At 38.6% G+C, this 72,089-nt stretch overlaps 2 protein-coding genes across 4 annotated transcripts in view; one reads left to right on the forward strand and one right to left on the reverse strand.

The window, feature by feature from the left end:
• Positions 1 to 18,796: 18,796 nt before the first annotated feature.
• Positions 18,797 to 55,852, reverse strand: AGL (amylo-alpha-1,6-glucosidase and 4-alpha-glucanotransferase). Of its 3 annotated transcripts, XM_084266585.1 has the most exons (35): positions 55,664 to 55,849; positions 55,091 to 55,240; positions 52,590 to 52,800; positions 51,560 to 51,726; positions 50,946 to 51,149; positions 46,966 to 47,147; positions 46,620 to 46,731; positions 46,173 to 46,293; positions 45,888 to 45,990; positions 45,695 to 45,792; positions 44,424 to 44,563; positions 42,610 to 42,797; positions 41,453 to 41,576; positions 40,975 to 41,163; positions 40,234 to 40,397; positions 39,615 to 39,716; positions 39,208 to 39,360; positions 38,977 to 39,127; positions 37,761 to 37,885; positions 37,535 to 37,647; positions 37,273 to 37,407; positions 36,655 to 36,785; positions 35,924 to 36,060; positions 34,887 to 35,020; positions 33,513 to 33,688; positions 31,641 to 31,743; positions 30,201 to 30,426; positions 29,668 to 29,779; positions 29,169 to 29,304; positions 26,614 to 26,726; positions 24,934 to 25,145; positions 23,634 to 23,731; positions 22,998 to 23,085; positions 22,778 to 22,911; positions 18,797 to 21,819 (listed from the first exon to the last, which is right to left on the reverse strand). In XM_084266585.1, exons 2-35 carry the CDS (start codon positions 55,170 to 55,172, stop codon positions 21,702 to 21,704), a joined length of 4,782 nt encoding a protein of 1,593 aa, XP_084122711.1. In that variant the 5' UTR covers positions 55,173 to 55,240; positions 55,664 to 55,849; the 3' UTR covers positions 18,797 to 21,701. The 3 variants fall into 3 exon arrangements, with proteins under 3 accessions (XP_084122711.1, XP_084122709.1, XP_084122710.1); XM_084266583.1 differs by lacking the exon at positions 40,975 to 41,163 and having other exon boundaries at positions 55,664 to 55,848; XM_084266584.1 differs by lacking the exons at positions 18,797 to 21,819; positions 22,778 to 22,911; positions 22,998 to 23,085; ... (2 more) ...; positions 26,614 to 26,726; positions 40,975 to 41,163 and adding an exon at positions 28,005 to 28,101 and having other exon boundaries at positions 55,664 to 55,852.
• A 9,361-nt stretch (positions 55,853 to 65,213) lies between these two features.
• The window catches only part of FRRS1 (ferric chelate reductase 1), a 19,791-nt gene continuing 12,915 nt past the window's right edge, over positions 65,214 to 72,089 (forward strand). The window contains exon 1 of the mRNA XM_084266253.1: positions 65,214 to 65,282. The gene's annotated coding sequence lies outside the window, so the exon portion shown is untranslated. The remainder of the gene's footprint in view (positions 65,283 to 72,089) is intronic.

Raw genomic sequence — 72,089 nt, forward strand, 5'->3', positions numbered from 1 at the left:
CAGCCACAGCCAAATCAATAAGCCCAAGAGTTATGAGTAGCTTCAAGGCTCAAGAACAGACTAACAGCTGTTGCTTCTATACTGGTCATAGTATAGCTCATTTCATGAGCTGCATCAAACTCCTGGAATCCCCCTGTCCCTCCCTCACCTTCTTGAAATACAGGACTAGAATTCTTACATTCTTTATAACCTGCTTCTCCTTAAAAGCAATCCTATACAAATAATAGCTCAGTTCCTCCATTACATTAGTAGGAAAGAAGCAGAGCTGCTATCATTTTCTTCTTTTACTGATTCAGTAATCCACCTTTTCAGTCCATGCATTAGTAGCTCTGCTCCAAAACCAGGAGTGCCTTTTCTTTGGGGACTGAAAGAGTCACTTTGTAAACAAAAGAATAGGCGTAAGAGATGGGGGACCTGCCATCTATTCCTTGCTCTGTCACAAATTTCCTGTGTGACTCTAGCAAGTCATTAATCTCCATATGCCTCATCTAGAAAATGGGATAATGATATTTAACTATTTCATCGGGAGGCTTAATGGTTGTGAAATGTGCTGAGCTCCTTGGATGGAAGGAAGCTGCTGTCAGAGTAAACAGTAATAGCATGATTATATTTGGTGGGAAGGCTTTAGGAGAGTCACTTTGTAACATCAATATCACAATTCTGCATTACATTGACAAGCCTGGCTAATCAAGTGAGTCACTTGTTGAGAAATTAGTGTTTTACTTCACTTGAGGTATTACAAATACTGTCTGGACCCCAAAGACAAGATGCATTGTTAACACCCTATAGAGTCTGTGGAAGATGCAACCACTTCAGAGAAGGACACATCTTCTTTCCAGTCTAAGAATATACCTGCAAGGCTCTCTACAAAAGGTTTAGCTTTGGAATCTGCTACAGACTGGTAACTTATTTTTGGGTAACGACTTGAAACTGATGCTTCAGCTTCCAGCACAACAATTCTCATTTTGTTTGTGATAAGGGATTCATATTGGCCATCTAAATCCACTGTGACATTTTAATGGTGGTAAAATGTCGATGAATGTGTGTTGCTTTCCTCTTCAAAATAAAGGGTCAGCTTAAGTGTGTATATATATAAGTATCTATGTTTATACACACTGTTTTTAAGTACCTAATACCCCACTACAGATACCTTAAAAAATTCTTAATATCCACAGCCAGTACCTTGACTACAGGAAGTAACAGCCACCTTTTACTTGAAAATGGAACTTACTCAAGCCTTCACTTTCGCCAAACGCACGCTACTAAATAACAAGGAATTAGAACACTGTTATGTAATAGAGAAAACAGTCTAGAAGAAACAGAGAAAGCTATTCTTGTATCACTGTTTACAGAACACATTCTCAAAGGTAAACACGGCTGTCATGCGAGTACCAGGAATGTTACACTAATCACAGAGTAAACGAAGTCTTCTAATGGTAGTGGCACCAGAAACTGTAGCGTTGGTCCTATCAAATCCATTCAGTTCACAGTGCTTCAGTAATTTAACTGAATGTTCTCTTGGAAAGAAAGATGAGAACTTGGGATAAACGTGAATTTTATATGTTCTTCTGTCAAACACAGGGCAACTAGCTAACACATTCTTAAGATTTCATTTTAACATTTCCACAGCAACACAGCTGAATAAGGATCCTCTCACACATTTCATCATTGCACATCTCAAAGATCAGGAGGTTCCACAACAGCACCCCAGTGCCTGTGGACCTGCTGTATCATTGGAATGTAAGCAATTCTGAGTGCAGTCAAAAGACATCATTTACACAGATTTGTAGGTAGCTGCACTTCAGAGTTCTACTACCAAATTACTCCATTCATGTCAACTCAAGTAAAACAAAATGCCAGTTATGATATGTAGATGGACAGAACTCATACAATGGAGCAACAGGTTAAAATCCTCATTTTACAACCAGTACTTTGGGAAACACACACTAGATAATTAGTTGAAATCCTGAAAAGAAGAAAAATTTACTACAGCAATTTTCAAAATTTCAATCACAAATGAGTGTTGAAATAGCAACTTGTAACACAGGAACTTCTAACACTGGACCACTGTGGTTGTGTCTGCTTGGCAGTATCTGAACAATGTAAATTTGGTTAGTAACAGTATATTAAATAGATGACAAATTATGAATTATGTTAAGGTTACAAATTAGATACAGGAATACCTGAATGGACTGCTCCTGTTCTCTCATTGTTTGCTGCCTGTTTCTGTGATCTCATAAGCCTTTGTGATAAGAATAATTGTAATGTATGTCTTCTAGTGTGCTTGATAAAGGCTCTTGCAAGTCAAACCATAACAGATATGCTACAGGACATAGCATTAAACCTCTGAAAACTCATGGAGTAACTTTATCCCAAATTTTAAAACAAGGATTCACCTGTTCTGGAGATTGATGAAAAATAAATCTATTGTGACAAGGCCTACCCAACATCTAAAACCAATCACCCACTAAAATGCAGGTTTCTCTAGTACATGTTTATACTCTAGATTCTGAGAGTTTAATTTTAAACTGGGACACATAAGTTCCAAATATTTGCTTTCAGTGAAAGGAATCCAGCAACTACACTGTATAAGATGACATCACTGACAAGTCTGTACAGATCTATACTTGCTTATAACAACACAGAAATTTATGACTGAGAATGAGCCCTACTTTTAACTAAGAAGGTAGTGCCAGCCAGCAGGTCCTAACACTCAGTGGAGAAAAATGTGAGCTTGGCATGACTAAGGTAGGCATTAGAAGATGCAGAGCTAGGAGTGGATAAACTGGAATGGGCAAGGTCAAGAGTATTAAAATTTGTCCTATTTCTTCTACTGAAACACTCAGTGAAGGACTGTGTGGGGACAAGGTACCACACAGCTGGTATACAAAAATAAAATAGTAAAAATTAACTGCTCTTCAAAAAAAAATTAGGAAGAAGAATGTGTATGACATGTTCATACAAATTAGGAATCAAGGAAATTTAGGAAAATGGGGAGAGGCATTATTTATTTTCCCCTTAATCTTGCTCTCAATATGTATTTGGTTAAAAGGGTGGGGGAAAAAAAAGGATATAGTATTGTATGTCATTCCCAGCTCCTTCTCACACTCCCCAGTTGATTCTCTCTCCATTGAATTGTAACTGTAAGAAATCATAGAAGACATGCAGCTACCGAAACTACTGCACTAAGACTGCAGAGCTCTTAAATTGCACAAACTCTTTTGCCTTGCTCAGAAGGTCGGGTTATATAATGGATGAAATGAGAAAAGTAAAAGGAAGGAAAGGGAGCCAGAGAAACAAGTTCTTCACTGGACTGAGTCCCTGAGGTAAGAATTGCAAACAGTATGAGATTTCCAGTTTCACTTTTTCAAAGCTTCAGGTCTGAGTGACCCTAAAGTTGCTCTAAAGGACTGAAAAGAATACTAACCACTGCCTTCAAAAGCAGCTCCTTCCTGCTCAGCTTCTGGTAAGAACAATGAGAGGTCTTTGGAAGTCATAAGCTTTCTATTTTCTCCCCATATAAACCACCCCCGGACACAGGCAGTTAAAAGAGCAAGTCATAGATAACCAAGTGATCAATGGCCTCGTTACCTTCTGAATGAAATTTGCTCCTTTTTCCTGTATCACTGTTAAATGTTTAATGGGTAACTATAGGAATTTTAAAATTACAGAGCATAAAAATTAACTTTCATTATAACTTGTATTTGTAATGTACAGCGTAAGTTTAGAGTAGAAAAATTAACTTTATTTATAATTCATATATATAGTAAACCTCAAATTGTAATATTTAAGTGGTTAGCTGCAAGGTACCTAAATTTTATACTTTTATAATTTATACTTTGAATGTGTTTAAGTGTCTTTTAATTGTAGAGGGCTGCTTTGTTGGAAGGGTGCAACCTAAAGTTCAAGGGCTGACAGTGACCTGGTGATGACGACTTGGCGCTCTAGGGAACTTGGATGTCCCTTAATTTATTATGATGCTGGCTGAGACATATCCCAATCTTCAGGCACCATTGTTACTGTTAACCTTGATTCTCATTTCCTCGCTACACAAACTGGTTAGGATATACATGTTTGCAAGTAAGCTGTGGGAGCTTCATGCAAATGAAATGGAAAGCAGAAAAAAATTCACAGAAAATCTGAGCAAATTCATTTGGAGGCATCCAACTGACAGACTTCAGCAAAACCAACCCCAAAACCAAGCCAAAACAGTTTATTTGAGCAACACGGTATTGCCAATTTTTGTGGTCCAAAACGAATTTCTTTAGGGCCAGAAGACTGACTGCATAGGACTATCAGCATTCTTTGCTTTACTCTAGTTATGCAATAAAAAATTGGAAAACATCATGTGTATTTTAAATACTGAGAACAATGATTACTGGTTTTTAAATGTCGTTGCTTCGTAGAGTTGAATTTGCAATCCTGGATCTAATCTCAGTACTTACTTCCCTACTTTTTAGGGAGACTCTCCTGCAGTAGATCTTCACAGCAAAAATGAGATTGGACCAAAATGTAATCTTTCCCTTGGCTGTGGATTAGGATGTTAGCCATGGCACAGCTATTGATCTGATACACTGCTTGTGGAAACGACAACGCAGACTTCTTGTAAGTGGCTGAGACACGCCTTTCACACCATTAATAACAAATTCTTGGAATCGTGACTATATTCAAGAAGTGGTAATAATGGTAGATTAGAGCAGTATTTTCCACTTACTGCTAAAACAGGAAGTGTATATTCAAATGTCTTCAAGACATAAAACTTTTAGGTAGGTTGTTTTTTTAATCAGACCCTTTTTGACCCTCCTCTTCTGGTATATCTGAAACCTCGTGAAATAAAGATCTTTGAACTTTTTGGTAATACAAGAGCTAGATACTTCACACAAGCTGCAGCACTGCTAAGGTACCCATTTTTCACTACAATGAAAAGTTTGACACGGGGTACAACCATGAGTTTATTATTGCAACATGGGACCAGGTTAAATCCTCACAGTCCTAAAGAAATACTGGTACAGTATGACCCTGAGTTTCTATCTAAGCAAACATGAGTGGTGAATGACAACTGAGATAGTGTCTGAAATCAGAAAGAGAACAAGAAGATCTGAGACTGATGAAAATCCCATCTATGTAAGTCTCAGTCTCCAGTAGGTAACACCCACGCACAGAAACCCAGAAACTGAAATGCCAAGTGTAGCATTAGTGGTACTCTGAGTCCAACTATTCACAGGTATTTATTTTGAGAAAGAATACAGAAAGACAAAGGAGACATTTGGAGGGAGCAGAGGGAATGTTCTGTGTTTCACCATATCCTGTTTTGAAGAGTTTCATTAGGCTTACTCTATAATTAAATTTAGGAATAGATCTTGCAGCACCCTAAGGATATCTACTCTTTCCTGTCTCTGTACTCCAGAAACTCACACTGAATTGATGATACTTCTAGATCATAAACGTTTTCCAAGCTCACCAATGGTCAATAAAGTAAATTATTTGCTGCATTCCAAAGTTCTAGATGATGGCATGCATTGGTCTTGAACTTGACTGTTGGGAAGTTGGTAACACACCCAATTAACTTCCTGTTTAATGACCTATGACCTATTGGTATTCTTTCAGAACTTGAAATGAGAAAAAATGAAACCTTTGAAGAAACTGTTTGACATGCAGAAAGTCAGTGGGTCTTACAAAACTGAAGTGCTAATGAAACAAACAATGAAAAATAAAAGTACAGAACATCCTACATGAGGGCCTAATGTAATTTCCATTAATAAGATTAAAACTCACAAACTATCTGTAAAGCACATTCAGTATACTGGAAAGACTAGAAGCAAATTTATTAAGGAATCTACAACTATTTCTTAGAATATATTTTTCCTAACAAAACTATTAAAAAAAAAAAAAGGAAGGTTGAATTGAATGAGAGAAACTCTATCAATAACTGAGCTATCTTCTACGTAGCTATTTTTTTTTTCTGGTACTGAGTTAAACCAGGTTCCTAAAAATGAAGCTTGGGAATTAGTAACAGCAACACCACTGATAGTACCAGCAATCTCCACTTACAAGCATATCAAAATGATACCTAGTGTTATGATAATATGAAGCTGTCTGCTTCAATCTATCCACTGATCTAGATGAAGGACCCTTCTTTGCTCACAAATAATGGGACAGGAGAGGTGTGGATACACTTACATATGCAAAGACAACTATTTATTTATATGGCCTAGGAAACAAGATGTAAGGTGTGACAGGCTTGAGCAATGCCTATTATCACTTCTGTAGATAGCTTGCTACACTGAAATCAGTCCTGTGACAATTATTTCCAAGGGCTTGATTGGGTGGCGTTGCATCATAACTCCATTTTCAACTTTAAACCCAAACTATTTTTGTAGTTCCAAAAGTAGATTTATCCCAAAGCATCTGACAGTTCTACTTTAACAAAATGATGAGGAGGAACACTTATGACACAGGAAGAGGCGGGTGGCACTGATCAGTGGCACTGAACTTGGTATACTTATTCTGTATTCACAAATTATGAGAAGTCAGATATCAACATCTGAACACGGTTAGAACAGTAACAAAATAGCAATAATTGTTTAATGTCCATTTATTTATCATTTTGAAGCTGCAGAAGAAAAAAAACCCAACTTGCTGAGTGGCTCAACTAATTAATTTATATAGCTATTTCTCAATGACTTGGAACTAAAGCTATTTCTAGACCTCCAAAAGGAACATTATTATTTAAGAAATCATATACTAACACTAATGTGAAGCATTTTTAAAACCACTGTACAAATGGTCAGTCAGAAAAGAGTTTCTAACTGTATCTTCACCAAGCTTCCATAAGCCAAACATAACTCAAACATATAGATGTTTAGTCATTACTATTGGCTTACTTCTAGAATTTTTCATGCTCAGAACTATGTATAAGACTACAGGATCTGACTTAACATTTTTGAAAGATCACCCTCTACATTTTATGACAGTGCAGATCTTATAAGACGAATTCAGCAATTTGAACCAGTAAGGAACAAATAACTGAGGAAAATGATTTTGTTATGGCCTTCTTTCTCAGAGGAGCAACTCTCTCTTGAACAATAACAATGACCTTTTAGAAAAAGTATAGAAACAAAGTAATTACCTGAGAGTAGTCTAAGAAAGACAGCACCCAGGAAATATCTGCTCATACACTAAAATGTTGGGAACAATGGTATCATTGTTACCTGGTTACTTCTGATAAATCAGTTATGCTAGATTCATTGTTTTAAAATAAACAATTACCAGAAAAGTCCTCAGCCTTGTAAATCAAGGACATTCATAAAGGTGTACATACTCCCAAAAGCATCAGTAACTGTAATCCAGAACAGACAAGTAATTATAACAGCTGGATCTCGGACTCAGACAGTCCTCTTGATTCTAAGCAAAGTCTGGCTGCATCTGTATTAATGCAGACCAGGAGTATGCTTTCACACCACTGCTGAACAACTTGTATTCTTTATTTTATCATTTTCCAAGGTTCTTCACAGCCCTTGTTGTAGTGCCTCTAGCCTTGGCAATAACTATACTGTATCCCATACTGCCTCAACCACAAGATGCTGCATCAGCATCTTACTTTTTTTTTAACTCCACTTTTTTAAATAAAGAGATAGCTTTCATCCCACGTTGAGAAGGAATCATTCAAAGTGTAATTTAATTTTTTGTGGTAATCTATTTTCATATTTTATATAAATGTAAGTGACTTTTCAAATATTTTAGAGTTTGGAAGTTGATCCATTGATTTAAAATATCTTGAATTTAGGGACTTATTGCAAAGGTTTCCCTTATGTTTCTTTGCAGAAGGCTATTGATGAGGTACATTGAGTGGGTAACACAGAGATGCTGGATGTATCTCTTGGGCTGAATTCCTATTCGACTGACTCATTTAAAGAGGTTTTAGCTCACTGGATTATGAATTAACATTTTCAAGTGCCTAGACTCTTCACAGTTCTAAAAATAAAAAGACACCTATTAAATAAATATAAAATTATATTTGTGATCAGAGGTAGTAACATTACTGGGGTAAGGGTTATGACTGCTTATGTCACCATTTTTAACGCAAAAACACCTTCTTTGTACTTCTAGATATCACCTTAATACAAATACATTAGTATCCTGATCAGGACTTGGAATGCAAAAGAGAAGCCCACATACAAATTGTTTTACTATGGCCTTACCCAGTAGAATCAGTTGATCTTTGTTTAATATTCAAAGGTCTCCTCCAGATGTGCCAGGACTGGGATGTCAGTCAATAACAGTCTAAAAAGTTTCAAAGACATTCTCTGACTATTTCTCAAGCCCTTCCTTTCACTCTGCATAGCAGTGAGAAGACACCACAGGATGTTTTCTCATGATACTACGTCACCAGGGTTGCACTCAGTTTTCACTTTCTAAGGCAGAAGTAGGTGAAGTCCCTTCAACAGCTAACACTCTAAAGAATATTCAGGTAACAATCTCTGTTTAGTATTCTAAACTTTTTTTCATGTTGAAACTGAAATATCTCTACTATAAAGAAAAAATAACTTATTTTCTAAAACTATTCAGTTCCCCAGAGCTGAAACAATTTCTTCCATTCTGTTTCAATCACAGCTGAATTAGTTAGAAGTGCAGTATATTTCGTATAGCTACATCTATACCCACCAGTCTGCAAATGTTGTACTGGGACAGTGTGTCAATGCCTACTAACATCAGCCCCAGCACACCCACCACCTTGAAAACAAAAGCCTTTGGCTTCTGTTTGCCATTCCCATTGCATGCCAAAAGATAGAAATACAGCAATAGACAAACTGCAGTGGCTATGCAGCTGACATACCATACGTGCTTTGGTAGGGCAAGCAGCTATATAGAGCCTGATATGCAAAGACTGCTTGTTACAGGTGAGCATACAGACCTAGAGGCTGAAGACAAACATCTTTACTGAAGTGTCTTAACCTTTCCTTTTGACCTCTCCCCCTCCAACTCTTAATCACTTTCCTACAACATCACTGACTCCTCCATCCTGGCATTCAGAGTCAGTGTATAAACCTTCATGTCCTCCTGGCAATCAGTTCTGCAGCCTGATTAACAAACTAGGCCTTGGAACATCCAAAATTCTCCATGTTATAGCCCAAGCCAGGGATGACACAAATTTTACTAGAATACAGTCTTTGTTTTCTCAAATGCTCAACTGTCAGGTACTTAGTTCTCCCATCCAAGATATGGCAAAATGAGTGACATATCAACAATGACATGTGATTTTCTAGATGAAGTAATAACATGAGAATACACACAGCTCCTTGTGTTCTGAAGAGGAGAATCTGCTTTGGAGGACAATGGGAATGGAATATACAAAGTCACCCAATTCCTACTTTTGTTTCATTATCATGTAACCCCCAATACAAGGGGCACACTGAGATCCAAGCATAGAACATGTAGAAATTCACTGAAGACAGCACAGCAACAATGAGCTGCAAGCAGACTAGGGACAGGCACGTAAACAAGAGCCTGTATACAGGGGAACCATGACTCCAGAACACCTTTCTGTGAAATGCAAAAAAAGGATTCCCTGGTGTGTGTGCAAGCCATTCAGTTTACAAGACCAGTGAAGTGCATGTACTCTATAGATTGGATAAATACAATTGCTCTCCAGATAACACATTTCACGTGGTGAAATAAACCATTTGACATTAGTAGTATTCCCTAGTCATGAAAATGCTTTGAACTCAAAGTTTACTTAATTACAAATATCTAGTTAGTTATCTAAGGCAAAGATCATGTGTTTTTGAAGTGGTTGCTCTTACCCTTTCATCCAATTGTCCCCTCATCTCTTGCTATTACTCATGATGTTAAGCATAAATGTAAGATTATCACCTTTTGGAGGCAGAGACCAAGTATTATGTCTTTGAAGCACAATGAATCCTAATTAGGTATAATCAATAATAATTACAGTTGTGTAATGGAAAATAGGAAGGTGAGGAAAAGGAAACGGCTGAGATCATAATTACTACTTTGTATTAGGACTGACAGAAAACCAGTGTGAGAAGCTGGCCACCCAAAGAATCAGATACCTATTTATTTGTTTTTTTCCTTAGAGTTGAAATAGCTAACTTAAATTATACTGTCACACTAATCATGACTTACAACTTTAACAAGCTCTGGAAGTGAAGCTATACTTTCTACTTGGGCTGCATGTACCTCTGAGGGTTTTGCTGTGGTAACCTCTTTGGTATGCATCAATTACCACCTGTGTGGCAAATTGGAAGTGTTACATTCCTTTACTAGTAATCCACACCTCCATTTAGCCAGAGGACAGGGAGGAGGAGGAGGTGACTCTAATGGAGGGAACAGTCAGAACCCACGGAGTATTCTACTGGAAGGGCAGAGAAGCACTAGGTGTTAACCTCACAACCAAGATTTAAAAGCTCTCCACATGAAGTGTGAGAGCCCTGTATATCCATAACATACAAGACAATTTGAACAAAGCCAGAAATTGAGCACCACGACACTTCCAATCTAATGCTTTATGCTCCACTGAACCCTGCCATTCCCAGAAACATTGCTCAATGCTATTTTACTAACACAAGATAGGTTCTTCCCCCCCCTCCCCCCCAGATTCATGGTTAAACACCCAAATGATATCTTCATGGTACAGCTATTTTTTGCTTTCCAGTCCAAGAAGTCATTACTGTGTAATAGTAGCAGCATACAGAAAGTAAGCAAATAAATATCAGCATGTAACAGCATATTGCTACCATTTCAGGATGCAAGTTTTAGAAGTAAAAAAATGCTTTATCTACCAAACAGCTATTGATAAAGGGCTGTTTCTGAATGGCAATGTACTTTAAAGGAAAAGAAAGCAATACTGTACAGACACAAGCTGCTTCAATCATTTTAAGAACCACTGCATTATTCTAAACAAGACAGGAGAGATGCAAGGATTTGACACATACTGCTGTTTTTAGTCAGATTAAAAAAACAGAACAACCCACCACACAAAAAACCAACCCACCCCAAAACACATAAATCTCAATCTTTTTGTTGCAGTTCAACAACCTTATGCAATCTCCAAAACCAAAGACAAGTGCTCTTAGTTTTCTACCTAATCTGACACCTATGTTCTAATCACCTGTGATTAAAAAAATCCCATGTCAAATCCATGTTTTCTCAGTTGTCGTTATTACTGTTGGCACATACCCAGTTCTTCAGCTAACAAAATAGTACTTACATTAAATTTTAAAAGAAGTTCTGTTTTAGCATTCCATATTGCACAAGTTCCTCCTCTTGCCACAACCTGTAGACTTACACTAAGGTTAAACACAGCACTTTGAAGACCCCATAATATCAGATTCAGTTGTGAGCAGGAGTAAGGCAACAAAGTGTTCTGCAGCTTTTCTGATGAATATAAATGGTAGTAAGATGGTGATGCCTACCCTCAGTAGTAAGTAGAGTAAATCAGGCTTTTTTAGTGCAGTGCTGGGTTGTGCTGAGTGCAGGTCATAGGCCACTTCTGGTCTTCAGTGGGATTTTTTTTTTTGTTACAATGGTTCCACAGAAAGCCATCAAGGCTGTTGTTGGCACAGGATCCCTCACAGCTGTGCTACACCTGTAGTAACTGGGCATACAGAAAGCCAGGGTAATAAGTACTGTGTGGCATGTCTGGCAAATAAAACTTTTGTATCCTTTATTCTTCCAGCATATTTTAGTACTTTTAAATGGATTCCTTACAGAAATAATTATTTTTGCATTAAATTTGAATACAATTACAATATATAAAATATACTTTCCTTATGGAGAAGTACTAATTCCTTATAATCCATAAATCTAAAGAATTTCAAGCTTAGTATGAGTTATCCACAGTATGAAAGACAGAATGTTAACATCTTATCACCCTTTCACAAAAGGACAGTATCATTGTAGCAACTGTAATTATAAAGAAACAGTAATTTTAACCTCCTTAATGGATCTTCTAATTAGGTTTAGCAAGTGAAAATATTTTGGAGAGTCAACTCAAGGTCAAACGTCTAAGGACCACTCAGCACCCTGTAGTGATTCACAAAGCACTGACCAAGAATTTTTGCATACTATCTGCTATAACTGTATACTCTTACTATTTGTATTGCCCATGCACAAACATGCCTTTGCTTTAAAAGGGTTAAACCACATCTACATCCACTGTGTAAGATACTAACTTGAAACTAGGTCACTATGTACAGTTTTCAAGATTAATTAAAATGAAGTAATACAACTGGGAATAAAGCAAGAACTGAAGTAAAAAACAGCATTGGAAAAGGGAAGAAAGGAAATTGCAGACACATCACAAGTCAGAAAAAGTGGCTGAGGAAGAGCATACACCTCATAACTAGGTAGCCCACAAGATTTAGCTGTGTAGCCAGATACTTCCAGTTTTACATCTAAGTTCACAGAAAGACAAGTTTCGTCTTTAACCTAAGGAATATCTAATTCTTGCATTTCTCCATCAATGTTAAAGTAAAACAAAGTCAGGAGTGTGTGGCTTCCATGAATGGTAATAGAATAGGGTGGCTTCATCAGTTTATAAACCTATGATCTACATATACAAAGATCTAAATTATGGAATAATCTTTTTAAAAAGCCATTCAGCCTGCATGAAAATAATATATAGATATAACTTTAATATATCAGTTTCTCACATGCCATGGAATTTTCCACAGAATGCAGCATAGTGAATAACAACTCCAAAGGCCTTCAGTGGGTATTTCAGCTGTGTACAAAACAGCTCAACAGATGATACAAAACCATATGATAATCCAAAAAAGGTCCCCTCCTGGACTTTTTGAAACTTCTGTGATAATTTCAGAACTCAATATGGAGTTTATGCTTGAAAGAGAGTGCAGGGAGCTGTGTACAGTTAGGTCAGAGATAAGCCTAGGCTGTGAGGTTTCCTGATGGCTAAGCATTATGTGATGTGACAAATGTGAGAGCAAAGGAGCTGTAGATTGTAAAAGATAAGTATTTATTTATTATAAACCAAGCATTTAACTACAGGTAGTGCAATCCACAGGTACATACACAAGCAGACCTTCAGGCCTACTGCAAAGCACCAAGAGATTGGGCATGATGCAAATTGCTGTATAACACCTGGCACGTGCGCAGTAGGATTACATATCCAGCACACACAGAGGGTAAATTCAAGGCCCTTCCACTCCTCAGGAGAGCCCTGATGACAGGGCAGATAAAAGCACCTCCTGCTGAGTGCAATGTTCAAGACAAACATTAGTGTTGCTGTATGCTGTGGAAGAGGTCTGAGCAGGCAGCATCAGAACTGTGTGGATGGGAAACTAATTCTTGACTTCCTGTTCCTAAATGTCTGTGTTCTGCTGAACTTGACACTCTGTAAGAATATTTTCCACTACCAGTCACCTCTCAGCCATATGCTAACAAGAAGAGAGTTTTTTCTGTTAGTAGTACCACCAGTAATGGAAACAACAGTGAAATTAATGGTTCTTTGCTTAGAGGATACCTGTTCAGCCAAGGAGTCTGGCTAGCAGCATTCTTGTCATCAGGAGAAAACAACTACTGATTGATGGGGAAAGGCAGTGAAAGTGATGCAGCAAGAAAACAAAATCAAACATGTGTTAGCCAGCTAACAGCAGCTCTTACCCATTTCTGCATGTCCTGAACCTACCAAAAGTTCTTTGGGTGTTGCAGTCAAAATTTTCCAAGAAAGGAGGTTTAAGCCACAGACACCCACATACTATGCAACTGTCTTTTCAGTTAAGTCAGAACAGTCCTCAAATTCCTAGCATTGGAAACAGAGTGGTGTGAGTGGCATGTACTAACTACTGCCCAGAGAGCACTTCATGTCTGAGTTTCATGGCAGAATTTTAATGTGATATATATTTCATGTAATATTTACTAAAGCATTAATAGTAAGAAAGTGGTAAAGATGTTCAGTATCCTTGACTGCTACTGCTTTTCCCTATGTTTGAAAGCTTATATACATCAAACATCTATACATGTTGAAAGGGTGTATTTATTAGCAGTACATCGAGTATATAATTATTGCAAATTAGAGAACGCTAAGAATTAACTTTATGAGAGAAAAGTTACTATTAATTACTATTGTAAGTTACTTTTTGTATCTGACATCAAAAGACTTTAAAATATGAAGTTTAAGCACATAAAACCTTAAGAGTCTGATGTAGTACTTATGGTTCCAGCGATTTCAATGATTTCTGAGGATGTAGTATTTTACCTATACTGAAGAAGGGTGGAAGATGGAGAAATGAAGTCTCCTCTTTAAAACCCCACAGTGAACTAGCTGAAGTGCTAGAAATAAGGCTGACAAAATAATGCAGAATTCTGACGGCAGTCAGGTAGAAAATTATTTTTCAGTCTCTACAGGAGTCCTTTTTCTCCAGAGATTTCAATATAAAACAGTTAAAAAAAAAATGTAAACTGAAGAACAGATGACAATTGAAGTAATTTTAGAAATGCATCCATAGTTATGGCTAGTTCCTCAAGTACAAGAAAGCTATGGACCCGTTTGTGCGAGTCCAGAGGAGGGCCACAAAGATGACTGGACCACCTCTCCTGTGAAAAGAGGCTGAGAGAGTTGGGCTTGTTCAGCCTGGAGAAGACTCTGGGGAGACCTTAGAGCAGCCTTCCAGTACCTAAAGGGGCCCACTAGAAAGCTGGAGAGAGACTGCTAACAAGGGTATGTGGTGATAGGACAAGGGGTTCTTTAAACTGAAGGAGGGCAGATTTAGATTAGATATGAGGAAGAAATTCTTTACTGCGAGGGTGGTGAGACACTAGAAAAGATTGCCCAAAGAACCTGTGTTCAAGGCCTGGTCGGATGGCACTTTGAGCAACTCAATCCAATGAAACATGCCCCTGTCCAAAGCAGGGGCAGTGGTACTAGAGGGTCTTTAAGGTCCTTTCCAACCCAAACCATTCTGCTCTTCCCTTCTGTGGTCCAGAACTCCTAGTCAACTACTATTCAACTTTTGGACACACTAAGAAGTTGGGGAGACAGAAAAATAGAACACAATGTATTTAGGAGTACAAATCTCAACAGCCAGTTGACAATATTACCTAATCAAACTAGATTTCAACCACCTCCATCTCCTCCTCTTCCCATCTTCCAGGATCTGGAATTATATATAGTCCAGGTCAGCTGTGTCCAACAAAGGGACTCTTCAATTCTTACTTTTATTAATATCACAGAAACAGACTGCAGATTACCTTTGTTGTATGGCTTCAGCCCATATTAATGGACACTCCATGAAAATTTGTGAATACTTTTCTTGTTCCTCACTTTTCTGACTCGTTCTCGAGTCGCACACATGAATCATTTTATTCCAAGCTGAACGGTGTGTTTCCTGTAGAACAAAACAGTAGTTTTTATTTGCCTACAGTATAATGTAAAACTAGAACACCACCCTCCCTCAAATTAACTTCTACCCAGTTTTTGGGAATACAACAGAATTTAGATTCCTACAAATGTATCAACTTTATATTTCAAGGAAGGCAAAACACCCCCAGATATGACTATTTTAAAGAGCGTGTCGTAACAATGCATTTAATCACAGCGTAGGTTCCCCTTCCATGGAAAAAACTATAGCTTATAGCATTACTTAAAACTATCTACCATTTCATATTCCTTTTCATTCTTTTTTCTTACCATGTCTCAGTGTCTGAGACCATCTAGCTTCCTCCCTGCTGGTATTATCATCTAGATTTCTTCATTACTGGCTTTCATTCCTAGAGTACAGCCTAAAAATACTGCAACATAAGTCTTATGCCTAAAAGTCTTCCATATTCTCTGAGAAAAATTTTTAGCCTCCCTGTTTGCAATTCATTGTCCTAGAGAAATGCTGCATTTCAAGTTGCTATTTAAAAAAAATAATCTATGTAACAAAATACTCAAGTTAAAATAACCACAGTTACATTGAAAGACTGCCCAGGCAGAATTATTTTCAGTTTTCACATTAAGTTTATTTGTACAGAAACAAAACATATAAGGAGACAAGTACAAATGCAAACAATTACAGAATCATTAGATGAACTACAACACAAACAAAAATAAATGTCTAACATGCACATGGTTTCATATTGTAGCATTTCCTGTTCTTTAGAAGATAAATAAATTATTGAACTTGGCAATAAAACAGGTAAACAGTTCCCTAAACTACAAATGTACTCGGTAGCTTCAATTATCACCTGAAAACATCAAAGATGTGTTCCTTTCCTCTTCCCCTACACGTGAGTATATTGCCAAAGCATTTGCTAAACATCTAACAATAATTGTTATGATTTTGACCTGTGAGAACAGAGACTTCAGACATTAATACACAGACAAGCAGATGTGGACATACAGAAAGCAGACTTCCTCCAGGGGTAAAGGGGAGAACCGAGTCGCCCAGCCTAACCTCAGCCAGTACACAGGAAGGTGGCGGACTACTGCCACCCTCTGCCATGAAGCCGGAAACGCTGATTTTTCAGATAGGATTAAAAGTTGCATTGCTCTTACCCCATCTATCACCCCCAGCTTTCTACTGAGGTATTTCCCTCCAGCCAGCCCACAGCGCTACTCTCTAGGTTACTATACATTCAAGAAAGCTCTCTTCTAAACATGTCACCTGTGATGCTTAAATCAATCATTCACACCCACAAAATCTATATTATAATCAACTTACTTAAAAATTCTACTCCAAACTCTCCTCAGGCATAATACAACAAAACAACTCGACAAAGTTAACCTACTAATGCACTCTAATGACTGCTCTACGACAATATTACCTCACTATTTTGCTTTTCTCCAGGGTGCTGTGCAAGCAGCTGTTACGCTTTACTTTGCATGTGGAACCAGTTATTCACTGCACGTTAGCAGAGCAGATACCACTCTCCGGGTGTGGGCTGCATGCAGGACCCTTTACTGACATCGGCTCTAAGAATAATTACAAAGAGAAGTCCTTGATTTAGTACAAACGTTTATTAGCAATGAGTAAAACGTCAGCGTCTTACCAATACTGCTCTCATCCAAAATCCAACACCCAGCACCATACCAGCTGCTAGTAAGAAAAGGAACCATACCCCAGTCAAACCCAGGACACATTTCCCCACTTCAAACGTCCACCGCTCCTCTTGGACAGCTGCCCTTTTATCCCAAACTCAGAACTAGGAAGCCTCTGCTTTAAGTGCACACCCCCTGTGAAATACAAAGGCACAGGTAAGATTCACAGAGTGTGAGTAACTCTCAGGGCTGAGCTTTCCCTCGTGTTGCTACATTAAACGACAGCTGCGCACGCCCCGGAGCCCGCACAGCCACCCAGACACGTACAGGCAAATCCATTTTCCTTTTTGTTGCCAGGCACATTAAAAAAACCACCACAGAACCACTTCTCAGCCGCTCGGGGCGAGTTCCACCGGTGCTGCTCCTGAGCGGCTCAGCCGTGAGGAAACACGGCTGCGTTTTGCTCGTCGTTGCTCCTGATTTATGGAGGCGCTGCGCTACCCTGCGGCTGGAGGGGAAGCTACACAGGCCAGGCCGGGCCGGGCCGTACCTACCAAGGTAGAAAACCAAACCCCCTTTAAAATCTAGCTCACACATAGCTACGCCGTAGCCACAGTAAATGCCCGATGCAATTAACGTCTTGTGTGAACACACTGTTGCCATTAATTTTATCTGCAGGCGCCTGCGCTGCTCCGCCCGCGGTCCGGGCGCACACGGGCCCTGTGGCGCGGCTTCCCGCGCTCTGCGGTGCTGAGAGAGAAGGCAGCCAGCGAGCTGCCCCAGCTCGCCCAGCGGCCGAGGAGCGTTGGCACACAGGGTCGCAGCACACACAGACGGCGCTAAGCATCGCCTGTCCCGCCTCGGACGCAGCTGTCTTGCCGCCCCCGTCGGAAAGCGGGTGCACTCTGCTCGCCCCTGTCAGCAGGGCGTTCTCCCCCGGCTCCTCACCTCTCCCGCCGCCTGGCGGGCGCTCAGCCGGGCGCTGTGGCGAGGGGCCCAGCCAGCGGCCAGGCGATGAGGGTCGCGGCCTCTCCTACAATAACGCGGCAACCCGGGCACATCTCAAATTTCCTGACTAACGATGTTTCCCAGACTGCTGCCCGCAAGGTCGAAGGCAGCTTTCAGCAGAAAGGTGCCTGGTCACTACTAACACTTCATCCATTTCTTCCTTGGCTGAGCTGCTTGAGGCGCCATGAGGTTTCAGAGGTGGTTCCCTCCCTTCCCATGGCAGCTTCACAACTGGTCATTTCCACATTTCCATAGCAGCTTTTTTCAGTGAGATATTTTCATTGAAAACATTGTACAGCTGCATAATTAAAGAGTTTGAATAGATAATCAGGGAAAAAATAAATCCTCATTTTACAAAGCATGCAGTGCAATGGAGTAGTTGTAAAACACATTCCACAGTGGAAATGCCTTCTCTCAAGACACAAATTTTGCACACACAGTTAAGAAGTAACTGTGTATCACTGGGGCAGCTGCTCATCAGTGTAGGGTAGGATTGTTCTCTCGAGGAACTTGCAATACCATGACATAAACTTAAATAATTTATATCAGAAGGAAGATGCAGACCTCTTATAGCCTAGTCTCGCTCAAACCCAGCTGAGTCAGTTGACAAACATGAACCGTACATACAGATTATGTGGGGTTTTTCAGTAAGTACTGTGGTTAGCAGTCATTAATATTTGACCAGAGAAGATAATCTCTCCAACATGTGTAAAGTTGCCAACAACTGAACAAGCATCATCATCTCTACCATTTAACTTCCTTTGCAAAGAACCACATGAAGAGGTTAACTCTGAGTTAAAGAATTTTATTTTGTGCATTTCAGAAATAAAGGAATAATGACATTTTCTACAATCAGTTGTTGCTGTGCTAGACAGACACATGTAAAACTCATCTTTCCATTTTACATTACAACATGCAGTGTGAAAATTAGACATTATTTTAACTTGATTTATTCAAAGCTGATTAACTTGTGCATCCAAGAGCTAGTAACTGTATGAACACTGGTTAACTCAGTATTATTTCAACTGTGAGGAAGAAAAAATAAAAATATGTCTCAATGCCATACAGATGAAGAAACAGCAACTGTAACATAATGAATTCACAGTTCTTACTAAGTTCTTTAGTTTATTTCTACAACATTTTACTGATCATAACTTCGCATTACTAGAAGGTTTTGAGTGAACAACACGAACGATACTACTGAATGAAGACACACTTCAGGATCAGTCAACGTACGTCAGCTATTTTTAGGGGATAATGACTTGGTTATAGTTTGTCTCAATGAATACCAGCTCATGTAAGTGTTAGATTTAACACTGCCTTCTTCCCTCCTCATTTTTCAACTGTCTGGCTCAACAAAGTAGAGAGTAGCTTTGTGATAACACCCCCACCCCCCCCCCAAAAAAAAAACCCAAACCAACAAACCACTACCAACTCCCCCTCCCAACAGCTATAACTTCAAATCTTACTTTTGTTGTTACTTAACAAGGAAAAAAAAATAAAATCAAGCTATATGATACATATCTTGTCCTATTTAAAACATTCATCTGTCACCAAAACTATGCTTAACTAAACGGTGCAAAAGCAACATTATAAATGGGCATGTTTAGAAGTTCTGTAACAAGTATTTTTGTGTACACAGTGATTTATCTGTAATTTTTTACTACTAAATTAGAAAAAAACAGCAATGACAAACATGCAATCTCTTACCAGCAGTGCAGTTTGTAAAACAGTGGATAGTCATCTGTAGTAACATAGGAAGGTTTTGATAAATAGCTTCTCGCTTTTTTTCCCCAAATATTTGCAGACTGTTATTGTGAATGTATATCATTTAACACCTTGTGGAGATCTCAGTCATAGCTCTTAAGCTGTACTTCCAATTTTACAATGCTTTCATCAAGTAAGACCAATTTATTCTGCCATATTGTTCCTGCTTTCTAAACCATAGGAGCTATAAAACATAACTTGAAATAATAAATGAGAAATAATGATCTAGAAAAACAGTAAAAATCCAGTGATACAGTATGACATAAAGCTCATTATCATGAAGAATTCTGGAAAGCTTAGTACATTATGAAAAATAATCCATATGCCTCTTGCACATTTAAAAAAAAAAATAATCAGTGGCTGACATTTCAGTAACATTTTTGACCAAACAACATCTCTCATGTATTGTGTTGAGAAAATAAAAATTTCCCAACCCAGGTACTGCAGCAGCTCAAAAGTTGAGGTACAATATAGACCTTGCCTAATGAAAACTTTTAAGTACTGAACACTTCAGCAAGGGAGTTCAAATACTTAATTTTTCAAATAAGTAGTATGAATATAGCCACTTTTTACAAATCACGTCTCTTCAGCCTATTAACTTGCCCTGAAGCCTATCTACCTGGAACACATCTCCCTGAAGAAGACAGCACACTTGCACTGTCCTTCAGACAGGGTACAGAAACTTCAAAATACGAATATAATAAAACCTTCACCTACATGTTATTAGTGCATTGTAATTACATCCTGCGTATATATAATATATATATATTTTTTTCATGATATGTTGTATAAGATTAAGAAATGCAGTATCAGCTTTGCTTCACCCTGTTATGTGGGAAGTGGTATCAGTCTCACTCTGTTTATTGCACTGAGATGGAATAACCGCATGAATAGAGAGTTGAGAATTACCAACTGCACTTCTGCCAACCACCCTTCAGTTTGGGAACACTGAACTGAACTCAGTAAGGGCATGAAGGCATCCAAATACAGAAGAACATAAATGTTTTGTATCATTTTCACTGGATGGTGTTCCCAAAAAACACCACATAGAGGTAGCATACTTATTCTTACTGTTGGCTTTGGCCTCCCCCAAAATACAGTCTGTGCGTTGTTTCTAATGAATTCCTCACGGCAGAAAAACAGATTTAAATGAAGAAACAGGTTTGCTGCATGGCCCATGGTATTTGAACAAATCTTAAAATGAATTAGCATAGGGTATTACATCATTATTGCTTGAGTTAACTCTCAAAGTAGTTTAAAATTTCTGAAAATTATAACTCCAAAGGTTGGTTTATTACAGTATTCGTAAACTTCAATTCTGCAGTTGCTTGATGGAGTGTTCAACTGAACACATCCTACACTCCCCATAACACAGTCCAGAGACAACATATTCTGCCTTCATTAATGTGTGGTGCTACAGTACAAAGCATACCAAACCCAGAAAGCTATAGGTTAGTCTCCTCTCCTTTAAGCATGCATTTGCAAAGCATCTGTTTATTCATTAAAAGACAAAGAAAAAACCAACTACCAACATGCAAACAGAACTTTAAGAGCTGTGCTACTTATTTTTGACTCAGGAAAGAACCCCCTCACTTTGTTACATTAAGATTTTGATTTGACAGGTCTAAAAAAAACAAAGCTACTTAAAATTAAGTTTGTGCATATTGTTACAATTGCTCCTTAGTGAAAGCTTCTGCATCAAGTGTGCACTGTGGGGTGTTTTTTATTGTCATGGCCTGATTGTCTGAACATCCCAAGCGCCACAATTACAAGGCATAGGAGCTGCTGGCATTCAGCATTTGAAGGTCAGCACACAGCTTAGGTGATTGTGCAGAACAGGATATTTCCCTTGCAGTAGAAGTCAAGTGTTCATTTATACCCAAAAATAAGACCACAGAAATTTCATCAAATCAATCAAAATGAACTTTTACAAGTCATAAAGTATTTCAAGGATAACACCAATTGACCAGGCCTGAGTTTCACAGCTGAAAGAGCAATACTGTCCATTTTCATTGGTCAGTTCTGGAAGTCCTTTCCAGGATGATCTGATAAAAGAAAATACACAAACATTACTGTTAGATTACACTTTGAAATTAAAAGAACCATTCATTTTAAAGCCTTTTACAAGATTATCTCAGTAGGAAATTCAAAACCTCACCTCAAGACAGAGAAAAGAATGTTGCCAAACTGCAAGCTATCTGTTAATACCAAAGACTACAGTGTTAATACCAAAGACAAGAGTGTAAAGCAAAAAGTTGACAAACAAATCCCATTTCTTCTTCATGTGGTCAGACAGAACCTTCCATCATGACCAGCCTTACTGAGTTACTCTGATGTGTACAACAACTGCATATTTGAAATACTGCAGAACATATTATAAGAAAGATAGCTAGAGCAAGATCATCTTATTGTGTTCACTTTCATTTGTCTCAAATCCATAAGAATTAAAAACGTAAGACAGAAAAAAGGGAAAAATAGTGTGGGTTTAGAGAACACAAAATGCCAAGGAATGTAAATTCCTCTGCCTTCTTAGAATATCAAGATTACTAAGATTCTGAAACAGTGTCAAACTAACTTCCTCATTTGTAATACAAGAAATCCTAAAAATATTTTGCATCAGCTTACCTGACAATTTTAGTGGGTCACTACTAGTCCTCCAGAGATTTTGTTTTGCAGGTTGCTTTGAAATATTTTGATTTTTTTAATTAAAAACCCAACAACTTTTGTGGATTTTTTTCTGGTATGATATTAGATCCTAATTGCTACAGAAGGTTTATTTCACCCAGTCTTCACACGGTTAAGTATTAGTAACTCTGCAATCTATAAAAAGCACTATACTTCAGCTGTACTTGAAACCTGACTTGAGATCTACAATAACACTCAGTGGTAACTTTATATGTAGAAAACAGATACTGTTTATGTTATAGATCTGTACATGCAAATAGACAGTGGATACCATGAGCATGAACGAATATTCTGAATCTGTCTTAGCTGATGTCTTACCTTTCAAGATGAACATAGTGGCGAGAAAGAACATTCTTAATCATAACCACAGTTTTTGCATATATCTCTGGACCAATCAACTTGGAGAAGTACAGTTTGGCACGAAGGAAATACCCAATTGGCCACAGCCATTCCTAAGCAAAGGAGGAGATTATTACTATAGCATTCAGCTTGAAGAGGTGACGAGTCTTTTTCAGACACTGAAGAAACTGGCTCTTACCGGTCCCTGGTGGTAATTGAAACCTCTGGCTACATTATAGTTGTCATTGTCAAGAGCATTGTCATACACTCCACAGTAAACCATATCACTGCAAGAAAGAAAAAATAAATTATGCAAATCAAGGCTTAACAGACATGATCCATAAAAACAGAAAGCAGAAAAGAACCAAAAATTTGTCATGGCATTTACATGTAATGATGGTCCAGTTAGGGAGGTCTCCACCAGGTTCTGTATTTTACGTGACAACGTAATTCCAAATGTGGTTTAAACTAGTAGGAAAATGGTTCAAGTTTTGGAAAGACTCAAATTCATAACTCTGCCCTTACACTTTTACTTCAACTGTAGTGCTGTGCACCATGTCATATGTAAGTACATATCAAGATGCAAATTCAACATCTTTTATGATACCAAATTTGACTTGCATACTGTGTGACATCCAAACACACCTGATAATTTGTCTATATAAATGAAATTAATCACATTGATTTTTAGAACAGCAAAATAATTGTTCCAGAAGTATTTATCCCAGACTTATTTCAAAGGTACGTATGAGTATTTTAAGAAAAGAATTCCCATGCGTCAAACAATGCCTATTGTCATGTTTTGTAATTAACATTCACTCTCTGTTATACTTACTCAGGGTCTAAAGTTTTCATGCCTAATGGACCAAGCAGTTTTTCCTCTGCTATCTGCAGAGCCTTCCAAGCTCTCTCAGGTGTGAACAACTCAGGAGCCTAATAAAATCATATAAACATTTAATGAGTAAACTCTACACCATCTACACATTTAAGACTGCGTAAACAAATGTAGAAAAAAAGACATAATCACAAAAAGCCCAAGTTTTGTATTACTGAATCAACTTCTGGAACATACAAGTCAGAGTGAGCAAAGCACCAGAAGCTGTGAAGTGCTTTGTTTTTTAAATTTTCTTAATCTTAAATTCGTTTGTCAAGTAGAATTCCTGAGGCTCTTTATGAGCCCAAATAAAGACAAAAACCACAGAAGCTTTTTAGCTAATTTGATGGCAAAAGCCACACTCCCAGATGACCCTTAAAAGACATTCTGAATAGAGTGAAAACTGAAAATTTATCCTAGCTATACACTGGATAGCAGTTTCATTTAGATAAACCCTGTAAATAATGTGCTTTTTAAAAGATACTCCAAAATGTGAGAGAAAATCTTCCAATGAGTTATTCTAAGCACTATATGTTCGCTGTGATTTAACCTGTTAGGCAGCTAAAGAACCACATGGCCATTTGCTCACTCCTCACCTCCACAGTGGGATGGAGAACAGATTGAAAAGGTAAAACTCACGGGTTTTGATACAGACAGTTTAATTGAGCAGAAAAGGAAGAGAACAATACTGAAATATACAACATGAGTGATGCATTGCCCAAGTGCTCACCACCCAGAGATGATGCTCAGCTAGCTCCTGAGCCGTGCCACCTCGCAGCCAACCCCTGTTATATACAAAGCATGATGTCATATGGCATGGAATATCCCTTTGGCCACTTCAGGTCAGTTGTCCTGGTTGTGCCTCCTCCCAATTTCTTGGACACTCCCCGCTTTCTCAGTGTATTGTCAGTATCATTCTCATCCTAAATCCAGAACAGCATTATACTGGCTACTAGAAAAAAAATTACCACTATCCTAGCTGAAAACAGGACAGTGCTAAGGCTCCCAGGGAAGTGATTGAGTCACCATCCCTGGAGATATTTAAAACACGTGTGGATGTGATGTTTAGGAACTACTTAGGTTTCCTACTTGGACTCAGCAGCGCTAGGTCAGCAGTTGGACTTGACATTTTCCAATCAAAACAATTCTATGATTCTGTAGTATGCCATACATATGAACACTACAATGCAAGCTCAGTTCAATTAACAATGAGAAATTTACAATTTAAGCACTTAGCTTTCCCTTAGCCCCCCTCACTTACCACAACCATTGCTATTGTAAAATTTGGCCTGAGTTGGTAATCACACCATGGACTTGAAGCTCCATAGCTGTCCTTATAAATCCCACGTTTGTGAACGAGATCTGGATGTTTCTCATTACGATCTGCTGGGTTCTCAGAGACAAAGAACAGCCTTTCAAAATGTCCTTGAATTTTTCTGTTCCACTCATCATATGTGATAGTCTCCTCTTTTCCTGCAAGATGTTACATAGGGGATTATTTTCTGACAACAGTCACAATGGTAACACCAGAAGTACACTTATGTCTGTTTTTACTGATTCCCTTATTTAAGTTTTAACCTAAGATACTCCTAACACAGTAAAGGCCACAGTAGCATTGCAACAAATTATTATCTAGAAATTTAATTATGCTGCAGACCAAATCAAACATATCCAGAACTTTTTTCCACACATTTTTTTACTTGCAGTTAACTAGGAGCAATCAGTACTGTGATTGCTAGTAAATAATTTACTTAAGGATGGTAGTACATAAACTCTTTCGTAGTAATTGATGTACATACTCTTGCTGTTTTGGAGACTCCAAAGAGAGTGTAAAAACCCTGGGGTAAGTGCAACTTTTAAAAGCATTCTCTTCCCCAATTACTGACACTAAACCTAACATGAACAGATCTAGGATCACCTCTCCAGCTAGTGACTCCCCGCTGCTTAGGCCAGTTCTACAGTTCACAGGAACAGCTCACTGAAACTTCAAGTGAGACTAGAAAAACATCACGTTTTAGTCAGCAGAATTGCACTAGGGGTATCTTTCTGATTGGGAATTGCACATTAGCTTTATATTAGGTGAATACAGGAGTAACACCTATTTTTCTTAAACTACATTTGAGATATGGCAAAAAGGGCAATACTACCGTATTTGAAAGTAGTATTCCCAGAAGAACAAAAAGCCTAGAAACTTTAAAACTAAGCCTATTCTTGAGAAACAAGGCATAAATTGTGAACAGGAATTAAGGCTGGTTTTAAAATAGATTCAGCAGTAGATTCATGAAACAGTTCCGTGAGATTAAGGGAATATACACACTGCAAATTAAATCTAACCAAACTGCTTATTCTGAAAAGTCATAAGCCAAGTCCTATAAATATTATTTCTAATCTACCGATTATAGTATTTCTGTGTACCAAGTTCTACATTGTCTTAGTCTACCCTACATTTTAGAAATAATGAAGTGACAGGTAAATTCATGACCTGAGAACCTGCACTGCCTAGGATGGACAGGGAAGAAAAAAACCCCCGAAATGTTACATTCACATTTTCTAAAATAGACTAAGAGAACCATTAAATTATTTGTTTTCCAATATTATCCTTTACTGAAGAGTAAAATGTCTTTATGTGGCATGCATATTAACTCAGGCTGCATAAACAACGTACAGTAACTTTATCACCAGACATCTAAATACATTTACATACTCATAAAAAGTATTTTTCTCTGTTTTGAGTATTAAGGGAAAAAAAGAAACGTGGTGTCTCATTTTGCTTAGCACTTCTCATGAATGATGCATATCATCACAATACATAATAATCCTATTGCCCCTAAATCTTCTTGGTTAGTGTGATAATCATCTCTGATGCTATATGGCTACTATTTAATCATTTCAGTTATCTCTATGCCCCAGTAAAACAATTATAGTATGTGCCTGGTCTTACCATGTCTTTTTATGGTGACGCCACGGAATGGGAACACATTTTTCCCAGATAAATCCACCAACCAGCGAACAGCTGACTTGCACAGGCCAACAATTTCCACAGCAGAGCCATCTCTGAAATAATAATGAGTAAAAAAACCCAAAGATTACTTTACAAAGGCTATTAAAGGTCAGTAAATACCGGGGCGGGGTGGGGGGGATCTGTATCTTCAACACTTCATTTTCCCCTATTCTCCTACCTGAACATTCTAAAGTTTTAAAGAATTGTAGCATTTTGTGAATTACAGCTCCACCATCATTGCTAATGTAATGTTCTAAACTTCAGTCATACTTCACTCACTCACATCTTCTAGAAAATGAAGTCGTAGACATTCCAGTTTCTCGTTGCAATGCAGCTATTCCTTCCCTTTGAGTTTTAAGCTGCCCTTCTTCGTACCATCCTTTATGATGTCCTGCTTGAGACCAGCACTACATAGAATCATAGGGGTTGGAAGGGACCTCGGGAGATCATCAGGTCCAAATCCTTGCCAAAGCAGCTCCCCAGTTCATATTGCACAGGTCAGCATCCAGACAGGTCTTGACTATCTCCAGAGATGGAGACTCCACCACCTCCCTGGGCAGCCTGTCCCAGGGCTCCCTCACCCTCACTGGGGAAAAATTCTTCCCCATGTTGGTGTGGAACTTCCTGTGCTCCAACTTGCAGCCATTGCCCCTTGTCCTTTCTCCACAGACGCTGAAAAGGGGCTGCCCATTCCCCCTGCATCCCATACTTAAGATATTTATAAACATTAACAAGGTCCCCCCTCAGTCTTCTTTTCTCCAGGCTGAACAGTCCCAGCTCACTCAGCCTTTCCTCATAGGGGAGATGCCCCAGGCCCTTAATCATCTTTGTAACCTCCTCTGGACTCTCTCCAGGAGATCCCTGTATTTTTTATACCAGGGAGCCCAGAACTGGACACAACACTCCAGGAGGGGCCTGACCAGGGCAGAGTAGAGGGGGAGGATCACCTCCTTCAACCTGCTGGCCACAGGTCTTGAGGCTCAAGACAGAAGTGCATCTTGCAGGTGCAAGATTTTACCAAGAGGCAGAACGATGTCCCTTGTCTTGTTCTAAAAAACCTTCAGTCATGACACCCAGTGTTATTTTTATTCACTGTTTTGACTGCTGCTGTACACTACAATATGATTTCAGAAAGCCACCAACGATTCACATTTTCTTCCTGGCTGGTGGCTCAGTTCTGTCAGTGTTGTGTAGGCACAGTTTAGACATAACGCGTATCTTAGCTTTATCTATGCTGAATCTTATCTGCCACCTTTAGACACACTCAGTTTTACAGGGAACTTCTGAGTTTCATGAAGGGCCAAGAATAAGAGACAAGAACACCAGCGTAACATGACTGTGTCAATTCACTTTTATTTAGATCAGCAGGATTTTACCCAGTGAGGAGGAAGGGTGGAAAACCGGTGAGAGTTTTTGTTTTTTTATCAGCTAAACAGTCAGGAAAAAAACCAAAACAGATGATTGTAAACATCTATCCTTAACAAGTATTTTTTTCTGTACAATAGACTGAAGTGTAAATCTAAAGTTATTTTATACCCATGATTCAGAACATGAAAAAAGGATCTGCCCCAAACAAGTTGATCCTCTGATACTAAGGCTGTGTTCAACACAGATGTTCTCATCTACACAGGCACTTAGATAACAAGTAATATTTTTCACCTAATGCTAAAGTCAAAGTGAACCACTAAAATGAGCACTAAATGCACTTCTTTGACTTGCTTCTTATATGATCATTATCTGAATATCACCTGAAATGAAATTTATGCATATTATATTGATTTATACTGCCTGCTCGATGTAAAATTTTTCTCCAGCATCACTGAGTTAGCTTCTTTAGTGAAGGTACCTCAAGGTCTCCTAGTTCCCAGTTAAGACGCCTGACTTGTTGAGCAAAATATTTTCCTTTAGTTCCCACCCACAGATGACAACCTATTTGAAACTGATGCTATAATGAACTCAAGCAAGGACACCTGCAGCAGACTGCTAGCACACCATAAAGACCTTCTTTTTAAAACCTTTAATCTTGACTTGTAAAATTCAGATATTGCTGATACTTTTAAATTCTAAGTAAGTATTGAAACACCACAACTATCAAAACACTATCAACTCTCCTATAACAAGTCTAAATAACAAAGTACTATTAATACTACAAGTATACAATTTGTCCTAAATTACATTTTACTACTTGATTTCAAAAGTCAACTCTTTGCATGGAGCTAAAGTCATGCCAGAAGTTGAAGGCTTCAACCTGCTAAAAACGCACATTTTTCCTTCAAGTAAGTACCTTTCCCTTCAAATATGTACCCAATAAGTACTTCAAATAATTTCCTTCTAAGAAAAAAGTGCCCATTAAGATTCTAGTAAGCATACACATTTAAAACATTAGAGAAATCAACCTCCAGATATATTTATGGAAGGCATAGTAGTTCTGCAGAAGACCTTTTGGTTTTAAAAAACCCCCAAAAAATCCCCACCCAAAAGCCTGGATTTTGTACCTGGGAGTAGCTGGAATTCCTCTGTTGCGAGCTCTGTCACTCTCTCCCATTTTATCCATCCAAGTGCCACAGTTGAAACGGTTCCCTCCAAAGACAAAGCCAGTTTCATGGTCAACACCTGCAGTTACATTAAAACCTGCAAAACAAGAATATCATGTATGAAGTCTGTATTTTAAGCTAAACAAGACTCCAGCTGCCCCACCCCAGCCCAAAACTCTGAAATAAGTGAGATCTGAGGTGGATTTCCTGAAGGCAACTGTACTTACTAAGTTAACTTTTATATAATGATAATTTGAAACACAACATATAAACAGCTGCTGATAATACGAAATTAACTCACCATTTCTTAAACATTCAATGTGTTTAAAGTAATAAATCTTTAGTTAATAAAAACATTTTTTCAAAATACATTCAACCGCTAGGTAAAAAGAAATACAAAATATAACAATTCAATATAACAATCTTTGGAATTGCAAAGCAAATAGTCTATATATTTTACCTTCATCTCTCATGTTCTGATCTATCTGTGGACCAGCATTCCTCTCTCGGAAATTTATGCCTTCCATGTGTCGCTGCATTGCCTCCTGTATTACTTCATAAAGTGGCTGATCCTAGAGGGATTGCATGTTTGGGTGGTATGTCAAAGGAAGATGAAACATGAGTAGGAAGTGTCTAATGTGCAAATAGTTGCAACTCTTTAGTTTTTGAGGCTTCACAAGAAAAGTATCTAACATTTTCAGTAGCATCTTTCTCAATGGCAATACACTGTATACAATTTAATATAAACCTTTGAGACCAAAAGCAAAGAAAAATGAAAAGCTGACTGATTTTTCTTCTGCACCCCAAACATCTGTGCTTGTGTAATCATCTGATACAGATGTAGTGAGGAGTGCCTAAAAACTGAAATTCTTACACCGTGATCAAATTTCAACATTAACAAGGTATCAACAGATTCTTGTAGCTAGGAAAATTACACCCTTTCATTAAACATTTACAGTTGTGTTATTTACTTATATCAGAAGTCATCTTTACCATAGCGCCTGCAGGCTGAGGAGAAGAGTCGTCTCTTGGGTACATCCTAGAAACGGGACACCTGAGAATGTCTAGTCCATTCGGAACAATTTTACAGTAGTCCTGGATACACTGAAGCCACCACCATACAGCATCACGACAGTTGTATCTGGCATGTGTCCCTTGGCCAAGCAGATTGGGAATGAGACCATGTCTTAAAGTCCCACCAAATGCTAAAATGATGTTTCTAGAACAAAACAAAGAGTCCTAAGTTACTTTGAAAGCCTTTAACGGACCACGCATTAAGTACCAAGCCTACAAATTTATCTTAATAGAAGGGCAAGTCAAGGGGACAAACAGGATCTTAGAGACAGATGCCAAAAGTTTGCTATCAAAAGCCATGAATTGCTTCCATTAGTGTGAACTTCTTTTACAATAAAAAAAACCCCACATATATTCCCTACAAGTTCCCCAACACGAATACATCCAAATCAGTTTTTGTACACAAAAATACAACATCTGCAAAAGCTAGTTTGCTTTTTCATAGGTAGCGATATAGACCCTAAATCAAAAAACCCACTGAGGCCATAGGGAAGGATTTCACTGTCATTGTTTATTATTACCTTGGTACCCATTCTGATGGGTGGGGTGGAATGGGGATGGAGGACAGGAGTAGATGGGAATTTCCTATTAAAATACAGAGAGGTGACAGCAACTGAGGTTATGAGAAGATGCAGTTAAGAACAGTCGCACACACCTTGCGGAAAACATTGACTCCCACTAGCTTTAAAAGGGAATATAAACATACCAGTAGACTGCAGATCTTACTGCATGAGTAAGGTAACAGTTGGCCAGATGTGTAACAGCATAAATACACGTTAAACCAAATGATTTTTAAGTTTGTATCACATGGCAGGGTCCAAATTAGAAGACTAATGGAAAGATCAAATCAATAGATCTGGTTTATATCTGGCTCATTTGTCAGGTTAAACAATCAGAAAAAGATATCAGATTGTAAGAATCCACAATTAGCTGATTTCTAGTATTAAAAGTAGTTACCAAAGGACAAAGACGTGCAATCCTATCTTCCTGATTAAAATAGTAATCTGCTACTTCAAACTTTTAAATATGCAATTTTGAAATTCCTGCTCAGCAGCAACGATGCAAGTACACGTGAAACACTATTACTTTAAAGACAAGCAGTAGTGCTACAGGGATTAGAACTACCTAATCTATACAGAACATCAACTTCACATCTAAGATAAGAATGCAAAAAAAGAATAATTTAAGTAGTATTTTAAACTGCATTTTGACAGAACTCCCAAAACTGCCTAGGGCCATTAAAATTTTATACTGTATGTTAACTGTTTCTAACAGCTTGTGTGTCATCTCAGGTTGTGATCATACCTTTTTCCTAACTATGTGCAAAACCAGTAAGAGCTAAAGCCAAGTCACTCTTACCTTGCTTCTGTATAGCGCCCAGTAACTAACATTAGACCTCTCAGTGCAATAAAGGTATCCCTTCCCCAAGAGCGAAAAATTCCAGAAGAGAAGTGAGGTAAACCTGAAACAAAATATCATTGTTCATTTCATTTACTGCTATTGCACACACCAATGTATAAAATAACCAGAAGTAAAAACATATTAACTTCTTTTTCTCCTAGATACATAAACAATCCTCCAGACCAAGCTCTTCATAAAATGAAATAAAACTTCATTTTGGAACATTTTCTAGAATTGCAAGATCATGCAGGGGAATTTCTCATATCAAGAACAGTCACGTTTAAATTATTATTAAATCACTTTAATTAAAGCAAGTAACACCGTTTGATTAAAAGGAGCAGAAAAAACCCCCTAACAAGCAAGAAGCCAGAACTATGACAAGATTTATAACACTTTGTTGGCAGGAGTTTATATGCAAGAGCCATGCCATCTTAATAGCATAAAGGGGATAAGACTGAAAAGCTTTGGATTTCTTCAGGTCAAAAATGCTCTGAGGCACTATAAAAGGAATCTTGTTTCTCATTTTCAGCTGTTTCCAGAATTTATCTTACAGCAGACATTATAACATGTAACTAAGAATGATTCTGGCTGATCAGCATAATTACACTAAGATCCATCTTTATCTTTTCTTCCATTTTTTAATTTTTGCAAACTGACAATAAATTCCATCTGGTGAAGTCTCAAGACAGCAGCCTCTTGGGCATGCTTGACCAAACAACTTTTTAACTTGTAACACTTACTTTTTCAAAGTATTTGCAAAGATTCAAATACGGCCTTCACAGCTCTGCAATTTTATAGTATATGGCAACAGCACTTGAGAACAACAATCCATGTATGTACAAGTTAAGTCTCAGGCACAACTACCAGTTAATATGTGAAGGGAGTATCTAAAATCAAACCCTTTAGTGTAATTAATCTTTACAACCAATCCAAGGGAACATTGTGCCTTTGCGTTTCTAGGTAAACACTGAAGCAGGCAAAGGGAATGCTACTGAACCAGAGAAACTGAAAGCAGTAACATTCCATGAGGGAAAGACAGATGGCAACAAGAAGAAAACAAACACCCCAGTGAGACAAAATGCCATTGAATCTGTGGACATTAGGAGTTTCTATGGTTTCAGAAAAGGAACGGGCCAACTCACAGCAAAAATAAACTCACTCTAAGCCACTCAACACAAAAGACAATACTTCTGACATAGGAAAGTACCCAATTCAGAGGCTGCCAGACGCTGGCAGAACATTTGGAAGTATAAACACTAGTTACTAGCTGCTTTTATGCTCCTTCCTTTTTGAGGCTGTTTCAGATCAGACATTCTGGTCTGCTAATGGTTCTTTCTTTTTTGGAGAACTTGTAAACAATAAATTCACCTTTGTACTCCATTACCATTCACCTCTTAAATTCATGTTTTAAAAAAGATAAATATGCTTCACATAATAGGTTTTAGTTTGCCACAAGCAAGCTTTCTTGCTTGCTTGGAAAGAAAGACAACATACTTGTATATCTCAACATAGGACAAAAGTGGATATAGCTAAAAAAAGTCTCTAAAGCATTTATAACCTTCCCCCACATCCTCCAAGAGTGGGAGTAAAATGGTGGTCCACAAGTACTGCTAGAAAAATCTCCCTTATTTTTAAACACAGGCAAATCTTTATCTTAAAGAAGTTAAAACACAGGGTAAAAGTGAGGAAGACTGCTACCTACATTTTATATATGGTTGTTGACATACAGATCCCAAGCACAATCAACAAAATTTTCATATAGTTACCAAAACCAGTTTAGCTATTTTTGAAGACTTCCCCCACATCCCCTCACATGTTGTCCCCACTTACCAGCTGCCAAGGAAACGCAACACTGTTCTTTCTCATTTGTAATCTCATTCAGCCTATAGGGAACATCATGTAAAGAAGGAGACAGATCTGGTAGACAAGAGTATTTTCCTATCCCACACATCTGGATTGAACCCAAGGAAAGGTGTTTAACAAACGTTGATCCATTCTGCACAAAGCTGTAATACAACATAATTAAAGTCACTGTAAGTTCAGCAATATCATAGGATGGTCTGCAGTGGAAGACACCTTCAAGAACATCATCTAGTTCCAATCCCCTAGTCTGTAAAAGGCACCCATTTTCATTTGTGAGAGCAGAGCACTGTGAACTCTACTATTTATGGAAGACCATAAATATTATACATAATAAACATAATAGCCTGACAATGATTTAATGTTTTACATTAACTAATTTCTACATAAGCTTTAATTTGAAAAAAATCACTTTTTCCCCCCAAAACAGATGTCCAATGTTAGCCTTAAATTTTCATTTATTAATGTCAATGGGAGTGTTTATGTCAAGCACTTCTAAGGATGGAAGATAAAAAAATAAATTGTTTTGGTTTACTTGATGCCTAGACACAAACCTAACATCTCAAAAATAAGGTAACAGATATTTGATTATGAACAAAAGGTTGTCAAACCCAGTATTTTTAAAGACTGGCATGTTTATATATATATATGTACATACAAAAATTGTAAATCAATCTGCTGACACACTACATAATGCAAGCTCCATTCCCAACTAGTTAATCTCTACGTATTTTCATAAAATATACTGCTTCCCACATAATTTCACAGCCATGCCAAATACTACACCATTTGAGCCTCTGCATTTTTACAAAACAACACTGCTATGTTCAGAATGCTCATTGCTAGAATAAAGCTTCCATTAAATCAATCTCCCTTCTGTTTCCAAGAAACAAAGGAGAAGCTGACGTTGAAGATTAAACAGTTATTTCAAGAACTAAAGAAAGTGCTCAGACAATGATGGATATTTAGCTGCATTAGAGAAGAAAGGCTGAACAATGCATCAGCATTAAATATAATTTAGTATTTTCTTTCTCCCCTAAACTTTAAGGAATTATTGCAGTTGTACTAAAAATATAGCAAAAAAGTTTAAAGCCTGGCAAAGAAATGCTGGCTTTCCTCCTCCCACTGCACAGTGCCAACAGCAGTTATAAATTCAAACCCTGGACAGACATCTCAACTCTCAACCTTCTAAGCTGTTAGAGAATGGATTTCATATTCACTACCAATTTTACCTATTTACATTTGTCAAGTATGAAAATTATTCAAATTACATTTCCCAGCAGAAAAAATTTAAATGTGCAAATATATCCAGATACCTCTATAGCTCTGATATGCCAAGCATACCTAGACATCTGATGCCATCCCACATCCAGAAGTGTTGTGTATGCACCCACTAATATGGCATCGAAATAGCACGGGATGAGGTAACGTGGGATTCTCTTCAGGTAGACAAACATGGCCTTCAACCATTTACCAACCTATTAAAAGTACAATATAGTTAGACTTGATAACACTAAGGTTAAAAAATTAGGATCCATCTAGTTAAAGCATGTGTCACAGTTTTTCTGAGTTTATTACACCCAAGTTATGCTTGACCACCACAAAGATGTTATCTTCAGTTATTAATAACATAACTGGCATGCAATGTTTCGTGTCTAAGCAGCTGTCCAGGCCATGTATTTCTGGTAGAACTGCTATACTCTCCTGCTTCAAAATTTCAGTTCAGAGCAGTAAACTCTAATAGGGAAAAAAAAACTGTACTATGCATGTACTATGACATAAATGGGCAAGAACATAAACTACAGAGAGAGTGTATATTTTCCTAGTCTTGTAGGAAAAAAAGAATTGTCACCAAGAAGTTGTTAAAACTGACATTTCCAGCAAAGGAAAGCTGCAGCTCAGAAGGCATGATTGCATCACAAGTGTGGGAAGGAGGTTTTTCATTGCTTAAGAAGACAGGGCTCCAAAGATGAAGCTTGAGACCAGGGAGAGAAAAAATATCAGACGGTTAATTTATGTGCAGCCACCAGTGAAACTGACAGCAGATCATTTCACTGGGTCTAGGACTCTGGATTCTGGAGCTTCAGTATCCTTGTTCCACTATGTGTTCAACACCTGGAACACCTGGGGAGTATTCCTGTTTTTTTTTTCTTCTTGAAGCATTGAAAAACATCATACATACAAATTAAAAACTCAAAATACATCAAATAACATAAGCAGTCACTGAGAGCAGTAAATCTGGCAAGTATCAGAGTAACTTTCTTCCTGGAAACACTGTCTCTGAGGTCAGATGCAGCACTCTTTCATAAAACAGCAGACTGCTTTATGCATCCACAAACTAGCAATTTAAAACCCCAAAGTCACCAAGTAATTTTACTCACTTCTGCACAGGCTCCTGAACGTGAAATCAGACGATTACTGACATAATCAATCATCCAGTCTCCAGATCTTAAGTTATCACAAAACGGATGACCCAAATCGTTCTTTGGTCTAATGTCTGCCATCACTGACATTAACCCTGAAGATACAAACCCAACTCCATATTAAAACACACACCATTATCACAAATAGCAATTACAAATCAGGAGGAAGAGGTATACAGCAACAGATGCTTTAACTGAATTTAACTGCATTACTTCTCTTGACCTGCAGAACGAGTTAGAATACAAACTCAACTGTCCTCTCCTCAGTGTACATCCTGGCAGGAACGAAAATCATTGTGGAATAACTAGCAAGATGTAGTTCATACATACAATAAATGACTGTCTGCTCAGTAATTTAGTAATGCCAAGTGTTTAATTACACGTGACTTTGCACTTGAGGTATATGTATTTTGTTTTTATTTTAAAGACCAAGGGCACTGGTATTAAAACACATATAGAAACTTAATTTTAGAGACCACAGTATCAATAGAGAGGGTACTTGTTTTAGTATGTTATTTCCTGGATTAATAGCATGGTCAAGCAGAAAACCACCTTACTGTTTTTTATCCAAAGAGTGGCACTAGCCATATGATACCATTAAGGTATGACCTATATTGAGTAACTATTTTATTTCTTGACAGAGAGAGAAGAGAGAAAGAAAGAAAGAAAAAGCACGCTGAAACTATTACCTTGGAGGCCTGCATACTTCAGTGGTGACCAGTTTGGTATATCATAACAACCTCCACCATCTTCTTGTTCTTCTGCCTCACACCTGTACAGTACTTGATTTAGGTCAGACAAAGTTAGCTTCGATGCAATACTGAAAAAAAAACAGTCGAGAAAAAATATTTCCAAACTCAACATTACTAGGGCAATTAGAGAAAAGACTTCACAAACAGTTTTAGTTTCAGACTTACAACTCTCTCACCACTTCAGTTTGGAAATTAAGAGCCTGATTTTTCAGATGTTCTGAGATGTTTCAATATTTATTTAGAAACACTGTATTTAAGTACCAACCCTGAACAATCATACCCCAACACTGAGGAGCACTCTATGTGAATAAGTCCACTTCAAGCAACACCTACACAGAACATGAACTAAAGAACCTTGAAAGTTTTTAGGTATTATCCCTGCTTGGTATTACACATACAAAAAGACTATCTCAGATTTTTTTACTTCACTCTGACAATCCACATCCCTCTGTAGTAACAAAAAAAATGAAACCCTCACTTTAAGTTTACAGGCTATTCTCCATCCCCAGTGTAGGTAGCTCTATGTTCTACCTCAGAACCTTAGAGAATACTCACGAGGAAAACAGTGTTTTTAATATAGGTGCTGAATGATCATCAGGAAGGCTTCCAGATTTAAAATGAGGGCTGAACTGGATCAAATGATTGCGGAGTACACCAACAGCCTCTTGTGCCTTTGGGTCAAGACTCACTCTGTAAATATGAATGCATAACTCGCTGAAGCGCAGCGCTTAACAATAACTATTCCTGAGTCTCAACACAAGGAGTCCTATCATTCTATTTTAACTAACAGAGATACATGGTAATTAGAACAACATACCTGAATACTATTACACTTCCTGGTGTTAATTTTTCAAATTCTATTTCTTGAACAAATTCATTTGGCCCTTTTATAGCAGTTCCAGCTTGCTTTATAATTTTACTGTCCTTAACCTTAGGAAAAATCCAAACACATTTGCAACTGAAATTCAATGTCTTTGAACTAATTTAAAACATCACAGACTACAAAATATTACATCAGAACATGGGTAAAAGAGGCTAAGTACCTGGATATGTTCTCTGAGTTCCATTGTGAAATTAGGCAATCCATTTATAAAACGTTCATCTTTTTTGTAAGGACTAGCACTTCTCTCAATAGTCCTAGCCTCAAGTACCACTTCTTCTATTTTTCCTAAGAAAAGTTAAATCATGTCATAGCTGTTAAAATACCATGAAAAGTGATTCTTTTGGAAACAAGCAGCAAAACCTAAAACTAAAAGCCTGAACATTGAAAATACAATTCTCAGTTGTACAGCTAAAGAACAACCAAAGAAAAAACATACAGGGAGATGTTTTTTATATCTTATAAACATTGATTACATATTCACTGGCTGCATTTCATTTAAAGCTGCAGTTCGGTTATTTTAGAATTACAACCTGTCTTTTTCCAATCACCAGCTCTGTTAGTTTCCTTAGTATCTTTTAATAAAGACTAAGTTAGATTGGTTTCCAAACTGCAGATACAGTTTATTTTTAAAATGTGAAACAACCTATCATTAACGTTCAAATATTCTAATTGTCTCCATCTTTTTACAGTCTATGGTATTGCAGCCACTTGTAAATTTCTTAACATATAATGTGACTGACTTTGAAGTGCACATACTTGCAAAAAAATTAATAAACATAAAAAGAAAAGCCAGTTTGGAAACCTTCTCGTCAGAAATATGTCCAGGGAATGTACACAAGTCATTACACTCCACTACTATTAAAAAATTACTTTGCATATTTCATTAATATTATGCATGCATTACCTATGTATTGTCTCTCTATTAGCATATACAGAACAAAATTGTATTTTAAACCCACAATAAAAGTCAATATAAGTATACAACATCAAATAGGGGGAGATATTAGCATTTCTTCCCCAGTTTAATACTTAATAAACAGTAATTCCTCCCATCCCCAGCACTGTACAATTCACTACCTCGCTCTTAGCTATTTCTTATCAGTTCACAATGATGACAGTAAACAAAACCAGAACCACACGGGGAACTTATAGCAGGAAGGATACTTGATGTGAATGCCTTTGAAAATCCAAAGCAAGGTTAGATTGTTAATGGTTTTTTAACCACATTTGGTACATGCATGTTAATAGCTATAAAAGCAGTATTTTATACTGACAATTCTCATATTGATTTCACATGTTTGAAGTTAAAAAGTATGGCATTAGAGTAATTTCAATTTTTTATACACCCACCACCTCCTGAAAAGAAATCCGATTACCTGGAATACACATTTCAGGTACGTCTTTACTGTAGAAGGAAGTTTTAGGATCCCTGAAGGCAGTTCGACTTACAGCCACAACAGACTGGTGAGTGTTAGGGCAATGCCTTGTCACTGCCACTATATCTTCATCCACTTGATCTACATACACCTAGAAAAGACACAGCATTGCAACTGTGCTCTCTCAGAACACAAATATGTAGAAATCACGGCGTCACTCTCACTTCTTACCTGATTAAAGCCTTTCGCACCCAGCTCCTGATGCAGCCTGTTTATGGCCAGCCTTCCTGCTAGAATTCCTGTCTGGAAGTTAACTTCACCAGAAGTCAGGTGTGCTGCTGGATTCCACTTTGCATAAAACCTCTCTTCAGATACTACAGATATCTGTAACGAAATTAAGACCAAAGCAAGTAGCAACTACTCTGAAAAAAAAACCAACCCCAACAACCTACAACCCAAAAACCAGCTTGAGGTCTCAGCTATGCAATCATTTCAAATTTCATATGAATCTGGACAATTTCTGAAGTAATGCCAGCTTGGAATTTCAAATAAACAGCATTAAAATATATGTTCTAGGACAAGAATAAAAGTTTACATTTTAAAAAGTAACTTAGGAGATAAACTGTAGACACACATACCTGGTGTGGTACTAGTTCATCATAGCCTTTGGTGCTTCCTGTAGCACAGCATGCCATTGAAACAATCATTGCACTAGGAAGAGCATCATATGCAGAGCGGTGCTATGATAAAAAATAAACAGGTAATAAATAGCAAAACAGAGACATAATTCATCCCTCCCAATTCAGCATACAGAAGATATACTCAATTTAACAAAGGACTTCTCAATCACAAGATCAGAATTTTCTCAATCACAAAAGAATTACTGAAAAATAAAATACAAGTGTACTTAGAAAAGAAATTTAAAAGAAATCCTCAAAAGTAATTGCTCCAATTCCCACAATTCTCTCATTCTGTCCTGTAAAACAGGAGCTTAAGAGAAGAGGTTAACAAGGAGACACAGAACACTTAGAGTAGCTCATTATATAAAAAGCTTTATATACTTTTTCCCTTGCAAGTCAAAGCCTCAAATATCAGTTAAAAATACTATTCTCTGCATGAAGCTTGAAGATCTGAATCACACTTTCCTAAGTGTTGCTCAGACAAAACATCCAGATTACATCAACCCCCTCCAACGGTTCAGAAATATTAACTCAAAAACATTAAATGTAAACTTTGATTCCTGGTTTAGGTGCTCACCTGAATTGGACATTCATTATCATGTGTAATATCCATGAACAGTGCATGAGCAATTGCTGGCATCAAAGGCCTCAAACGTGGCTGAACAAATGAGCCAACAGGTTCACCTCCAAAACGATAAACTAACCTTCCCTCTTCATGGCTATTGTAAGCAGTCATTGCCTCTGAAGAACAAAACAGCTTAAGTGTTTGTGTAAAAATAACTACCATAGAGCACAGCATGCACAAAGATGTTAATGCAGCATTCTACAGGTGTTATTTCAGCATGTTCAATATTTTTTTAAAAAAGTCACTTATAACTATATTCTCCAGTGTGAATAAACAACCTTGGAGTATTCCATTTCCTGTAATATATTTATGTAGAGAAAGCTAAGGGGAAAAACAGGAGAAAAAAAGCAGAGATCTGAAACTGTTTCTCAAAGGCTTAGGAAACTCATGCAACAAAAATCAGACCTGATACAGCAACTGCACAGCAGAACTGTGCTACTTCTTTTTCCTCTTGATAGAGTAAGATTGAAGTAGTTAACCTTCTGTACACTGATGCAGGATGTCTTCTGTTATTTTACACCTAGCACTGTGTTCTTACTGAGCATCAAAAAAGTCGTAATACAAAACCTGTACTTCCTATTACATGGAGTATACAATTAGAAATGCATAATGCAGAAGAGACCTTTTTTTTTAGCAAAAGCATGTCATCTATAATCCCTCATTGGAAAGAGACCATACATACAGCAAGCCTACCTCTTATTAAGGAGGTAATGCCCAGCCTATTCACAAAGATATTGTCCAGCTCCTCATTTCCTGTGAACAGCTCAGCCACTACATACAAATCGGCTCGCAATTTTCTAGCTGTGTCCAGCATGTACTGCAAAAAGCACAGCCAAAAAAGCCACAGAAAGGGGAAAGGTAGATACAAAAAAGGACAAGTTTCAAAGCTAGGCGGGGATTGGACAATAGGAAAATGCCATGCAGCAAAGACAAATAGAAAGCCAAAATTAAGGAACAAAAAAAGTTGTTACACAGGACACAAAAACATATGCAAAATCAAGAATTAGCATATAAACCAGAAGTTAAGAAGACCATGAAGAAGAAAAGGTCATTGCATAAGCAAACACGAATATGTAAGGAAAAAAAAAAAAAGTAAACCAGTGTTAGTTCCACATTAAAAACTCCAAACCATACACGACAATCCCACATAATTTTCAACTGCTTATTGTACCTCTAATCAGGCTGGTAATTCCCAGGCGGTTGACAAAAACATTGTCAATGTACTCACTGCCCGTGAAGAGTTCAGCTATCACATAAAGATTAGGTCTGACTGATCTGGCTGTTGCTAGCATCTCCTATAGATCATAATACATTTTTAATGCAAGACATCAATTGTTAGCTATGTGTACGCAATCATTAACACAAATATCAACCAAACATAAATGAGTCAGTCATATAGGCAGATCATTAACACTATTAGTAACAGGTAAGATTCATAAAGCCATGTTTGTATTTTACAGAGAGTATCTAGGGACCAAATAATTCTAAGACATTCTTTGAAGGATAATAGCTAATAAGTTCGTTTTTAAACAAAATCCTAACTCAAACTGCAGGAGCAAATGTTGAATAAAAGACTTACTTGCTAAGGTAAGAAATCTGAGGAGCACTTCAGTTTAAGGCTTTGAAGTTACCATTCCAAAAATAGCAACAATAAATGAAAGAATGGCGGAAGTTTTGAAATGGCTGCATTTAAGAGCCACTTAAAACTTCTGTGTGGCCAAACTAATGCATTTTAGAGAGATCTTCACGCATTTACATATGGTCTGTAGCCAAGACTAAGCACTAACAAGCTGCACTGCTCAAATCTATTTCAAGCTAGAGAATTACAGTCTCTAGATGTAGTCAGGTCTCTGATAAACAATAAGCTCTAATCTTAGTAATAAACCTGCCAGACTAAACTTTTTGCAGGTGCTCTTTAGCAACTTTTAAATTCTGGGAAGTAAAAAACTTCCTGCTCAGTTCAGCCAGAGCAAAATAGATAGGGCAAAGAAACACTAAGACTTTCAAACAGCTCTTGGCAACGACCCCAGCTAAAACTGTCGCAGTGCAATGACTGCCAGTATCCTGCAAGTCCATAGTTATGCGAGGGAACAGCTTGCCAGGCCCATTTGCAGTATTTCATCTGAAGCAGAACATTAAAAAGGTGCATCACTAACTGTTTAAAGCATATCTAAACATCACCAGTCAAGAAACCTTGCTTATGCTATGAGGAAATTGCATTCACACTGGAACTCTGCCATGTAGACCCTTCAGATTCTGCAGCAGCAGCACAGGACTGACTTCACAGACAGAAGCTGTTTTGTAGTAAACACGCTTAGCTTTGCGTACCTCAGCTACGTGAATAGGTGTTGAGTGACAGTTGTCCAGACGAACACCATGGAAATACGTGGCAGTGATTTCAGTGTATTTCTTCATATGTGCCCAGAGGTACGGGCAGTCTTCAGGCTTCTCACCATAACGCAGTTTCACACTGTCCCCCCAGCAAATAAGCTCTCTTCTCAAGTAAACATTTGAGCCTGGAAGGGAAATAAATTCACTGTAGTATATACAGACAGTGTAGAACGTGCACCAAAATGACAACATGGTATTTCTTTTTCTACTGCTGAAGAACAGAAGAACACTGTAATAAAGAGTAAAAATTCTAGAAATAACCATAACAACTCAAAAACTATATATCCTACACTGATGTATGATTTCAGACTACTCCAAGAGAATACTTCTATAGTGATACTGAAATAATTCTTCACTCTGAAATCAAATGCCTTATTTCTTCAAAGTAGTGTAACTGAACTTAAAGAAGGAAAAAGCATGAAAAAATAGTAGTCTGGTTGATTTACTGGCCAAATATGAAGTAGAAAAGTGTATCACTGTTGCCATAAACTGCCACAGCCAGAATTTAAGATTTTACATTCTGTTAAGGGCAGACTGCAATGATGCAAGGCAAATGACTGCTATGTCCAGAAACATTGACTTCAGCACAGCCTACGTTTTATCTTCATTAATGACAACATAGATACGTGGACTGAAAAGCTTGCTTTATTTGGACATAACCACGCTTTTAAGGCCATTTAAAGAACTATCTGCATTTGTTTTGCAATTCTTGTATTTGAGCCCTTATTTATCCCCTTATTCTCTCAGTCGAAATAGTATGTGGTATAAAACAAAGGTGTAACACAAGTGAAGAGCACTCAAAGCTGTAGACAAATTAACATCAACTCAGTAATGAAAATCAGGTATGTGAACTATAGCAAGTGACTGAAGGAAAATGATACAAGAGTCTGCACAGAAGAAAGGGCAATTAGCTGAAAGGCAACTGGACAGAAACACCCTTGAAACATGTATTGTCTTCATCCTTGAGAAGGAAAATAAAGTAAATAAAAAGCAGGGAAAGAGCTGTAGATTATTTTGCAGAAACAAGGTGTTTGCGAACTCCAGATCACCCTGCAATATCAATGAGATCAGCTTCTAGAGTAGAATCAGACAACTCTTAGATAGATGTTTTAAAACTGGAATGAAACTGACCTTTAATTCCATTTACAATAATTACTCTGAAAGCAAGAGCTACCAACTTTGCTTTTACTGGCTATCAATACTGCCCCCAGAGGAGTTAGGATGCACTGTTCTAGTGTGTGGTAAATTCATACCCTATTTCACCTTCAAAAGTAATCTGCCTACTTAACTTCTATTAACCGGATCATCTCTTGACTGCCTAAATGCCACAAACTCGACCTTCCATGCCCTAGTTTTTGCTCTCTAATGCAATAAAATACTGTCCACCTGTTTACTGCATTATTTTTCTCCCATGCTGTCTTACAGAAATGCCAACAAGGAGTAGCGTTGGTAATAGTACAGAGTAAGCAACAAAAGATGATGACAGAAGCGGGGAGACAGAATGTCCTCATTTCAGTGGCAGAAAACTGATAATTTTCCTCTCAAATCTTGCAAATCTGTATTTCAAATCTCAGTTCTTACATTTAATCTGTAAGCTAAAAAGGAAATAAGTGCTGTAAACTGAATATCTGCCTGCAATTCTGCAGCTTCACAGGAATACATCTGGAAAAAAGATAAATTAAGTAAAATCCTTTTTCCTTTGGCCAGAGTATAAAAAGGTATATAAGATGGTTCAAGGTTCTTTTACAAACCTGGTTCTGCAAAATTTCTAAGAGGATCATCTCCCATAACCCAGCCATTATGAGCCATAAAATAACAAGCTTTATCTGGCTGATGTATCATAGTTTCTTCTTCTTCCACAGTCAGCTCTTTGAACGGGTAAGTAAAATACCTATAAAATAGACAGGCAATTTAAAAACACTATCACATAACCACATATATAGCATAAGCCGAAATTCATTTACTTTGAAATTAAAATATCAGATATCAATTGGCCTGTAAATAAAACAGATACAAGAAGAAAGCAGGTGCTAGGCTATAAGTGAAAGGGGATTTTCTATTTTGTAGTCATCCTGGTTTTGGTCAGGATGGAGTTAACTTCATTTGTAGCAGCAGATGGAATGCTGTGTTTGAGAGTTAAAATTAAAGCAGTGCTGATAACACCCTGGTGTTTTAGTTGTGGTCAAGCAGTCAAGGACTTTTTCAGTTTCTCTGTTAATGAGAAAGGAGGGGACGAAGCCAGGACAGGTGACCCAAACTGGCCAAAGTGGGGTATTCCATGCCAATTACGGCCTCCTCAGTATAAAGGGGGGCTGATGGGAGGAGGAGTGGGCGGCTCCAGGACACATTGTTTTTGTGGGACGGTTGGGTTCTAGGACAGCTCTGAGTTGTGTGGTTCAGTGAGAAACTGCATTGTGTATCACCAGTTACATGTATTTTTTGCTCGAAAATCCTGTTAGCGTTGTTATATTTTATCTTTCTGCTGTTCTAGTAAACTATCCTTATCCCAACCCAAAGGCTTTTGGTTTCTTGTTTTTGGGGGTGTTTTTTGCCCCTTCCTTTTCCCTTCCCTTGCCTCAGTGCCCCCACTCTTCTCCCCCTCCTCTTTTCCTTTAAAGCTCAGGCAGCTGCATGGATCTCAGCTCTCAGCTGGGGTAAAACCACAACAGTAGTATCATGCCTTAAGGAAAAGAGGCACATGTTGTCACTATCTTGGTGTCAAGCTGGTAGTATGAGATTAAAGTCCCAGCTCTTCAAATACATGACTGGCATCAAGTGCATGAAACGTGCAAAGTGTGAGCTTTCCTAGTTTCATCCCTCTTCCATCTACAAGAGAAATTTGCACTGTGTAAGGCTTCCATGTGTTCCAAGTATTGTTTCACACTTTCTGGTCACATTTATTAAACAGGCATCACTGTTCCTCAAAAAAAAAAAAAGTCACTTCATGTGCTTTGAAGTAGTTTTCCCCAGATAGATCTGAGCAGTTTCCAAAAAAAAAAAAAACCCACACAAAAAATAATACCTGGTAACTAAAGGGTATTTTCTACTGATGGGACCCAGCTTAGGACCATCACCAGCCAGTCGTTCGTAAACCACAGTCCCCACGAGACAATTGACAGCCTAGAAGTAAATTATATTATGTATTATTGAAATGCCTACATTTATTTGCTGTTAAAAAAAAAATAATCAGTGTTAAAGCACAGTAATTTAAAGACCTGCTCTTGATGGTGACTAGTTTGTCTGTATTGTTCAGCATTCAGTTCCTCAATCCTCTTGCGAAACCAGTTACAACATTCTTCTATTGCAGCTGGTCCATTGCTTATCAGAAGGACATTAAGAGCAGAAAACAGTTAGAATAAATTATTTCTAATACATGCAGTATACATGAATCAAAGGAATGAAAAACTACATTTTTCCCATCTCTGAAAATGACTCCATTTATTTGATTTTGCAAATTGAACTTCACTTGTGATTTTAACTCATAATCAACACTACAGTACCTGTGCGGTATGAACGTTGCCAGGGCTATATTCATATCAACAGTACACCCAAATCGTCTATAATCAGGGTCCTGAACTATTTGAAGATGCTGATTTGGATCAGATTTAGTGCTCATTTTGCCTAAGAACAAGACAGAAAACAGTATTCATAAAGTATAAATAGCAATGGCATTTAAAAAGACATCCAACTTTTATAATTCTATTATTAGCAAGATATGGACAAATAAATGCTATGGAAGGGTGCAAAGTCTTCAAAGGCTCTACCTAGCTCCCTCAAGGCATTCTTCTATGCTTAATCCATGGAAGATTAAACATGCTTAAACGTGGAAGATTTCTTACACAGCAAAAATGGGATTTTGTTTTCCATTTTACTGTTAAGTTTACCCGTAAGTTTCCTGAACTATAAACATATAGTCCACACACTTCAGCAACATACCCTTCCTTTACCTTGAGATAGAAGGGTTCTGAACTGCTGCACAGCTTTGTTAACATCCACTTGGAAAAACTCCCATAGTTTAATTTTTGGATACACATCTTCCCAAATTATTTTACGGATACACTGTAAAAATAAAAGTTATCTTAGTTAATAACGTTGACTGTTAATGTAATTAAGAAATGCTAAGTGCTTGTATGAATTATCAGGAAAAAATACTGGGGAGTAAAGGTGATTTAATTAAATATATCTGCAAAGTATAGATCATTCTTTGTGCACTTCCAACACCTTCAAAATATTTAAAGCTTGTTGAGCTATTTATCATGTTCATTGGCTTACACTCAGGTCTCAGTCACTTACGTTCACGTGATGATCATTCTCAATCAAGGGAGGGAGCCCTTTGGCAGTATACCTTCCATCAGCCACCATACAGGTCAAGTGCCACAGAGCTCTATCCAAGACCCAAGCTGGCTTCAGGTGAGGAGAATTCACAAGGTTATAGCCACACTCTGGATGCATCCTCAGCCATTCACTGTTAGTTGCTTATTCAAGTAAGGAAGAGGGAAAAAAAAGTACACAAGATGAAGACTCAGCTGCTGTGTGTGAACTTTTTCACACTAGGAAGTTACAGTACTGTGGTATGTATAGTTAGCTCACATTTAAGTTTTCCATGACAACAGAGAATCATGCCTTATGCAGAGGTGTGCATTACTGCTAGGCATTTGTTTCACAAGTACAGTTGTAGAGAAACTATTTGTTATTGACATAAAAATATGCAATACTACCACCAATGCTAAAAAATGAAAAATTCATTAAATTAAAAATAAAGCTTTTTTAATTGCAGGAAATATATCAGATACCAGACATAAAATGCCCCTTTTGTGTTGAAAGCCAAACATACATTCCAAACCAAGATTTAAGATGGACTAAGGTTTTTTTTTAATAGATTTAACCCTTCCAGATCCTACATACACACAGACACACAGCCAGGGAGCAACAGTGCACATACAACACCTAGGAAATAACTAACAAGAAATGCTGTTAAATGGGCTTTTAAGGAAGGTTTACCTGTGACACTGCTGCATACATAAGCAGCAGAGCCATGCCACCAAATTTTACATAGGAAGATGGGCAGTGCACTATCTGGTGCATGTAGGTGGAACGCTAGTTCAGATCACACACTAAACTCCACTGTGCCTGTTTTCTAAGCTTCTCTCATAGCATCAATGAGCACCAGAAGTTATGCTGATCATTAAAAGTTAACTCAAAGTAAGGAGGCTTCACTACAAAATGTAGATGCAGCAGTATAAGTAAATAAACATATAGCAGAGAGAATTTTGATTTCAGATGTATGACACTGAAGGAAAAAACCCTCAGAAGTTCGTTGCTTTTCATCTTTGGAACTGTCCTAACCACAGTTTAACTGAAAGTAATTTCCCTACACTCTTCTGAATTAATGGCTGCAATTGAAAAACCAAATATAGAAGAAAAAAAAAAGTGCATAAAACCAACAAAAGACCTACTTGAGTTTTACTAGTTGTGTTTTTTTTTTTAAATCTTTTTCATAAAACTTATTGATTGTTTGAGGAAACCAGATAAAAATAGTACTACTCAGGAATAAAGACTTCAAGAATAAAGTAGAGATGTGCTAATTTTAAGTACAGCTGCACCTCTGGCACATTAGCGCATTAGCAGGAGTATAATTCCTATAATTTTAGACATGTTAATATGTCCCGTTTCCAGTATAATGTAATTTATTTACGCTGTATGAAGTACTACTTATCTGCTATGTAGTACTTATCCTCCCCTGAGAGAGAAAGATTCTACCATTTACTTGAGTTTATTTAATTATTTTATATGATTCATTACAGCCATTGAAAGCTCAGAAAACAAACATCTCCCTCTCTCTTCTACCTAGTGAAGGGTGTTCCTGCCCATAGCAGGAGGTTGGAACTAAACGTTCATTAAGATCCAACCCAGTCTGTGATTCTATCCCCTGGTGAAAAGTAACCGCCAGCAAACACAAAGAGTTTCTCTTTGAGGGTGTTGGAATTTCCTGAAGGAAATAGCAGCCTAAAAAGTGAACATCTGCCTGGTTACTAGACAGGGTTTGCAAGTTTATCTAGGGTACTCCTGCTAATGTGTCAAAGGTGCAGCTATATTTAACATCAGCATGTCTCTACTTCATTCTTAAAGTCAGGCCACAGATGCTGGCTTTTATTAGATCCAGAGACATTAACATCAAAATTAACATCAAAAACTGATTACCAGCATTCTGTATCAAGCAATCAGTATGTTCTCCACTCCCATGTAATCAACAGACACCTTAGCTTAAACAGCTACTATTCCAAGTGAGCTGTCCAATTTTACCACAGGAACAGAGGGGAAGTGTTGTCATTTCTATACAGTGGCTGTAGCTAGAAAGCAGGAACTACCAACACACGCAGCCACTGCAAGCTGAGGGCTCATGAGCTGTTACAATTACCAGCATTAGAGGATTTACTATGAGACACCTTAAGCTTTTAATGCAGACATGCTGCATAATTGATACTGATGTACAAGTATCAACAATCTGCTCACAATAACTGACATTTTGTCTCTTTTCTATTCAAATGGATCTATGAAAGATGTTTACAATTAAAATCACTCTAGTGCACAGGTATTAAACAACTAGAAATTACTGTTCAATTAAAATACCAAAAAAAGAGTAAAGTTAAAATTCCCATCTAGTCAAGATCTAAACAAGAAGAACCTCAAAAATTATCTGTCTGTTTCCTTATTTCAAGGCCTCTGAAAAACATTCCACATGTACATCATTGTTCACTCAGACATTCATCAGTGTCTTTTTATTTATGCTAAATTTGGCATTTTGTAAATCAAAATGTTTTGGTTGTTAACAACAAAGAGGGGGGGAAATTTGAGTAAGAGTTTGAAGCAGGAAGCAAAGCCATTGAGTATAACTTGCTTTATGTTGTAAGTCAGGACAATGGTCATTTGAATATTTCGATCTTGTTTGAAGACATGTCGAAAGATCCTTTCACCACAACATGTGTGTTTAGTCATCCAACCCCAATGAAACTACCTTTGAATGCTGAATGTAACCTTGGAAAAACCTACTACTAATATAGTCAAGTAGCGTTACATCTCTCAAATAGATTTTGGACTGTAATAATTAGTTTAGACATAGGCATTTCTGTCAAAGCATTCTCCTTGGTAGCATACAAATATACGTGGTAAAAAACACGACAGGACCTCAAGCATGTGAGAGAGAAACTGGACTTCTACTTGACAAAGAATTTTTGTTACCTAAAACTGGGAAAATGTTTAAAACCTTAGCTCCCCCAGATACATAGCCAATAATTGTACCAAGTAACTTTTCAACAGATAGGGCAAACTACAGGGCCCACACTGAACTGACAACTGATTGGATAGGAATGTTTGGCAGCAGTCAATACCAAAGAATTAAAGCAAACGAAACTTGAAATTGAAAGTTATCTGTACTTAGGACTTTTTTAAGCCTCAAAGTCCTGTAAAATGAAAATACATAACCATTTGTTCTAAATGAGAATGCTAATTATTGTGATCTGTAGGATTACTGTGCAAGATGAAAGCTGTATTATAAAAATAATCAAATAAACACCTGAATGAATTGGCAAAATTACAAATTACAAAGTACTGTAAGCTTCACCAGATCGTGTCGAAGAGAACTTACTGTCCCTGAAGCAATTAAGTAAAACCTTAAATGCATTGGCCTATTTATGCTTTAAAAACTTCACTCCAAAAACAAAGCTATCTTTTTTTATTCTTTCCCCACAGACTGTGCTGTAACATTTCCTTCATTGCTTAATCCTAGCCTCTTTTCCCTATTCTCTTTGTTGTCTGCAAGTTGGATCCAAATTACAGCAGTTACTTTTAACCAGTTAGAAGAATAACACACTGTTGAACAAGAAAATACTCAGTTTATGTTCACCACATCATTCATAATGCAGATTCCATTCATGTATGTGGGAGCTGTATACAATAGATAAGAAAAATAAGCATATTGTAAAAAAACCCAACCCAAAACAAAACACCACACCAAAAAACCAAACAAAAAAACCCCCGACACATGCATAGTTCATTGATTCTCTCTAAGAAGGGCTCCATTCACTCTTTCAGTCACAACACTAAATTCTTCTGTATCTGTTAGGGAGCAGTATCAGTTACAATTGTGAGAGTTGTCCTGGATTTGAGAAACTCAAATACCTACTAAAAGATGGGTTCAAGGGGAAAAGGTTAAGGCAAATAGTGAAATATAACTATAGGGCCAATCTGGTTATTCACACACAGAAAAAACATACCAGTATGATTGTAGACTACATCTGTGATGCAAAGCATATTCCATTCGTTTTTCAATTTTTCCACAAGAGCTCCTATATCGCTCCAAGTGCACTTCTTATTATGGCTTGAAAATTCAGGATTTACTTCCAACTGATCAGCCAGTGAATAACATGATCTAGACAGTCCAAGCTTCTGCAGTGGTGTAAAATGAATCATGTTGTAACCTATATAGTAAGAAGCCATTTATTTGTTAAGAAAAACATATACCAGTCAAAGTTAACTGAAAGAAGCATAGTAGGTTACAGTTACAGCATTTACTTCAAGTTAGCATTTGGAATAGCCAATGTAAATTAATCTGGATCTTCCCCTTGAAAATCTATGTAACAAGGTTTAAAAATCACCCTGAACGTTCTACAAACTTCCAAATCTATCTGAAATCAAAACAGTAAGTCAAAAGTGTTTTCCAGAAAATTCCTGAATTTTTGCATTTTGATAATTTCACTGGCTTCTTCTATTAACTAAATTGAATCTAGTGGAAAATATTTAGACTACAAACTAAAGAACAAATGAGCTGTTCACACTTCTTTGATCATAAGCAAAAATACATATCCTTTAGTATGTTTATTGACATTACCTGTTTCTTTTGCAACTTTAAGCCTATCCTCCCATTCGTGAAACGGTCCCAGACACTTGGCGAGGAAAGTCTGGAGTGTAACACAATCCAAAGGTAACACATGATTATCGGCTCCAACACGCAAAATAGGATCCACAACTATGTAACCTCCACCACTTTTTTCATTTCTAGGAAAAAATAATTTACATTGGCATAGTAAACAGTCTCTGCACCAGTCAGTTTTGAAAGAGAATCCAACAACAGACACAGCTATTTCAAAACCACAGTAGCCCAGTACAGTGCTTGGATGGAGGTGGGGAACAGGACTGCAGGGCACCAGAAGAAAATAAGAAACAGTGAAAAATGCTTATTGCTTAGATATCCATTTACAAGGATGTATATAACTGGTATACAGAATCTCACTTCCACAGAGGTATTTTGTTTTCTAAGACAAGAGTACAATATTCTCCTTTGAGGATATGACAGAAACAAAGACAGCATGACTGCTCTTTTATACAAAGACCTCCCTTTAGAGCACCATCCAAGGTAAGAGACCCGAGCTAAATGGCCTTTTAAGCCTAAGCTTTTAAACCACCCATCTTCCAGACACTCAGAATACCAGGCTACAATCATTACAGATACTGGCATTCACTTTACACTCGCCCTCTTGAAACAAAGAGGGAAGTAAAGAATGTGAAGTGAACAATAAGAGAACCTCTCTGCTAGAAGGACAGAAAACAACCTTTCAAAGTCAATGAAGAAAGAACAACTTCAGAGACTGAGAACGTTGATGAGAAGTTGCTTGCTTTTCCAACATGCACAGAAAACTAATCTATTTTGTTCTGTATATTCTCCAGAGTGTATCTGCATCAGAAACTATTACATCACCACCACAGCTACTGTCTTATCAGCAGATTCAGTTATGTCCCATGGTTACATTTTGAAAAGTGGATAAAAAAGATGTTTTTATTCTTAAGAGTGATTTATTCCAGTCAAAACACAGACCAAGGGAGCAGGCTGCATTTGACTGGAAGCACAGAATGTCACTTACCCAAGACTGAAATAGTACTGGTATGACCCAGAAATTTGGAGATCCAGCTTGCAGTATTTGTCAGAGTCATCTTCCTTTCCTGTGGGATTGTGCCATGATAGTGTCCTGAACTTGTGGCGATCAAACACTTCCCCAGAAGCAGGATAATTGGTGTATACAGTAACAGGCTTGCCCTGAAGAGTTGGGCCCAGTCGGAACTGTAGTTCAAAACCTCGAGAAAAATAAGTTTAAAAATACTTCATCTGGAGGGCCAGGTATTTCTATACTCTAATCAGAAACCACAATTTGATATTATGTTAAGAAGGAAGTGAGTCAGCACACCTGCCAAGAACCCTGGCAGAACAGTGTATTTCTAGAGCACCGTCTCTGCCTACTTTCCCAGCATTTCACTTTGCCCACTTTACATACAGTTCTTTTCCTTTACTTATGTCACTATTCAACTCCTTTCCAATTTGTTCCTCTTTGCTATATAAAAATTCCTTTATAAAAATAGAACACAGCAAAACACCATGATCATCAGATTACTATGCAAATTTTGAATTTGTAGTATTTATGTATTTAGGTGAACCAACTCCATGTATTAAGCTGATCCATGAAAACACCTGAAAAAAGTTAGGAACACATTTTGAAAGAGAAAATTATTTAAATTCCTTCATTCTCTTTTGAGGGTTTACTAAACAGTGCTAAATTCCTTATGCTTTTAGCCATAAAATAATAAATAATTGTGCAGTATCTGAAAGTTTAACAATTTGTACAGTTTAGAGAGCTCAACAAACCATAGGGAGCTTCATATATGTGCTGCAGGTTGCACACACACCTAGAAATAGCAGTATTTAGGCTTACAATTCCCATGATCATGAGAACAAAGTTAAATTAAAATAAGTAAAATTTAAAAATACTGTTGTTGCCCATTCAGTTGAACATGAAAAATTCAATTTAGTCAACAGGTTTCAGATGAGGTTTCTACTTGCAGGTATGAGGGCCACCATCAGGGTCCTTTCAAGTGACTGATAAAGGTATAAGTGCTTGCACAGTAACTTTTAGTAAATTACATTGCAATCATGTAATTAACTTTAGTAAGACACCTACTAGCCCTAGCAGTCTTCAAAATTGGGAGTAAAAGAAGCCTGAGCATTTGTGTTAATAACTTTCTCTTTTTATACATCTAATGAATTATAAAATGTGTGTAGATATATTAAAAAAAAAAAAAAAGTCCTACATAAAAAAAGTATCTCTCTTGGAAGGCTAAATACACTCTCCCCTGTCTGGTCATGACATTTTATTGCAGGGATTACTAAAATTAGAACACGGAGATATATGCCATTGATATCTTATTTCCTGTAACAGTTATACTGATATCAGGAATGCTGTGCTCAAAATTAGCAGTGGCCTGTCAGAGGCTGGTTCCAGCAGAGGCACTCTGAATGTTTGACAGCCATGCACTTCTACGTGACGACTCAGTCCAATGAAATTTATACAACTGGAAGGATGTTAAAAATTGAGGTTAGGATCAACTCTGCACTTCACTACTGACGTTCTCTTAGATTACACTGACAGAAAATTCAGAAATCAATACAATTTAAAAGAACTCTTATTCTCAAGAATCAGTATCTTGCTCCTCTACTGAATCACTTCGATATTAGGTTACTCAATTAGTAACATGAGGTAATAAAAGCCAACAAAATTTAACAGGTAATAAAAAATGTTGCGTCATTGAAAATGGTTTAGAAAGACAGCAGCTTTAGTTTTATAAACTGAATTTCTTCACCTGCATAATAGTGGAACAATTAGTGGGGTGGCTTTTTTGTTTGCTTCTTTTCCTCAGACTTAAGAACATTTTCAGACAGCAAAAACATCACGTTCTTAAAGTCTGCAGTCAGAATACTAACATAGCCCAGCTGTAAGAAATCTGCCTGCAAGGTAAGATTTATGAGGTGCTAAATATCCCATTATCTGAAACATTGCCTGAGACTTTCCAAAACATTGCTATTACTGATAAATTTCAAAATTATAATTTTAAAGATGGGGTGCTGTAAAAGTCATTGCAGGTAAATACCCAAGAGCTTGACTCAGGGTATTTATTGACTCAGTCCTCAAAAGCAAGGACTTTTTTGGATCACTGAAATACAGGTTATAAAAGGAGAGGTCTTGTCCTATAGGAGCTGTCTAAAAAACGCTTGGCACTTCATTTCCACGAAGACTGACAGCTGGTAGCCTGTCTGCTCTTCATTTCTCAAGAGCTTTACGAGTCAGACCAAACCACGACTGGGGTCCACAGAGCTCTGCAGTGGAAATAAGCACGTCTGATATTGTTTCAAATTAAAACACGGGGGAAGAGAAGGAATAAAAAAAAAACCCAAAAGAGAGAGAAAAAATAAGACCACCACGCAGGCTGAGCTGCTTTCCCAGCGCTGCCAGAGTAAGGTGGAGGGTTCCCAGTCATTTCCTCCTCCGTCGGCGCCCAGGGCTCCCGGCCGAGGAGGGCCGCAGCCCCGACCTACCTTGCTCCAGTCTGAAGAGGGTCTTGTCCAGCTTCTCCATCTCGCTGAGGTGCAGCAGCCGCGTCTCCTTACCGCCCGGCATGGCTGCGGCCGTCCGCCCAGCGCTCCTCCCGTGCCAGGAGACTCACTTCGGGGAATGAGAAGCGAGCCCTGCCGTGAGGGAACACAGACAAAAACCCACAGGTCAGCGGCGACTCCCGGGAGGACGGCGGCCGCTGTGGACCGCCTCACGCCGCCGGTCTCGCTTACATGTTCCCCGGTCCTAGGGGAGAGAGGAGACTAGGCGCTGCAGAGCAGGGAGGAGGGAGCTGTCAGGAAGCACCCAGCACTCCCGTAGCCAGGGACCGCCGCCGGCAGCACCCCCGAGCAGCTCCCCGTCCCACAGCGCGGCCCAGCCCGCAGCCAGAGCGGCGGAGGTGGCCCCGGCCCGAGCCGCCCCGTGGGGGGGGGGAGCCTGACACCTGTCACTCTCTCCGCTGACCCCAGTGCTGCCGGGAGCGAGCGCCAGGCCCCTTATCACCGCTCTGCCTCTGTGGGAAGCGGAGCCCGCCTCAGCCGTCCCACCATACTCACGAGCGGGCCCGCAGAGCGGCGGAGGCGCAGCTCCCCGCTGACGGCGACAGCTGCCGAGGCCGAGCGGAGCCGGGGCGGGGGCTGGAGCAGCCCCTCCGCCCTCGCCTGCTGCGGCAGCCCCGGGCTGGCCGCGCAGGCAGTCACTCACGTACTCGCCAGCAGCCGCGACAAACTCAGCAAGACCGCTTTTTTCCTCCCCTTTCCGTGCTTTTTTTTGTGAAACAAACTTTATTGGTTCCGCCGCGGCCGCGCACGGAGACAGGCGGCGTCGGCGCAGCTCCCGCGAGAGCCTAGGGCCCGCCCCGGCGGCGGTGCGGGGCAGCCGGGCCGGGCCGGACCAGGCCGGGTCTGCCCCGCCCCTCCCCGCCCCTGCCGGTCCGGGCCCTCCCTCCGCGCCCCGCCCCGGGAAGTGCCCCTTGGGGCGAGAGGTTAGCTCAGAAGCGACCGGGGTTTTCGGTGTTGGTGCGAGGGGGCTGAGGGCTACGCGGGTCCGGGCCCTGGAGTATCCTGGGCCTTTTGAGGAACGCAGCGTGGTGGTGCCTGATGTTGTGCCCTTGCCTTTACTGCCATAGCCCTGCCAGCACCTTTACACATAGCTTTGTCCGCACCGGCATGAGAGGCCACCCACCGAGGGGGTTCTGGCACCTGAAACGAAAGCTCTGCGTGATTTAACGGGCATTCTGCTGAAGAAAACGTGACTTCAAAGGCAGCCTGAAGTGGCTCGGCTGACACCTTTGGCCCAGCCGCTCCTTGCCGTAATGGAGGCGCCGCCTCGCGGAGCTTCCTCACCGTTCCCGCCTTGCTGCCTCAGACAGGAGCCCCTCGCCCCGGGCACACGGCAGCCAGGCAGAAAAAACTGCATGTCAGAAAGGGTTTAAGTGCTATATATAACATGCGGACAAGACCACAAACTCGGGGATCTGTCTCTGACCAAAAAAATCAAGGTGGTTTGAAAAAAGAAGAAAAATCCCACAAACCCAAAAAACACTCGTGCGCTTGTTTTGGAGCATACTGTCACCTGAACCCCTGTCAGCAGACAGCCCTTTCCACTGCTTTATACTGCAGAATATAAATACTGCAGTTGCTCCAGGCCTCTCACCACTGAAGTCATTAACAGCACCCCACTGTAAAGGTCAGCCTTGCAGCTTTGGAAGGTCAGTCTATTTTTATTGCCCAGAACTGCGTTCAAAAAAATACTGTGCTGCTCAATTTACAGTCACTATGTTCTACTGTTTATTATTTTCATCTTTTCAAAGGTGATGTATTTGGTGGAACTGGGAGGTGTCCACCAAGCAATTTAAGATTTAACCATTTACTTCCTGTCATCCTGTGCATACTCTTGTAACTGCATCTTACTGCAATGCATGCATTCAGTTACAGTGTATTTAGGGGCATTTCCAAGGTTTTGATATTCCACCAATTTCAAACTTGTGGTGGCTAATTTTCTTTCCTCCTTCACCTGCCACCCCCCCCCCCCAACATGTTAAGAAATCCATTTGTTCCTCATTACAGTTCATCTTTTTCAGTGTTGTTAAGAAAGGTTTTCCTGTTGGCGTATGTCAACTTTTATACCTCCTGACAATGAGGGTCACTAGACAGACTGGGAGAAAATTCCTAGTAAGCAGTTCCCCTAGCATTCACCTCTGAGACTCATTCAGATATGATTCAAATGTGATACTTCCAGTCTGGATTATTTTATACAGATATTTCCTGGAGGCCAAGCAGCATTCTCCCATTTTCCTTGTCTTTCCTAGCCCCCTTATTCCTTACTCATCATTTTTTGTACAGGACAGACTTGTACCTAGCAGAGGCCTGGCTCTCCTGGTATGCTATCTGGTGTCTCTAAATTGGATGTGTTCTAGTAAAGAAGATAAAAAATAGGAATAGGAAATATAAGAACCTCTAAAAGGTATGGGAGTGACAGGAATAAAACCAACAGACATTTAAATGAGAGAGATCTGGACCATCTCTTTGCTAGGGTCCTCAGCAAGCTTCAGTATACTGAGGTGACTGCAGCTGGTCTGTCACAGAGCCTTGCACAAGTGCCTCTTTCTCTAGGCTTGCCCTCTCACATACTACAAAAGGAGGGGATTTAGAAATTTCATGAGCTGCTTATGCAGTGAACAGTTCTGAGAGAGGAAGAGAGGGTGACACCTATGTAGCAAGTCCTTTGCATAAATACTTTCCCTGAAATGCATGCTGAATATCTTGTGAAAAGCAAGAAAAACCTAAAAGGCTATTACTGAAAGCAATTTCACTGCTAAGTTTTAATATGTTGCTCTCGAAACTCACCCTACTCTGATCACTAGGTATACAGTGGCGCATCTCCACTATACTGTGCATTTAGACAGGTTTTGAAATGCACCCAAGTTAAAAAAAAAGGATTTTAAAGTTTCTTAAGACAAAAACATCATTAGGAAATGATGCTAGCAAATTGCCTGCTGATTGCAAATCCTGAAGCAGTTGTTTTGACTGACATTTGTGACTGTAGCTAAATGAAGGACTTGATCTACTACACAGCAAAAAAGTTCCCTAGGTACTATTAAATCACTTAATTACAAATCATTTAATTGGCCATCAATACGAAACAAAATTACTATTAAGAGATACTGAATGAATATTGCAGGTCCTTTAATAAAGTTTAATCATGAAAGCAGATCATGAAATCCTTTCTTCATCAACATCAATCACTTCTTATGCTGGCAGACCCCTTACAGACTTCAGGCTTGTGTTACTTTACCAGATGTAAGTTGACCAGGCTTTCTGGCTATGGGAATCACACCAGGAGAACATCCATGCACGTAGCATTTAGCAGTGCAGATACTGTACAGGACACAGCCAACAGCAGTCATGCATGGCTACTGCTACACTGGCATCTGAATGGTGGATTTCTCAGTGCTGCTTTATCACAGTTTGCAGTTTCCCAGTGTGCAATATGATATACCACAGCAGGAAAAGATCAATAGTTGCTTCAAAATAAGAGTGGATACCATGTCAATGGCATCAGGAAATAATTTCCAGGCTTTTTCAAATACGTCAATACCAGAATTCTTCAGTCCTTTTACATTACCTTCCACCTCCTGTTTGCAACACAGTATTAGGGGACACTTAACCTAGCAGTGGCCTCAATACACTTGAGAGAGCCTGTTCACTAGGTGTCAGATCACACTCAAGTCATATTGTTTCTGTCTATTTCAAAGGTTATGACTGTAATGCGTGAGAACTTTGAGTACTTACATAACTACTTTTTTATTTAAACAACAGAACAATACTCCTACTGATCATCAAACTAAAATTAAAAGCAGATTCCTTTGACCTGTATGCAGAAGATATGAGACTTAGTAATACGTAAAGTGATAGCACAGTTTTTCTCAATGCCCCACACTCATGACCTGTAAATTCATGAATTAACACCGTGCCATTGTTTGAACAGTAGGAAGCTTCAGAGGTGCTGAATCTTCTGTCCAGCTTTTGTCTTCTAATGGGGAGATCTCATCCAGAAATACAAACCTGATTTTGAAAGGAAGCTGCTTTTGTTTAAAACTCTGTCTCTGCAATTTTTGTGAGACTGCAGTCTTTTCTGTGAGTTAGATCTTTGCTATGCAGTCACTGAAAACAAGTGGAGTTCTTAGATAGTATGTGCCCAGCAGGATTTTACATATGGCCTTGGACATTAGAATCTAGGATTGAGAGATAATATTAGTCAGAACATTGAATTAATTACCTGTAGCCTATTTTTCAAAAATCCCTTCTAAATAGCTAAACAGATTGCAATAGGCAGTGAATTGGCTGGCATGAAAATGTCTATATAAGCAAGAAATCAAATGAAAAGAGAATCTAGGACCCTAGTCTATGCAGTTTGTTCTTACTGAATATGTAAATACCCTTTCCTCTAGTTACTTGTCAGTGTTGGTTTGACCTTTCAAAGTTGAACCTGATGTTGTCATGAATCTTTGGATTGTAGAAACAATTTTGGTTTGTTTTTAATTCCAGTTTAGCCATTCTTTTACTGTGGCCTCAAACAATCAATGATCTCTGCATTAACATCTTTATAACGTTACACTGCTTTTAATTTTTAATAGAAAATTGTAAAATTGAGTGGATTTATCTTTAAGGAAGTCCAAATAACATTCTATTATAGCTAAATGTAGTTTTTCATATAATGTTTAAGATATGTTCGTGCTTTAGCTAACAGCATCAGACTAATTTGATATTAATATTCTTCTGCAAATGACTCAGCAAACAAAATTTTAACTGTCTGAATGGCACTCTTGTACCATTTATCTCTGTCAAGCGTAAAATAAGTTCACATGTACTGCACCAATTTTGGTTTTACAAGGAGAACTTATTACACCAGTTCACTGAATCACTACCAGCTCTTTTATCTTCATGTAAATTGTTCCACTTAACACTAGTGATATATGCAGAGATTTAAGACTTCAGAGTATCTGGTCCTAAAGGAACTGTAGAGATGTTTTATCAAGCTGATCTACTCTTTTCAGTTTTATGTTTCCTCCTCAAAAATAACATTTAAAGAGTGTCTCCTGTACGCTCCATTTTCTTTATGATGCTCCTTCCTACTGTACCAAGCTGTAGTGAGAATACCATGGGTATTTCCCTGGCCCATTAAAGTAATAATCCTTGATGGATTTGTGTCTGCTGTATAAAATTGGCATCTGACTTTTAAGCAAAGAAAAAATTTTTGCCTCTGAGTACATCAGTGACGTATTTGTTGGGTCACTGAAGGCCCTGTGCAGCACGTTCCACCAAATCTGGAACATCCTTGGAGGTACTGGCTTGACCAGAGACTGTGTAGTAACCTGGCTCTGCAGGATGCATTTTTCCATGGCATCTCTGGGCTGGGTCACTTGACACCTTGCTTGATACTCCTCTGTGATCATCAAGGGGGGACTGGTGCTTATAGGACTTCAAAGCTGGTATGAAACAACGTTCTCTCTCGTATTCTTTTCACAACTTTCCTATGTTGGACATGTCTTTTACCTGCTCTGTTACGCTCTGAGCAATTTATTACTATTCCAAAGTCACTGTGAGCATTTAGGTGAGTCTTGATAAAGTAAGAGCTACTACTCCTGCCAGCATTCCTACTGAGCAGGCTCCAGCATCACCACATGGTTCCCCCACAGGGGTACTGGGCACGTACTAACTTGCATGTCGCTACAGCTAGCAGCATTGCACATCATGCATCATCCCTACAGAACAATTGCTTGTGCTGGAACTCAGAGCAACCACAAAGCCAGGTCTGAACAAAGAATGCATTTATAAACCATAAAGGACACAAATTGAGAGCTGCTGAGAAGGTGGAAAACTGGAGATGGGTTGTCAGTGAAAGAACCTCTGAGATGAGATGAAAGAAAGTAGGAAAATTAATTCCTAATCCAAGTGAAAGAGGAAAAAAAGCTGTTGGTCAGAGATGGGATTGACTGGCAAAGAAACTGATGAGTGTGTGGAAGAGCATTATACTGGACTTCAATTGATTTTGTAGTTACTTTTATCAGATAAAACTTCAATAGTGTGTATCAGATAAAATGATGGCCCACATCCCTTGAAGTAAAACGGTATCACTGCAGTATTTTTTCCACTAATTTAATTGTGTTGTGCACTGAATTAAGGGGAGACTTGCAGAAAAGTGACACGTGTCAATTCCATCCTAGCACTTACACAGACCTGGCTCAAATTTATATCAGGGAACCCAATTTAATTCTCTCATTTCAGATGCACAAGGAAGTGTGCTTTTATCTTTTAAAATTCTCTTGAAGTCAAGGTAGATACCTATTTTGGTAGAGAGCAGTTGTGCACGTACTTCAACTGTTGATGTGTCAGAATAGATACAAAAAGGAAGTAGGTTTCTGTGTAGTGGAGTGGAAAACTTAATTTTACTTAGTGGCTAATGCCACCAGGTGGCTAGTTAGTGTAATTGACTGAAAGCCGTAAAGGGCGTTTTTCTTTTATCTCTAGGTAAAAAGTATTTTCATGTAATTGTTTCAAAGTGTCAACTTTTACGTGTGATATGGAAAAAAATTAAAATAGTGAAATTAGAAAGAGCTGATTAGTAGAGAGGAATAAAGACCGCAGAGATGCATACATAATGCGGATATTTCTGGAGGTCAGTGGAATACATTTATCTAGTTTGTAGGTTAAAAGTTAAGTCAGATGGTAAAACAGATAAGTATGAAAGAGTGCCAAAGCTCAAGGGGAAAGAATTAACTATGGAAAAAATATACCATCTTGCATTGTGACTTCTATCATGATTTATTTCCTTTTAGACGGTTAGGACTTTCAGTGATTCAGCATTCTCCTCTCGTTGGGGAAAAAAACCCTCCAGCATATGCAAATTGCTTTGGTAGGAAAAATTCTTCCTAAGCAATATTTTTTTTTATTTCCCTAACACATATTTAGCAAAGATGATAATGCTGAAAAAGCTTGAGAAATGCTGAAGTCTATTAAGTGTAGGACACACAGGAGAGAGGTGAATAAATATAGGTGTCGGGACCGTTATCTTCATAGGAAGACCAGTATCCTGCATGTATTTGGCAAAATCTAAATACTTTTTTTTTAAACATGTCAATGAATCAAAAAAAGAAAACAGTAGTAACAAAAACTTCTTATATCCAAGTTATCACCATCAAAACCCTCTAAGAGGGATGCAGCCTTTTTTGCACATCCCTTGATTTCAACTGAAGCCATGTTTTACCATGATAATCTTGCCAGACACACAGAAAAAACATTTGCCAAGTGCACATATACATGAATCTTGAGCAAAGGTTGACCTTATAAATACAACAATTTTGCTGTAGAGTTAGCTTAATACCTAAGAGGAAAATTAATTACAAGGAACCATATAACAACACAGGTTCTCTTTAGACCTAGTTTCAATGGCTTATTGTTTTCCATTTGCACTTAAAAAAATACATAGCTATCAGTAGATGCCTTGGACTGTACAATATTTAAGTTCCAAAATTACATCTATTTTATGTAATTGTACCCTCAGTTCTTAAGCAACAGAAATTGCCATTTTTATACTGAGCATGAAGTCTTCTTTGTGAAACTGCTGTTGCTTTCAAAATTACAGGCTTTCATTTACTTCCTGGAAGGTCCTGGAACAAACTGTGCAAAAAACGTCATCAGCTTCTTTTCATGTTAGATGTTACGTTGTTGATTTGCCACTAGACATCACCATCCCCTGACATAGTTCAATAGTAGATTACACAACTTTATCTTTCTTTGGGCTTGCAAGAAGATTAAAACCCAACCCCCAGCGCTCTCTGTCTCTAACTGATCTTTTGGTTAAGCTAGAAACTTCTGCTTTGCAATAAGTACAGAATTATTATGAACACACTAACAGAACTATTATTGTAGTACACTTCACCAAGGGGATAGATCTGTGGGCTTTTTGTAGTTCACATATCCTAATGCATTTTATGTCTTTGATGCAATTTGGATATTGACACTGAAATTAGCATGCAGTATACTTTCACAGAAATATTTTCATTAAGACTGTAGAACATTTGTTGGGGTTTTTTTTTAAGGGGACTACTATGTTTGAAAAAAGTCCTTCCAGACAGATTGACAACTGCCTATGCAGAAGTATGAGTTCTTGTGCTTAACAAGTTAGAGATTGTTTTTCCCTGGTTCTCTTGGTGTTTTCTTTGGCAATAGCTGACACATAAAATATGAGAAGCTATAAAATGAGAAGCTAAACAGTATTCTCCCCCTTACCCACTCTACCTTTCACAGAAAAATGACTTTTTAAAAAATTAAACTCTAATTGCAGTTTCTAACAGGATTGTAGTTTGCAATTTCATCCCTCCTTGTTGTTCTTAAAGAGGAAATTACTTCCATATATTCTTATATTTGTAACTGTTCCAGAAGTGTACATCCCATTCTGTTGGTAAGCCAAGACTCTACAATAAAATGTCTTAAAAATAAGTGGATATTATTTCCACTATGATCTGTGTAAGTTATGAACCTAAGTATTGTCAAGAATATTGGTCACTGTGGTCAGTAGTTTTCAGACTGTAAATGTATTAATGTTAGTATTTGTCATACTGGTCATTTATCTGCAGTGAATGCTGGGCTTGTTTGGTATAAATTAATTAGGAACACAGAAGCAGTTAACACAGAATGTATGTGCTTGGGCTTACAACTTCATCAAGCTTGGTATTTTGGGGAATGGCTGTTGTAAATGGATTTTTTTCTTCCCCAGCTAGGGGGGAATATCTCTATTTAATTTTAGGCTACTGATGATGCATTATATTTCTTTAACTCCTGGATACTTAGTGAGAGCTCAGCTTCCCAGTGACTTCCATGAGCGAGGTAACTCAGGTGTAGCAGTCAAATGATTTGTCCGATTAGGCAAAGTAGTTCATTATTGGTTTTCACATTAATTATATTGTATAATATGCTTTTACAGAGTACCACTAAGGTTAATTATGGGAAAACAGTAGAATAGTTACAGAGCATTTGCAAGAGCACTATATATATATCTCAGTAGATAGTATTTTTAAAGAAAGCATGACTGAATTAGTAGTATTTGAAGTCACTTGGATTGCTCAGACCTGCAATAACCAACCAAATTACCATAGGCCTCCAATTAAGAAGTTTCTCAACACAAACAGAGTCTGTGGGAGGGCAAGCAAACACACACACACACACACACGAATTTTAGTGAAATTATTGTGATTTTTGTGCTACTCTGATCTGTAAGCAATTGAGGACTGGGAATAAAAGAAAGAAAAAGGCCCGTGAGAAGCCCGCGGGTGTGCAGTTTCTGCTAGCAACCCTGTTGCAGCCAGGACTTGTTTGCTTTCTTGATAAGAAAACGCTGATTTAGCACAGCGAGCGCCTCTGAGCACACCAACAGCCCCGCAGAGGAGCCCTGCGCGCCTTTACCAGCGCAGCCCCTCAGTGCAGCCCACGGGGCGAGACCCGAGCTGCAACACTGGGACGTTCGGCCGCACCTCCCGTGTCTGCAGACTGCAGAGAAGTTACGTCCCCTCAACGCACTGCTCAGGACCCCAGCTGCTGTGGGCATTCAGCCTGCGCAGCGATCTACACGACAACGCGTAGAGCTCCGAGCAGCGCAGCGCACCCCAACCCAGCCCCGCTGCCAAGAGCGGCCTCCGCCCGGGCGACACCACTCGCCGCTGATCCCGCCCTCCGCACCTCCCTCAGCCACTACCCGGAGGGAGACTGGGTCGGTGCCGCCCCCCAACCCCCCCCCCCGCAGCCACAAGAGCGATTGCGGCTGCGGAGAGACGCTTCTGCTGGCCCACTTGCCGCTTTCTCGCTGCCCTTTTCTGCGGGAGCGGTGCCGAAGCGAACGAAGGGCGGAGGTGGTGTGCGGCGGGCAACGCTGTCCTAGGGAAGCTGCTGGGGGTCTAGAGCGCTTTGGCTGAACTAATGCCAGCGAACGCTCAAAGCGTGGGTGCTGCAAGCTTTCTGAAAGCTGTATGTGCTTAACAGAACGCTTGCAGCAGCTATGAAGCAAATTACAATCTGGTGAAGCTGTTAAAGCACCTGGTCGCTGTGGCCTTTCACGTGGGCGTTTCTGAATTGCTTTAGAGAAAACTCCTGAGCTTGCTTTCCTTAATGAGCTAAGGTAAACCGTGGCTTGTTTTATGGAAAAGTCCCACCTTGCTTGCTTCTTAATGCTTTGAGAATATGTCTTTACCGTTTTGCTTCTCAGATAACATGCTGTATGATAACTGTTACACTAAGTGTGCTGGTCCTGTGGTTGGAGTTACTTGTTTTTAGATTAGTCTTAAACTTTGGGTACTTCATGTGGATAAAAATTTGCAAGGTTGTGGCCTTAAGGGTCATATGCAGAGTAACTGCCCAACAGAAAGTTAAATAACTAAGTATATGAACAGGGTCTAATCATTGTCTTTTGTAGGTTCTTGATGGGGTGTGTAGAAAAAAGAAACTTAACAATTATTTTTTTTAAAGTGCCTGTTCCTCCTCTAAAAGAATTTGTCTCATTGGTAGGGAGTAAATGCATAACAAGCTTGAAAATTGTGATGCAAACTTGTACCTTCTTTTGCTTTGAGGAAGAAGGTACCAGAAGTTGTGTGGGTTTTTTTGGTTTTGGGTTGTTTGTTGTTCCCCCCACTCCCCTCCCCCCCCCCCCTTAACTGCACCAGAAGATAATTAAGATAATTACTTAATATGAAACTCTCTGAGGCCTGGGGAAGTACATGTCTGACAAAGCAAAGGAAGCTGTAGAGTTAGTGCTTAATTACTACTTCATACACTTCAGCTGAAGTGTAAGGTCTTGTGGATTTAGTTTAGGAAGCAGTATAAAAGAATGCTCTTATGTGTATTTTCTTTTTGTATATGTACTGTTTTTTCTTTAAGACAAACTTCCTGTGATTCTAGGTACAAGGTTACTACTCTTACATGCAAGGTCAATAGAAGAGATTATAATGTAATATAAGGTGTCTGGCTAGAAGTATAAAGCCAATAGTAATTTCACTCAGGCTTGGTCAGTGTATCAGAAGGACTAGCTGTAAGGTAAGTACTGATACTTAAAGTGTCATAAAAATTTATTTTGAAACACAAAATCTTTGATGTCTTCTTTAAGCGTTTCCTGAGTAGAAAGATGTTAAGGCATGTATGTTTTGTCCTCTTCTGGGTGTGTGTTTGCGTTTTAAATGTAATGGGTTATCGTGAATATGAATGCTGCTGTTTTCTGCCCTTGCTCTCTCTCTATCTGTTGTGATATCACCACACTTAAATGAACAGAAGTTAACCCAACCTATTTTTGCAGAATTCAGAGGGAAGGAGACTCCTGGTCACTAATGCTGTCCTGTCTACTTTTGCTTTGTAGCTTTTTAAAGAGACCTGGTGTAAACACTTTCTAATAATACATCTTACCCTTCTTTTCATGGAGAGAAGTTCTGGTTATGATAGTTCTTGTACCTTTGGTTTGCCTTGCCCCTCTTCTCATCTTCCTCTCTGAAATTAGTTTTAGATCTCATACTCTGCAGCTAATGAAGTTCAGTTAAACAGCTGCAAGAATATAATTTCCATGCAGAAATCCTCAGTTTGTCTGTGAACATTGTGGTCTTGAGGAATTGGGCTACCAGGGCTTTCTTAGCTCTCTCTATCCAGAATTCAGTTACTGTAAGATCATGAGATGAATCAGGAGAATATGTTTCCATGTATATCAAGTATTAAAAGATTCTCACTAAAATTTGGTAGGGTCAATCTAGGCTTTTAAAGATTCTGTTCCTAAAATTACAGTACTTGCTTATTTCCAATAATTTCTTATTTTTTCCTACTCAAGAGGTAATAATTCCCGAATGAATGGTCAGAACATGTGGAATATATTATCCAAGTGTAGTTGTACTGCATTGGAACTTTACAAAAGCTAGTAGCTATTGTGAGCAAGCCTCTCTTTGCAGTTTATCTTTCCAGGCAGAATTTCTTGAGGTTAAGCCCCAGGTATTAACTTTGGCTTTTAACCATTAATGCTTCAATTATCACAGAGGTGTTCTTGCCTTGTCATGGTCCATCAAGCATGAAGAATGCAAGGTACTCATCTTTACTCATGCTAACTGAAACAGTTGTTACTAGCTCAGTTTTTCAAGAACATCTGAGTATTTTGGCTGCCTTTTACTTAAAATAACCATTTTGCATCTCACTACTCTTAGAACAACTGTCCATGCACGAAGAACCTTTGGGACCCTTGTTCTGATTTTTCTCTATGATTTTTCTGTATATTTCTGGTGGGTTGTGTGTAATGAAAACTCCCAAAAAGGATGCTCTAACAAAAAGCTCTATTTCTGTCTTGAGTTCTGACCTGCTCAGTAAACTTGTAAAATAACTTGGTTGCATGGCTCAAGAAATGTTTGACTGAAACTTCAGGTTACTTTAGAAGTCTGCTGCTCGTATCGGGTGATGTCAGTATGAAATGTAATTTTATAATAGAGTTGCATATGCAGTAAGTATTCATTGACATTATGATTTCTCAGCTTCCTTGGAAATGCCTAACTTTTTTCTAAAGCATTTTGCCAAAGTTAGGCAAGGGTGATGAGAAGATGACTGTTGCTCGGTATTTTTTGGCTTACTATTAATTAGAAGTCTGTATTATAAATGGCTTCAAGTACACAATTCTCTTTCCTTATGTCTCGAGAGTGACATGGTATGTGAAACACTGTTAGAATTACAGGTAATGGTAATATGCACCATGGCATAGCACACCCTTGTAACCTTGACTTGGTCATTTGCTGATGCATGCTACCACATGGTGAGCAGCTGATGTGCAGGCAGGGTAGAGGAAGTTGATTATATATGGTCTCAGGTCTTTGCTTAACACAAGCATTTCAGTGTACTGTGTTTATTGTGGAAAACAAGTCTCTAGACTTCTGCACTGTTGTTCTTCCAGGCTGTTAAAACAATAGTAAATTGAAAACCACTGAAGATGCCTGTTGAAAACTTCTGCAGGAATTAGCTTTTATGTTTAACCTCATTGTTTCAGTCCTGAAGTTGATTATTTCTATGTCTCTTTGCTACAGGAAACCTGAATCATAGTGATTGGAAGGGACCTCGAGAGATCATCGGGTCCAACCCCCCTGCCAAAGCAGCTCCCCAGCTCATATTGCACAGATAGGTGTCCAGACAGGTCTTGAATATCTCCAGAGAAGGAGACTCCACCACCTCCCTGGGCAGCCTGTCCCAGGGCTCCCTCACCCTCACTGTGAAAAAGTTCTTCCCCATGTTGGTGTGGAACTTCCTGTGCTCCAACTTGCAGCCATTACCCCTTGTCCTATACCCACAGACCACTGAAAAGGGGCTGGATAATTCCCCCTGCATCCCATATTTAAGATATTTATAAACATTAATAAGGTCCCCCCTTAGTCATCTTTTCTCTAGGCTGAACAGCCCCAGCTCACTCAGCCTTTCCTCATAATGCTAATTTGTAGGCTCTCATTGGTGAGGTGTATTTAAAAGGGTTATAAATAAGCCACTATGGCCAAATCTTCTTAATACAATTTGTGAGCAAAATATGTCAAGAAGGACAAATACGATTTATAATAGTTTATAGTGAAAACTGAGAGTATTTTCAGATACTATAGATGATAGGCTGTCCCACACCTCAAAACTTAACAGTGATTCTTATTTTGAATCAAGCTTTAGTGGTAATACCGTGTGATTTTAAGGTTTTCATGTAGTTTATGTTTTTCTTATCTAGAAAACACAAACTTGCACAGATCTATAGAGTCATCTCTGTTGGAATGCAAATTAACTGTTTATTGTTTTTTAAATTAAGCCATGTTTCTGGGAGGAGTATAATAACAGTGTGAGGAAGAGTTCTCTATTGTGATATGTATTGATGTGATCAAGAGCAGCCCTGCAGCAAAGGACTTAGGGGTGCTGGTGGATGAGAAGCATGACATGAGCTGACAATGTGTGCTCACAAACTGTATCCTGGGTGGCATCAAAGGACCATGGTCAGCAGGTCAAAGGAGATGATTATGCCCCTCTACTACATTCTTGTGAGACCCCACCTCAAGTACTGTGTCCAGTTCTGGAGTCCCCAACATAAGAAGGACATGGAAGTGTTGAAAAGGGTCCAGAGGAGGGCTGTGAAGATGATCAGAGGGCTGGAGCACCCCTCCTGTGAAGTAAGGTTGAGAGTTGGGGTTGATCAGCCTGGAGAAGAGAAGGCTCTAGGGAGATCTTACAGTGGCCTTCTAGTACCTGAAGGGGGGCTACAAGAAAGCTGGGGAGGGACTTTTCAGAAGGGCATGGAGTGATAGAATGAGGGGGAATGGTTTTAAATTGAAAGGAGGAAGAATTACTTTGGCTATTAGGAAAAAATTCTTCACTATGAGGGTGGTGAGGCCTTGGAACAGGTTGCTAAGAGAGAGGGGTGGTGGATGTCCCCCTCCCTGGAGGTGTTTGAGACTGGGTTGGATGGAGCCTAGAGCAGCCTGGTCTAGTGAGAAGTGTCCCTACCCATGGCAGGGAGGGTTGAACTTGATGATCTTTAAGGTCTCCTCCAACTGTGACCAGTCTGTGATTCTGTGATATTTTTGTTCAGTCTCTCAGGTACTTGAGGCAGGTGGAGAGCTGTGTTTATTTTTACCTTATTCTTTAAAAGGCATTTATTTTTTAGTGGTAAGGTTAAGCATCATTCACATGTCACACTTTGGCTTTCTTGAACTTAATCTCTCTGTAATAAATCCTTTTCATGCCACTAATCCTTACGGTTTTAGTTTGTGGTTGCATTTTATATATGTAGTTAGGAATGGGAATATCAGAAAAAAAGTCATATTTTGTTGCACAGTTTATTGTATGTTCACTTATTACTAACCTTGATTCCTTTACTTCTGTGTCATTTGTTAACATTTTCAAACTAGTTGGTCCTCTAATTCTAAATAACTGTTCTACATTGAAGCATACATGACTTGCTAAGTATCTAAAAATGTAGTCATTCTTGACCTATCACAGGGAAATAACTTTATCATGGCTGCAGAATGCTGACTAGAGAAAAGGGCAAACTGTGTAATCTTATGGAAGAGGTGACTGTCTTATGTAGGTGTGACTTGCTTGCCAGTGACCGACTTTGGGTGGATTTTTTGTTTAGTAAAGCAGATGATCTATTGTACAAATGCTTGGCTGAGTATGGATATTGCTGCTTATCAATCTTCAGCTTGACTATAAAAATACTCTTTCTTGTTCCTTCTCACAGTTGCTTAGTACTGACTTAGTGGATTAACGGCAAATCTTCCTTAGGTGTTGTTTTTAATATTGTTCATGTTTGAACTGCTAATGATAGATATGTGCTCAGTTTTCTAGGCTAACACACTTTTTCCTTCTCTTGGCCAGGCTGTCATATTTGTGAAGACATGACATCCTGTTTTGTGCTCTTGTAACAGGTACTTTTTTAGAGCTAAAGGAGGAATCCTGCTTACATGAGGAAGTTCTGGGCATCTCTTGGATTTCTCCTCTTCTTTCCTGTATATTCAGATTTTCTGTACTTGTTTTTCTTGCTTGTTATTATCAATATGAGGCTTGTTTTGAACATGCTTTAGCTGAAGGATGAGGGTATGTGTGTGTTGCAAAAGGGAGTAGGCAGCCACAGTGAGATCCTAGGGGCAGAAGATAAGTGATTCTAAACTTCTTTTTTTGGATATTCCAAATGGCAATTTTAAATATTAACCTCTACATGGTTGTAAAAAGAATGTTTATGTATTTAACCACAGTAAAATAGTCCAGAGTTCTTCAGTCTGAAATTAAGGAGTAATTTCTTGAAGCTGGACTTCACTAGAGTGTTGACCTGTACTGCTTTGTCTACAATGATGCTTTAGGAGATAGTTTCCTAAAGACACAGAATAACACCAATCATTCTGCAGCTAAGGATTTACAAGAGAGATTCCCATCTTCTCTGGCTTCTTTTGCTGTGTAGGTGGAGAATAGAGGGTGCCGCAATTTTATTTCCAGATTAAGGGAGGAGAGGAACTTCTCAAGGCAATTGAATAAATGTTTGAGGAAGGCTAAATTTTAATATGGAAATTATTCTTCTTCATGGGATTTGGCCCATATTGTGGAATGTGCACAGAGAAGATGGCTTTTCTACAGTTAACCTGTTTGTAAGAGAGCGCTTTAAAGAATTGCTTTTCAGTAGAGGAGTACTTGCACATTTTGGCCTCCTTGATTCTTTTCATCTCTGTTTCTTCTTTATCTTCTGCCAGCTTTTGAGTCAGCTAAGTCTGCCAGAGAATATTTCTTGTTTCGTTTTAAATCCCTACCACATCCTCTGCTACTTAAACTAGAATGCTAACCTACTCGTCTTGTCTCTGCGGTACGCAGCCTTATCTCTTCTGGCAGCAACTTGTTTTGAACATTTCACTAGTACATAGAAAAACTGCTTTAATGCCACTGTTGTACTGAACCTTAGGTTTCAGCTTCCTATAGCTTCCTTAATTTATTAATAAAGTCATGTTGATGTAGTCTTGTGACGGTTCAGAGAAGTATTTGAACTAGAAGGAAAGGCTTATTTTAACTAAAAGTTAAAGATGATACAATAATACTAACCTTGAATATTTGGGTGGAGGTGTTGTGTTTCTGGTCTTGTTTTATTTTTTAACTAGTTCCTGAAGTGTAACTGTTCAACCTCCTCTCCCTTTGATTTTCTTCTATTTATTAGTGCAAAGGTTCCAAACAGCTCTTATGTTTAAGTACAAATGCATCATTGCCCTGGATATTGTGGATTTTCAGCTCTGAATGTGTAAGAGTTTCAGAGAAGTTAATAGTGATGGCTCTTAGTGTGTGTGTGAGACTAATGATGGGCCTTGTCTTCACTTGACTCTTTAGGTATCAGGGTTGAGTCTGAAATGGCTCTTTGTATGTCTTATCTTCATGTCCACACATGCTGTCAGTTGTGGAACCCAAAATAAAT

The sequence above is a fragment of the Gallinula chloropus genome (genome assembly GCF_964237585.1).
Source record: "Gallinula chloropus genome assembly, chromosome: 6".
NCBI classification, from domain to species: Eukaryota; Metazoa; Chordata; class Aves; order Gruiformes; family Rallidae; genus Gallinula; species Gallinula chloropus.

What these genes read in the sequence shown, in the direction of transcription:
- AGL (XM_084266585.1), bottom strand. Translation starts at nt 55,172, where the DNA reads ATGCCGGGCGGTAAGGAGACGCGGCTGCTGCACCTCAGCGAGATGGAG. An exon ending in TGTAGTCTACAATCATACTG is followed by an intron (nt 47,148 to 50,945) that starts GTATGTTTTTTC and finishes TACTTGAATAAG; the next exon opens with CAACTAACAGTGAATGGCTG. An exon ending in CTCAGCCTGCAGGCGCTATG is followed by an intron (nt 29,780 to 30,200) that starts GTAAAGATGACT and finishes CAATCCCTCTAG; the next exon opens with GATCAGCCACTTTATGAAGT.